Raw genomic sequence first — 72089 nt, 5'->3', positions numbered from 1 at the left:
ACTTAGCTCTAACTTAATGCCAGTCACTGAGAAATGACCATTCTTATTTTTCTCAGGGAAATGACTGGAATCGTTTTTTCTTGCTCATGTCAACCATATATCCTATTTTGAAAATGGACACATCAGCATGCTTGGAAATTTGCTCTGGGTCTTGTTCTCAGTGTCTGTCACTTGCTGTCACAGTTGCTCCATCCCACAGACCTTATAAAATCATTTGCCAGCATAATTGCCTCAAAGCAATGCTTTTGGTGTTTCCCTCCTGGGCAGGAGTAAAGAGACATCCTCCATTCCTTCCAGTCTCCTTTCTTATTTTAACAACATTGACTTTTTAAAAGAGTCTAGGCCAGTTATTGTATAAAATATTTGACATTCTGTTATTAAGTGGCATTTTCCTGGGAGTCTGCAAACCCCACATAGTAGGATGTCCCTTCAGCAGAATCTCCTACCGAAGGGAAGTTTATCAGTCTCATGTCCACTCCTGAGAGGATGCATGGCGTCAACATGTTGGCTACTAAATAGTACTTGCTGCATTGCTGCTCTTTTATAAAGTACTGGGATTCTTTTCTCTGAATGTCCCCAACTTCACCAGTCAAAGCTTTTGTTTGTATCAGATTTTTACTGAAAGTATGTTGGGTCAGAGTAAGTAATTGCCTCAAAAATTAAAAATTTTAAATTGCATGTAAAATATCCCTAGTAGTGATATTTTGGTTAGTCTTCACCATAAGGAACAGAATTCTGGGTGGATATGAACCTCACGAGGCTCTGGGTTGTTAAGTTACTGCTTCCTCCATCCCCTTGAATCCTTCTCTCTTCTCTCTTTTCTCCTCTCCCTCTCTTCTCTCTCATTTTCTAGAGGCATGAACCCAACACAATTCCAAATCCTCTTTTGCTTTTTTTTTAAAATAAATTTTTATTTATTTATGATAGTCACACACACACACACACAGAGAGAGAGAGAGAGAGAGAGAGAGAGGCAGAGACACAGGCAGAGGGAGAAGCAGGCTCCATGCAGGGAACCCGATGTGGGATTCGATCCCGTGTCTCCAGGATCGCGCCCTGGGCCAAAGGCAGGCGCCAAACCGCTGCGCCACCCAGGGATCCCCTCTTTTGTTTTATTTCAGAGGAAAGCTTATTCTTTTTCTAAAGATATAGATACTCCCTTCAGTAGTCAAACAGGGCTAGGCTACTAAGCTGTTTTCCTTTTTTTTTTTTTTTTTTTAGAAAAAAGATAGATTTATTTATTTTAGAGTGTGATAGGATACACCAGCAGGAGGGGCATAGGGAGAGGGAGATAGACTCGCACTAAGGCTCTGTGCTGAGCATGGAGCCTTATGTGGGCCTTGATCTCACAACCCTGAGCTGAAACCAAGAGTCAGATGCTTAACCGACTGCACCACCCTATTAAGCTGTTTTCTAAAGCAAAGAAGGAATTCTCTTTTCCACCATCTATCTAGGTTAATGGTTAGAATTGAGTTAGCCTTTACTGCATTTTCCTTCTGGTGTACTCATAGGTTAAATACGTGAAGTGAATTGGGCTTACAGACACCAACAGCATCCAAAACGAACTGTGCTCTACCAAATCATTAACAACAACAAATACTGCTGAGCTCCAGAAAGCAGGGCTCGTGGGTTCAGGTTCAGACTGCAGCCTGGAGTCTGTGCTGCTGAAGATCACCTCTCCGTCAGCTTTCAGGTTCCTCTAAGATGTGTTCCCTTCAGGTCAGCTCTGAAAGACTCCTCAGCATTTTGCTACATAAATGTATAGCCTCGTGTAGTTAACTTGGGCAGTCCTTTCCAGCAAAAAAGCACTTTCCCAACTAAGAAAAGATATGAAGCTTTGGAGATGAGCTGCAAGTGGTGAAGCCACATCACATCCAATGGAAAATGTGTCCCTTTGCCACTATGTGATCAACTTTTCCAATCATTAAATTTACATGAACTAAAAAGAAGAAGAAGGGGAGGAGAAGAGAAGGTGAAGAGGAAGAAGGGGAAGAGGGAGAAGATGGAAGAGAGAGGAGGAGGAAATAAAAATATTCTACTTGACAAACTTGCCCTCTATCTTGCCCCAAAGAGCAAAAGAGTAGAAAAAATAACATTGAAAATTTTCTAAGCATCAAAAGCTGGTATAGACTCATCAGTTAAACATAAAAGTAGATGTTGTCAATGTCCAAATAAGTGCTCCTCATATGCACTGCTTCAGCATGCCCTGCCCCAACTCCTGGTCGCCACCACCTGCATCTCTTTGCCTGTGGGCTTTACCCTGCTGTTGGAGCCTGATTTGTTGTGCATACAGCAAATATAAATTATACGCTGTATAGTGCTGCCTGAATGGCTTTAAAAGTATTTATGCTTGTATAGTTCAAACATGGGTCTTCTCAGATCTTTAGATCACTCTTCAAAACTGTTAAAATATAAATTAAATATCCTTATTATAGTACCCTTAGGCACTCTAAATAAATCCTCTTCTGTGAATAATTGATACACTTTTTACTTTCATTTTCTTGGAAGGAAAAGCAACATAAACTAAATTAATGTTTTTGTTATTATAATATTAAAATATAATAAAATGTGTCATACCTTATACTTTTCCAAGGATACACAAGCATAATCCAATTTATGCCTTATGCTACAATTTAATTTACTATGAAAGGACATAAGGGATTATAATATTAGACACTAATTTAAATAAGATAAGATATAAAATAGCATAATATAAAGTAGGAAACCAGTTGGAAAGACTGGAGAATTCATTTTTAACTATATTAAAATAGATATTAAATTCTCATTTTACACTTAAAATCAACAATTAGAGCAGTTTGTTATTAATGAGTGTCCTTGGGTTCGGGAAAAGAAATGTCCATACCACATTGAGATGACTCTGGTAAACCGTTAATCAAATGATACATCCTGATCTTAGTAAAAAAAAAAAAGAGAGAGAGAGAGAGAGAGATTGACAAACTGACCCCTGGACCAAATCCAACAACTACTTGTTTTTGTAAATAAATATTTATTAGAACATAGCTATGCCCATTTGTTTACATATTATCTATGGCTAATTTCACATTGCAACAGCACAGTGGAGTATTTGTGACAGAGACCACATGGTCTTCAAGGCCTAAAATATTTACCGTGGAGCCCTTTACAAGAAAGTCTGGCTAACTTTTGATTTAGAACACTGGAGCCATAAGACGTTTCTAAACATAAGCATCAAAACCTCATGCATAAATTACTGGATGATATATCCTGTGACATTATTTTTTTAAATCTTTATTTGGAAATAGTGTTAGACTTATAGAAAGATTGCAAAAATGATACAGAGTTTTCCTGTTGCCCCAAGCTTCCCCAATGTTAATATCTTACATAGACATAATTATCAAAACCATAAAATTAACATTGGTACAAAACTGTTAACTCACCTACAGAGAGACCTTAATAGAATTTTTCCACTTTTTCAGTAATGTCTAGGATCAGATCCCTCATTGCATTGTGTCACGATTCCTCAGTTTCCTTCAATATCTGGCAGATGTTCAGTCCTTCATCTTTCATTTTCTGGGCACATCTGAAGACTGTGTGATGTGCCTTTTCAGTGCATCAGTATTATTGGTATATGTGATAACTGGGTGATTTTCACTTCGATCACATGATTACAGTGCTCTCTGCCGGGTTTCTTCATATGTATTTCTTCATAATTAATGAGAACATGGGGAAAATAGTTCAAGACTATGGAAGTATTATTCTATTATTCATCATACTTTTGTGCACTGATTGGAGCACCCTTTGACGTTGTGTGCAGGAACTGTTATTGCAGTGTTTGTTTACTGATGATCTTCTATTTTCTTCATTTTTTTTCTAGTATAAGTAATGTCTTTCCCCACTTAATTTTCATTCAGTTATCCACTTAGACCGGAAGAGCTTCGTGCAGATTTATTTTATTCTATAGGCTAAAAATTAATACTGTCATTACTTATTTTATTTTTCAGATTCCCTTGGCTTTGGCCACTGGGAGGCCCTTCAAGTGAGTTACCATGGTCTTGTGCCCTTTCTAAAGACATGCACTGTTTGTTTTTTGTGTTTTTAAATCTGTTTTTAGTCTCCAGCACCACAAGATGTCCCAGGTTCCTATTATATTTTCCCTGCCCACACCCTAGAACTCCACTTTTCCAAGAATCCCCCTACTTCCCTTTATTGCAGAATGATATTTAGATATCAAGACCTGGTGGTAGGTGTACCCAGTGCTAATGGGTTATCATTTTTCTAGACCTTCTCAGCAGACAGTACTAGAAATACACGTCTCCTGCTGTTTCCCCACTATCTGCTGGGTTTTTTAACCTATTGCCTGAAGAGCAACTGCCCTGAGGAGACCTCAGGGCAACCTCTCTGAGGACACAACCTCCAAGTGTCAGGGCATTTCTTTGTGCCTGCCTTTTCTCCAGAAGCTTGACTCTTCTGATATGGACATAAACCACGACAATCCCAAACTCCAGCTTTTATGTGTCATCAAAAGTCTGATGACTTCTTAGCTGCCCCCACCTATTCCAAGAATCATCAAATGCTCCTCAAACAGAAGTGAAATCCTCATTTTGCTCTCATATCAGTGAGATTCCTCAGGTCCTGGCTGCCTCAGCAGCTCGGCAGTGCTTCCAAGGAGATGCTTCGTTGTAATCTATCCATGGTTTTTAGTTGGTTTTGGTAGGTGTACAAGAATATTAGTCTGGTATAAACTACCACATAGTAGCTTAAAGTGGTGGTGTTTTTTCTTTAACTTTTTAAAAATAGAGGCAAACTTTCATACAGAAAATGGCGCACAATGTTAAGTATATAATTTAATGAATTACCAAGAATGGAACACAAGCTTGTATCCATCCTCCATGTTAAGAGACAGATCTTGTGACATTTTAACAGTTTGTTACTGCATCCTTTAAATGAAATCCTCAAGAAACCTATGCCATTTGTGTAGGAAAAGCAAAAACATAAGATCAAAAAATAAGTCATAGCCCCTTGTGGGGAGAGGTCAACTGAGGCTGAGATGTCAAAATGCTCTCACCTAAGACGATTATCCTGTGCTCTACTAGAGATATCAGAGAAATTTAGGCAATGTGGCATACAATGAACATTGTTAGTATGAATTAAACCGGACTCTTTGTTGAGTGGGTGTCCACCTCTATGTCACCAATGAATTTCACAAAGTTTCTCTAAATGTCACAGTCATCACAACTGCCATCAGTAACCTTTTAATTAACTCAAAGGCAGAAAAATACCTTGAGAACAGCTCCATCCACTTTCTTCATGTAAGAAGTCAACACAGAGAAATTTGAAAATCTACAGATATAAGATTGAAACCTATATAACATACACAAAAGATAGCAAAAAATTTACCTATAATGGAGTCAGAGGTTGCCATTTTTATCAGTTCAAAATTTGGAAAGCAAATTGTACCTCATATAAAGTTTTATCCTAAGGACGCCTGGGTGGCTCAGTTGGTTAAGTGTCAGCCCTCTGCTCAGTTCATGTTCTCAGGGTCTTGGGATCCAGCCCTGCATCAGGCTCCCTGCTCAGTGGGGAGTCTGCTCCCCCCTCTTTCTTTGTCCCTCCCCTTTCTCATGCTTGCTCTCTCTCTCTCAAATAAAAACATAAAATCTTTAAATAAATAAATAAAGCTTTGTCCTATATGTGTGCATATAATAAATGGAAGTGTTGGTGTTGATGGTGATGAACTCGAGAGAAGAAAATGTGTTTCAGATGGAAGGACAGCTTTGAGGGTCTGATAATCTAAAAATCCCCCAAACTGATCATTTAAAATGAATGAGTGAATGAAGAACAACCAAAGAATAAAATAACATATGGGCTGTTTAAACAAACCAGTGGTACTAACAAAGGCAGAGGTCCATGGTAGCTAGTATCTCCAGATGCTGATTGGGGGGGCTTTGATTAAAACTGGGTATTAGGATGTATTAAAAGATAAACTGTTAAAAATGTTAACATTTTTAAGAGTTGACCTGAGGAAAACCCCACTGCAATTGGACAGTGCCAAACCAGAAGTGGTTAGGAGTACCCCAGCGACAGGAGCACTACCTACCCACCCGACGCCCCTGCCCAACAAAAGGAAATTATACATGGAGTCATTATATTTAGACAATTGAGGTGTTTGACCTAACTCTGACTTTGATACTTAAATATTTGACCTCCCAATACAAAATGCATGTATCACTACCTTGCCTTTTGCTGACATCTGCTGGCACTTTTATGAAAATATATTGATTTGACTATCTTTTAAAGTCATCCCAGAAAAAACACAGGCATCTATCATCAGGCCTGACTGGGTAACTGGTACTGAGCTCACCCTAAGGTCATATTTAACTATCAAATGGGGCAGCACCAGGGCACCTGGGTGGTATAGTGGTTGAGCATCTGCCTTTGGCTCAGGTTGTGATCCCGGGGTCCTGGGATCCAGTCCCACATCAGGTTCCTTGCAGGGAGCCTGCTTCTCTCTCTGCCTTGTCTCTGCCTCTCTCTCTGTGTCTCTCATGAATAAATTAATAAAATACTAAAAAACAAAAGGAAAAACCTGGAGTCTGTCCAAGCTTGGTTTGCCTTCTGTTGAATGGAACCCAGGACACATGTACTGTTCTCCCACAGGGATGTCGGAATTGATGGGCATTTACCATAAGTGAGTGAGGTTGGATTGGAAATGATAAACATGAAGAGCTAGTTAGCACATTCCACTGGTGATACCATCACAATTGCCTCTTTGGGGGATGAGCAGGAGTGGGTGGGAGCTGTAGTCACCTACATGACAAACACAGGCTAACTGATAAATCCAGCAAAAATGTAAAGCACATTGAACTTGCCGGGAATTACCCAGGTTGGAGTGGCCAGGGACATTACCACTGGGCACCAAGGGGCACAGACTGTGTGTCTGACCTGAAACCACATATCTATTCTGGTGGCTATATATATATAATGTATAATATTAATACTAATATATAATATATTTAAATATTTGTAATATTTTTATTCATAATATACAATATATATTATATATTTAAAGATTTTATTTATTTTTTCATGAGAGACACAGAGAAAAGGTAGAGACACAGGCAGAGGGAGAAAGAGGCTCCCACTGGGAGCCCGGTTTGGGACTTGATCCTAGGACCCCGGGATCATGACCTGAGCCAAGAGCAGATGCTATACCACTGAGCCACTCAGGTGCCCCAAAAACCTGATATTTTGGTAGCTAAGTTATAGAGACAATTATAGGCTGAGGAGGGATGATTAAGTCATGTTTTCTCACTCTCAGCTTAACGCCGTCAACTACGTCAAAGTGGATTTTTGACTGAAGTTATGAAACGTTTCAGTCGTATAGATGTTTTCACAAATATTCATTCACCCATCATATAGATAAACGAACTTTCTATTTTGTTCGCATTTGCTTGAGAATACTTCAAGAAATGTGACTGTCCATATCTTGTTGGATGGCCTCTTTCCCATCTCACTGCTCACCCTCCCTCTCAAGAAGGAAATTATTAATTCTGAAATCTGTATGTATCCAGCTTGCTCAAGTTTTCCTTTTTTTCTTACATGATGTGTGAACTCTCACTTTCAGTTCTAGTCACCTCGGGCTTCATTGATCCGCCCCCGTGCCAGCACCCCAGTGTCTGAATTACTCCAGGTTTGCAGAAAGTTTGGTAGGGCAAGCTCTTCCTTACACCTCAGACTGCCTTTGATTATTCTTGGCTCTTTATTCCTGTGAGCAGTTTGAAATCAGGCCGTGGTGTTTTGAAAAGGATGCAAAAAAAAAAAAAAGAAAAACACCTGTCGAGAAGCTGATCAAAATTGCTTTGATCTTAAAGATTAACAGAACATTCTATTTTAAGATGTGGAGTCTTTTTTTAGATGTACATACACTGCAAAATATGATTTAAGAGTATTTTGTTTAGGAGATTCGTGTCGGTGTTCACAAAGGAGTTTGGTATCAAATGTGATCTTATTATACTGTTTTCTTCTGGTTTTATTAAAATCATTAGCATACACATGTAAAATAGATTGAGAACTGCCCCCTTTTCTCATTCTGTGATAAAGTAGTTTGTATAAAGTCAGAATTCTCTGTTCCTTGAAGGTGTGTTAAACCCATCCATAAAACCACCAGGGCCTGATGTGTCTCTGTTCATAGTGCAGCAGTTATTAAATCAATTCCTTAATGTTTTCACTTTCTTCTATGATTCTATTTCTTCTTGAGAGAATTATGGTAATATATCTTTCAAAATTGCTAGCATAGGGGTTTTCCTTTGAATTTTATTATGGTTTTTTAAAAATCTCTGTAGAATCTATATTAGAGGCCCTACTTCATGCCCAGTGTTGACTCGTTCTTCTGTGTTTTATTGATAATTTTGTTAGACGTTTGCTTTACCTACTTATATCTGGAGGATATTTTATTTGACACGAGAATTTCATTTTTGGAAATAAATATTCAATGTGTCAGCAGCAGTACTGAGGTTGAGTACTTCCAGTACAGCAGCAGTACTGGAAGTTGAGTAGTTTTGGGGGTCAAAATTTTCATGTAAATATTTCCTTTATCAAAGTCTGATTTTTGAGTTTTAACTTTTTGATGGAGGCAGATTACACACATTTCTAGTTTCTCCAAGTTAGACTCATTCCTTATGTTTTGAAAATAAAAGGATGTTTTTCTAATAAGCTCCTCTAACTGTATTTAGTCGAAATCAAAGAATGAATTAAAGTAGTTTCCAGTCAATTCTTTCAACTGGTCAAAATGACTCAGGGGTAAGAGACTGAAGGGACGGACAGCTGTCTCATGGAAGAGTGAACAGCTCTCAGGTACCCACAGCTAAGTCAAAAGAGAGAGACAAACACCTATCTAGGGGACGCACTGAGGTGAGAATACAAAGAAATATATCAATTCTAAGATACATGCCTGGAGATGATCCGTGGATGAAGCTACTCACAGTGAACTGTTGAAATAGAATTTATGAGGAGCTTACTAAGTTTTTAAGAGGTATACTAACAAAGGAAGAGCCAACTTGCATTACAGACAACATGTGACTACCTGGCAATTAAATTAGCCTTGGGTACTCCGGCATCTGTAGACAGGAAATGGTCTGAGAAAACCACTCATCTGCAAGGAAGTCATAGTCTGCAATTTATGGTTCAGCTGTGGCAAGGTAGGGAATGGAAAGATAAAAGCCTCCAATTGGCAGAGTCAGGAACTCTTGAGAACAGTAGGTTGGGGAGTCAGAGTGATGAATCAAAGGGGGACCAAATCAAAGGATATTCCCTGCCCTCATGGTAGAAGTTGCTCCTGACATTTTCACAGTGAAATTTTGGAATTGCTATGTACTAATAACAGCTAAGTGTCTCCTTGTCCTCTTTCTGAAAGGGAGTGTTCACAGTGGTAATCCTGTCTATTCCATCATTGTGTATTGGGTTTGTCCAGGACACATTATTGGTCTTTTGATTTTATCAGTCTTTGAGTTAAGACGTGCCATATCTGGTTCTTATTTGTAGACTATGGCTTATCACTCCTTCGAGTACAAATTGCCACACTTTCTTCAACAATCCTGAACTTTGATCTTGATCCTGTAATGAAACTGGGTTTTGTTGTTGTTGCTTAACTTCTTGGAGATAGGGTGAGCATATCTTGTTCAAAGAAAGGAGATAGAGTCTAGTTTGGTGATGAAAAGGTCAGATGTGGTAGTAATTAGTGCTATTGACCAAATATCTCTGGGTCTTTTCTTTCCAGATACATGTTAATTTTATATTTAGCTGACCTTTTTGAGATGAGGCATAGCCACATAACCTGTTTCAGTCTGCAAATAGGAACTTAAGCAATGTACAACTCCAGGGAATTTTAAGGACCAGTGCATGATTTATCTCTTTTCTGCTACCGTAGTGACCAGTGACATTAGAGACAGTGGTTGTTCTGTCAGCCTAGGCCTAGAGTAAGACACTGGAGACCAGTTACCCTGATAATCAGCAATGGACATGTGGCATGAACAAAAAATAAAGCCACTAAGATTTTGAGGTTATTTACTATCTATCCTGATGAATATAAAGGATAATTTGACAAGATACATCCTCTAATTGAAGATATAAAACTCCAAGAATCAGCACTTTCTGAGAAGAAATTTCAGAAAAGGACAAATTGGAATTCTTAATAACCGTGTTAAAATATTGCATATTTTAATGTACATCCAAAATTTGAGTTTATGAAAATTAAATTACTTGCCTATTAACATTTATGGAGGCATTGCAAATACTCCTGCCATGGAAGATGAGAGAAAAGAACAGCTTTTAGCCTCTATGAAGGAAACTTCCAGACTAATGGTAAAGGCAAGTAGTCCAAAACTAGTAAAATAAAAATATTTGCATTAAGATACCAAGTATATTTTTATGCAAATCACTTAGAGACTCACATTAACTTTTATATGGGGCAGAATGAAAAACCCACAAAAATTGTGTTCTTTTAAATTATACAGTTATTTTTCTAAGTAATGTACAGCACTTGATCCAGATATAAGCTAAGCCTCTGAAAACAGCTGTCACTCCCACTCTGCCACAGATAGCCAGTGCCATCTAATGGATAAAATGAGTCCATGAGTAACAAGCTGCTCTTGTTTTTAAGAAGAGCAGTAAGTGGTTTTTAAGCCGTTTAAAAAATGCTTTCAGTTGTAGCCAGAACACCAAGTACCAAGTACTGAGGACAGCAATGCCATATTTTCTGTTGGATAATCCCAGGAGACCCTACACCATTCCTTCAGCTCTTCCCAGACTAGCAAGGTCAACCCCTTATAGCTGATATATATATATCTATATCTATATATAGATATATATAGATATATATATATAGTCTAGGAGGAGTCATTAGCTCTTCTTTTGTTGCTTGCTCTTCCTCCAGAGGGAGAGATAAAACAACCTTGAGGCAACCTTACCTGGTGGGTGAATGGAGTTATAGAAAGGACAAGGAGTGCCATCCCTTTCTTATTCTTTTCCTGCACTTAAATAAATCAATCTTTTTTTAATTTCTTTTAAGTAACTGGTTTTAAGTCTTCTCAGTTTAGTGGATACACTTGAGTAAGATATCGAGAAACAAAACAGGCTGCGATCACTCTTACTGACCTACAAGTCATTTATATTAGACCTTTCAGTATCCTTAAAATAATTTTTGCTTGTATTCTATTGTTTTACAAATGACATGCTTCTTTTTGATTTAGGGAAATATATGATCGAAATAGATTCTGCTACTTGTATTCCAGAATGAGTAACTTCTCTCAATATCATAAGACCTCTTGACCAATCATATATTTTTCCACCTAAAACCTATATCCACACATTAGATCATAGTATTAACATATGGAATGCTTAGATAATGAATGCTTTTGGTTAATTGGATACTATATTTAAGCTCAAAGTAAATATTTGATCTTTCATCAAATGCTGTGGTAGAGCAAGATACTGGATAAGATAAATGTGTAAATTCATTCTCTCAAGCAACTAGCCAACTTTTTGGTGGCTATTCTGGGACTAGAACTCAGTGAGCCCAGATTTTCCTATTTAATTTAATTGGCTTAAAGACCAGTGCTTCAACTTTAACTGCATTTTAGAATCACTAGGGATGCTTTAAAAAAAAAAACACAACAACAACAACCAATATTCTGATCACGACCTCAGAAATACTGATTTAGTTCATGTGAGGTAGATCCATGCATTTTTATTATTTTAAAAAGCTCCTCTGGAGAATCACTGGATTGGACCAACATGCAGGGGTCATGACCCAGAGTAAAAGAACTATAAGAAACAATACGAGGTTCAAATAGCCAAAAGACTGAATTCCAGCCAAGTAATCTTTCTCTAATAGTGCACTGTAGAAACCTGCTTAAGGATTGGGAGAATGCCATAACAACCTTGGCAAGATAACGTGTGGCAAATAATCAGATAAAGTCATTATATTTACAAATTCTGATTTTGCTTCCCTATGATACACACACCCAAAACCTTAGAATTCAGGATATTACATGACTTGTTTGGGGCCATATCCAATTAATGAGAGAATTAACTCCTGCTTTTATGTAAATTTTTTTATATCCGTAGTTGATGTCATATATGCCCTATACATTAAATTATTCTACACTCCGGGGATCCCTGGGTGGCACAGCAGTTTGGCGCCTGCCTTTGGCCCAGGGCCCGATCCTGGAGACGCGGAATCGAGTCCCACGTCAGGCTCCCGGTGCATGGAGCCTGCTTCTCCTTCTGCCTATGTCTCTGCCTCTCTCTCTGTGTGTGTGACTATCATAAATAAATATAAATAAATAAATAAATAAATAAATTTTTAAAAAATTTTAAAAAAATTATTCTACATTCCTCTATCATTTCTCTACTGTAAACAGGGGATGAGTAATGGCATACATTGTTTAAAGAAATAAAGAAAGTAATTTCAAATCCCACCATCCTCTAGTATCATCAAAATCCTGAAGCATTTCTTTTGTATCTGTGTGCATGACACTCTTGATAAACTAGGCATCAACATATTCCCATTATTTCCCAGGACTAGATCAGGACATCATCCCTGATACTGAAGAGGTTGCTTCTTCTGTGAGAGAGCCAGTTTAAGACCCAGTGAGAGAGCCAGTTTGCCAAGCATATTGTTTCAATGTAATGTATTCAGTGTTAGCAGTTGGTAAACATACATTAATTGTATTCTTGGCATTTACGTCATTAGCACCGGTTACAAAATGGTATTCAAGAGATAGTCCCTGTCCTTGTAGAACTAATAATAGAGCTGAATATAAGCAGTATCTATTATTAAATGAGACATTATTTGGGAAACATGTCCTACGAGTCATCAACACCTGCGGGGGGGCGGGGGGGATATATGTGTAAAGACAGAGTTTGAAGTCATAACTCAGCAGACTGACCCCACAAGCCAGTTGAGCAAGGCCTTTCTCTTCTCCTGCAAATGAACAAGCTTCAGGAAAACCATGAAACTCATAAAAATTGTGTACAGGGCACAAGAGTAGCTTCTTCAGTGGAAGAGACTATGAGAATATTTGTGGTCTGAAGAAATCATAGCCTTTGAGGATCACTGGATTAAGGGCAAATTATTCACCAGGCTTTAAAATCATAAAAATTGATGATATGGTTAGGAAGACAGCTTGCACCTAAAGAGAACCAGACTGAGCCTATGGAGCAGTATTTTGCACTATCATTCTTTGTTAGTTACATCATCCTATCAAACATGTAATTTCTAAAGAGCCATCGTGAGTGGCTCTTTTACCACATCTCTGTTGTCATGGCAACAAATGTAAAAACCCCACTGAGGGATCAAGGATCAGTCATTTGAAATTAAGGAGAGAAACTTGATATAAACTTCTCTATTTTCCTTTGCCCAAGCAGAATTACTCAGAAGCCCATTACATGGGATCCTTTTCAACTTCGATTTCTCCCAACTTCTTATGACTCACTGTTATTTTCATACTTCAGATCATCTGTCAAAGTAGATGTTCAGATCTTCTGCCAAAGTAGAAATTTTTCATGTGGCTCTGGTTGTAAAATATCGGCTCTTTTAAATTATATTTTTTTGTGTCATACAGTTCTGTGGGTTTTGACAAAGGCATGGAGAATTTGTCCACCACCATAGCCACAATACAGAACAGTTCCATCACCTCCAAATTCTCTCATACTGCCTCCTTAGATACAAACCCTCCTCCAGCCTTCAGCTTCTGGGAACTACTTATCTCATCTCTGTCTCCATAATTCTGCCTTTTTCTACAATTCGTATAAAACTTCTTTCACTTAGTAAATGGATTTGAGAGTCATCTGTGTTATTAACAGAATCTTTTTCACTGAGAGGGTACAATGGAATATGTACCATAGTTTGTCCATCTACTGGTTGAAGGGAATTTGGGTTTCTAGTTTTTGGTGAAAAAAAGAAATAAACCTGCTATAAATAAACATTTGCATGCAGGATTTGTAAGAAAACCAGTTTTTATGCCTGTGAGAGAAATACCTAGCAGTGGAATTTGCTAGGTGATATGTGAGTCTATGTTTCACTTTATACAAAAGAGTCAGTGTTTTTCAACATGTCTGCACTATTTTGCGTTCCCAGAACAATCTGTCTACATCCTTGTCTTGCAAATGTAGGATGGTAATCCAGAAAGCTAGAAAATCCCAAACAGGCTTAGGGAAAAGGCCAAAAACAAAAGTTGTGGCATATCTTGTTATGTTTCAATTCTCCTAGGGAGTCCAGCATCCCTGACATGGTATGGGAAAAAGCAGCTGAAATATCCCAAGTCCTAAGAGGTCTGCGTAGGTGCTGGATGGATATAAGAACACAGAATTATGGACTTACCAATAACTGAAGTCATGTCAGGATAAGGGCATTAACCTTGCTTGCCAGTGCAAGAGAGAGGAAGGCAGATCAAATGTAATGAGCAGAGCCTAGAGTACAGCAGGTCAATCATCCTCCCATAGCAGCGGATAGGAGTGGATATAATATTTCCACTCCTAATTAAGACCACTCCCAGAACAAATTAAAGCAGAAGGAAAACTTGTCCTAGCCTGAGTGCTGTCTCACACTACTCAACCAGGAATTCTCCATCTTTGATGGCCCTGGAGTTAGGAGGTGAAAGGTAAGCATAAAATGAAAAGAAGAATGATACAAAATTTTTCTTCTCACATGAGAGAAAAACAAAACCACCAAAATGCTCTTCACTTTGGAAATCAAGGAAGAAGCAGAGACCAAATTTAACAAAGCTATAAAACAATTCTATAAGTTGACATTTCCACATTTTTGTTTTATTTCCTGGGGGCATTTAGCTTTTCAATACAGTTATTATAGTAAGAATCCAAAACTGTTGAATTATCATAAGTCATCTGTTCCAAGGAAATTTTAATTTATCACACAGCTACTGAATGCATTTTCTATAATTATACAAAAATCAATCCATAGGATTTGAGAGGGGCTGAGTAATGTTGATTTTCAAAATTATCCATACATCACTGGAGTAGAGTGCACATGTTAAAGTTAACATGTTGAATGAGGTTGTTGGACTTTTAATTATGCCAATTATTTCCTGAGATACGTGAGCTGGGCGAGGGGAATTAACATAAACTATGAATTATATGATACCTCCAGTTCTTGACTAAGCCAAGGATAATTTGGATATGGCTTCACTCCTATTTCTATTTACCTACAAATGGTTTGACGAATGGGAATGAGGGAGCTGAGACTTGGATTGTGTTTACTATCTGTGAAAGATTAACTGTGGCATGAAATATTCCCAAGGGACTGCAGTGGTAAATGCTCCCAGACAGGACTGCAGGGTTGCCAAGAGAAAATTTGAAACCATGAGTCAGTTCCAAGTACAAGCTCCAAATACATGTGAGGTTTCTGTAGCCAAGATTATATGGTCTGCCTGGGAATACAGGACCAACCTCAGCAAATGTAATGTTGATTGTTTTGATCCAAGTGTGTTGCTTGCTGTCTTGAAAGTCCCTGGGTCTCACGTGATAAGATGCTCAACATCACTCATCATCGGAGAAATACAAATCAAAACTACGATGAGATACCACCTCACACCTGTCAGAATGGCTAAAATTAACAACATAAGAAACAACAGGTATTGGTGAGGATGCTGAGAAAGAACCTTCTCGCACTGTTGGTGGGAATGCGAGCTGGTGCAGCCACTCTGGAAAACAGTGTGGAGGTTCCTCAAGAAGTTAAAAATAGGGACATCTGGGTGGCTCAGCGGTCAAGCACCTGCCTTCAGCCCAGGGCGTGATCCTAGTGTCCCGGGATCGAGTCCCACATTGGGCTCCCTGCCTGGAGCCTGCTTCTCCCTCTGCCTGCGTCTCTGCCTCTCTCTCTCTCTTGGTGTATCTCATGAATAAATAAATAAAATATTTTTAAAAAAGTTAAAAGTAGAACTACTTTACAATTCAGCAATTACACTCCTAGATATTTACCCAAAGGATACAAAAATATAGATTTGAAGGGGTACATGCACCCCAATGGTTATAGCAGCAACATCCACAATAGCCAAACTATGGAAAGAGCCCAAATGTCCATTGACTGACGAAAGGATAAAGGAGATGTCATATATTTAAGAAATAAAACAGATGAACATATGGGAAGGGGGCAAAGAAAAGAGAAAATGAAGAAGCAAACCATAAGAGACAATAGAGAACAAACTGAGGGAGGTGAGTGGGAGGATGGGCTAGATGGGTGATGGGGATTAAAGGGGGCACCTGTCATGATGAGCCCTGGATGTTTTATCTAAGTGATGAATCACTGAATCTTACTCCTGAAAGAAAAGTTGCACTATATGTTAACTTACTAGAATTTAAACTGAAATAAAAAACTTCAAATTGGTAAATTAAAAAAAATCCCTGAGTCTCTCATAAATACCTCATATGTCTCATTATATTGGTAAATATTGGGAGTAGATCCTCAAAAATAGCTGTTATTCTTGCTGTTATCTCAGACAGACAAATTATTTTAAATACCTTTCACTTAAGTAACATTGATAATCTTTACATCTTTCTTCTTTCAAAGGTTCCAGATCATACCTTTCTTGATGGTGCCATCTACCAAGTTCCACCAAAGCTTCTAGGCCCAAGTACAGACTGTTTGTTCCATATCATGCCTTTGACACAAGTCTCTGCACATGGAAAGGCAGCATGGCAAACTGGAAACAGCATGAGTTTTGAAACATAATAGTGGGAGCCTGAGTGGCTCAGTGGTTGAACAACTGCCTTTGGCTCAGGTCATGATCCCAGGGTCCCGGGATCGAGTCCCTCATTGGGCTCCCTGGTGGAGCCTGCTTCTCCCTCTGCTTATGTCTCTGCCTCTCTCTCTGTTTCTCTCATGAATAAACAAATAAAAATCTTTTAAAAAAAAAAAAAAGGAAGAAACAGAATAGTGAGTTTGAAACCTACCTAAAAGAAAAAATAAATAAAAATACTGGTAAAGCTTGTGTTTGTGGTATTAACAATATTAACATGCATTGAGGGTTTATTACATTCCAGACACCGTGTAAAGAATGTAACATATACAAAATAATTCATTTAATTCTCATAGGATCTGTGAGGAAGTACTATTAGTATTTAGCAGAGAGAGGGGAAAAATGAATACAGAGGGCAGAGAACTTGCCTGATTTGCCTCACTCTTAAGGGTCAGAGCTAGGGTTTGATCCCAGGAATCCTGCTTCCAGCATCCCAGCTCTTAACCTCTTTGTTATACTCTTTTATTTTCACAGTTTGTGACCATGCCTTCCTTAGAAAACACAATCAGCTAAAAATAAGTTATCCCAAGGTGATTTTAAACTGGAAAATGGCTATCAAAGATCGGGTATTATTATTATTACCTATTATCGCATTTTCAACAAATGTTCACAAGGGATACTCTTTTTTTTTATTTGCACATAGTTGATACACGGTGTTACGTCAGTGTCAAGCGTACAACTTAGTGATTCCGTACGTTCATGTTATGCTCTGTTCATCACAAGTGTAGCTACCATCTGTCCCCATATGGCCTACATCGCTAGCACAATATCATTGACTATATTCCTTATGCTGTGCTCTTCATTCCCATGACTTATGCATTCCCTAACTGGAAGCCTCTCTCTTCATGAATTTTGCCCAACCCTTAGCCCTGATCTCTCTGGCAACTCCCAGTTTATTTTCTGTATTCATACGTCTGATTCTGCTTTTTGTTCTATTCAGTGTTTTGTTTTGTGCAGATTCCACATATTAGTGAAACCACATGGTATTTGCTTTTTTCACTGTGACTTATTTCACTTAGCATGGTACCCTCTATGCCCCATGTTGTCTCAAATAGCACAGTCTCATTCTTTTATGGCTACATAATATTCCACTGTGATTATACACCACATCTCCCTTATCCATTCACCTATTGGTGGACACTTACGTTGCTTCCGTATCTTAGAGACTGTAAATATGCTGCAGTAAATATAGAGGTGCATATATCTTTTGAAATTAGTGTATTCGGTTTCTTTGGGTAAATACCCAGTAGTGGCATTATTAGATCATATGATCTTTCTACTTTTACCTTTTTTAAGTAAGCTCCATACCTTTTTCCACAGTGACTGTACCAATTTACATTCTCACCAATGGGGTTCCTTTTCCTCTACATGCTTGCCAACACTTGTTGTTGCTTATCTTTGGTTTTACCTATTCTGACAAGTGGAAGGTTATATTTCATTATAGTTTTGATTTGCATTTCCCTGACAATGAATAATGTTGAGCATCTTTTCATGCATCTGCTGACCATCTATATGTCTTCTTTAGAAAAATGTCTATTCGGGTCTTCTGCTCATTTTTTAACCAGATTATTTGTTCTTTTTGTGTGTGTGTTGAGTTGTATAAGTTCCTTATATGTTTTGAATAGTAACTCCTTATCAGATATACCACTTGCAAATATCTTCTCCCATTCAGTAGGTTGCCTTTGTGTTTCATTGATGGTCACATCATGCCATTCAAGGAACCGTAGCCTACAGTTCTGCTAGAATGTATTGACCAAAGCTAGTTTAATTGTTTTACAATTAAAAACATGTGTTTTTTTTCCTTTTTCAGGAAAATATAAAGTTGTTTTTAACAGGAAATTTCAGAATACTGAGGGGAAGTTGAGAGATAAGACTGAAATATCCAATGTGATGCAGAATTGAAGGAATGTCCGTGCTCATTATAAATGGTTCATTAATTTGAGAGTATGTGATATGGATGAATGGGATATATATTATTCTTATATATAATAACATCAACATAGCTGCTATCATCACTTTATCAAGGAAACTTCTTAAAAATTGTTTTATAGGTGAGAGGACATTCCGTGTTAGGAGTGAAGATCAGAAAAATTTAATGTCCATCAACTACTATATTTGCAAAAGGAAAACTATAATGGGGACTTAAGATATCTCACATGAGATATCTTACAATATTCTTGTAAAATATTTGTTGAATTTGTGCTCACATTCCCATTTGAGTGGGGTTTGGACTAGGAAAAAGACACAGGAGGAGATACCTTGGGTTGAACCATTCAAGTTGGTACATTTGGGATGGAGAGAATAGCATACCATTGGAATGAACATGAACGATGAAGGTGACAAGTGAGGGTTGGTATTCCTGACCTTTGATGTGGGCTGCAGGTTAAGGGTCTGACAAACAGGCCATGAGGAGAAGCAAGGGGCTGGTTGGTTGGTCAGAATGAACACTAAAAGCTGTGAACCTAGAGAGAGGACGAATGTCAAAGTCAGATGTTTGAGGGGGGAGGGGGAAAAATCCCCCAAACCTTGACCCTTCACTTAAAGGGAATTAAATGACAAGCTGAGCTGAGACAAAAGCCAGACAGAAAAGTGAGGAGTGCAAGCATCTAGAACAACATGATTCAGCAAAAGAGAAGTTGTTTCTAATTAATGTAGGGCCTCTGCGGCTTTTCTCTATTCCAGGCCCACCCCTGCATCACTGCGCTGGAAATATTTAAGAGCTAACTAGACCAGAGTCTTCAAATATTCCTTCTCAGTCTCTTGGGTCTGATAATCACTGAGATAATACAAAGGATCTGATTGTCAGATCAGACTCAGACGAGCCAAAGATCCTGTCCAGTACAAAGCCTTACTAAGAATCTGGAGGACAGAAGTAATTAATGAAGCACAAAGTAGGGAGAGGTATGGAATTATCCAGAGGATTCTCAGATTCTTTTGTGCTAGTTCAGGATGCTCTGTGACTTGCATTAACATATAAAGTCTCTAAGTAATGTATGCTTCTCCATTAATTACGTAGAGGGGAACTTAGTCAATCATGAAACATCTCCACTGTATACTCAGATAGTTACATAGTTTATGTGATATTTCTAAAGAGCTTAGTCCTCTAAATCCACAAATTAAGGTTATTTACTGTATGTAAGCTAAATAGACCAAAGACATTGTGCTAATAAGGCTCTGCCTTTTGGATTTCTGTGCTACTAAGACCTAAGCAGTCTCTTAAGCTAGAAACGAAATTGAAGGCTTTTTGAATTTTTCTCTTCCCAATACATTTTGGTAATTTACTTCCTAAATAGCTTTCAATTCCCTATTGGTTTGCACTGTTAGACCCTTATCCTTCCTTGGATTATTGCAATAGCCTCTAAAACGACGGTTCTGAGTTCAAGGCTTGTGCCTCCTCTAACACATCCTTGAAACTGCCATCAGAAAAAATGCCTATAGGTTGTGCATGATTCTATAGCAGCACCTTGAATCAAAAATACAATTTTAAGAGATGCATTAACTTCTTTTGTTGGTCTACCCCACTGTACCCTAAATTCTGGAGATACAGTCTCTTTGGTAGTCATCTCTGTTGGTTCAAATGAATGACATTCATTGTGTTAAAAACATATTATGTTTGGTAAAAGCTCCAAAAAAATCAACTTGTTAAAATTCTTTTAAGAATTCCATGTTAAGTTAAATCACTTAGCAGCAAAAAAAAAGGGCCCTTTCTATAGAATTTCTGTAAGTTGTAGAAGGCAAACTCACACATTATTTCATGTAATTCAAGCCTAATGTCGGATGCTTGAGAGAACATAGCCATGGGGAAAGTGGGTAAGTGTTCTGTGGCTAAAATGATTTTGATTGACTTTGAAATAAAAAATAATCCAAGGTCAAGGAGTGACATATGTTAATGACTACTGTCCTTTAATTTAATGTCACAATTTAATTTAATTTAATTTAATTTAAATTTAATTTAATTTAAATGTCACAAATTTCCAACACTGCATAAAATAGGTATCTGAACCATTGAAAATGTCACATACCTCAAAACAATAGAGAACACTTCATATTAAGTTAGTTGTTATTAACAGGGCACTACTGAAAAAATCAGACTGTGAATCTCTAGAAATGCTACAGAAATATTTGCTTAATTCATAGAATTGATATTAGAAGAAAGCGCTGTTCTAACTTGTTTATATAACCCATACAACATGCACATTATACTGAAACAGTTATGATTTACTTTATTCTTTTTCCAAGTATTTATTAAGCAATAAAGCTAGTATCTACAATTGTAAATATAGGGACAAAGAAACTTGGGGTGCACTCTTGAAAAGGAAATGTTTAATGTCTCTTTGATAACCTTTATGTAATGATAGGCGATCATGCATAATGCATAGGGAAGAAACAGATTTATGTTTCTGAGCCTGACAAACCCGATAACATTTGGAACAAACCCTCCTGTCTAGAGCAGTAATTCTTAGCAAGGGATACATTGCACTTAGATAATTAAACTGCCATTCCCTATATCTCACAAAGACACAGCCTATCAAAGTCTGTAGTATAATCAATTTTATGTTTCCTCTGAGGAAAACTTTGGATCTGAAATGTCTTATTTATTTGGTAGAAAAACAATTGAAAAGAATCTCTATCCCAATTCATGTGTTTTTCTTCATTAAATACAGAAGTTCTTACACTTTTAACTTGAACGAATGCAACCCAGTTTGGAAAACAGAAAGGTACAATGTCCTGTATCATCAAGAAACGTGACAATATTTGATTGTAACCCTGAATGATTACAATAAAGATAAAACCAATGTTACAGAACTTGATTTTTACTTAGTATATTTTTAAGTCTCTGGCTCTATTTGACATACTAAAAATGAAATATGCAATACTGACATTAATTATGTGCCAGGCCTATAACAGGCATGCTATAGGTCTCTTACTGGGTCTATCTTCTTTTTCTGTGGGGGAAAGGTAAATTGTCAGACTATAAAGAAGAAGTTACATGTACACTACATTACACTTTTTCCCTCTTTATATTTTTCTGTAGATTCAATACCATGTTTCCCTTCATTTTCCTCAGTATGTGATATTGTTTTAAATTTTCAGCTTCCTTTGAAGTTACTGAATCATTTGATTTTTTTTCTTTATTGAGAAAATATTTTAATTTTTCCAGCTTGATTGTGGTATAATTGACCAATTAAATTGTAAGATACGTAAAGTGTGCATCAATGATGGTCTGGTATATGTATACATTGTAAAAGGAGAAAACTAACACAATTTTTAAAAATATTTAACGAAACTATTTATTCCAACAAAAACCTGTGGTGTAGCAAAGGCACCATTATTATTCCTATTTCAGAGAGGAGCAAAGAGAACTGCTTAAGTCAAGTCATTTGACAAACGTCTCAAGTGGCAGGTAGTGAATGTTAATTGCAGCAAGGTATTGGGCGGATTCTTCGTCATGCACACTTGAGAAGAAAGCTACCTAGCTTCAAATTTTGGTTTCATTACTTACCAGCAGCATGATGTTAAACACATTATTTAAATTCTTTAAATCTTCGCCTTCTCATTCGTAAAATGGAGATAATAGATCACTTGAATCATAGCATTAATAGAGAACTAAATGAGACCATGCAAGGTGAAATGCTTAGCATACCATTTGATGTACAGTAAGTGCTCAATTAATGTTAGTTATTATTATCTCCAAAATGGAGCTGAAAAAACGCTAATGACACCATCAATATGGAACGGCCTTATTCCATTTTATGAAATATGGCTGATACACTTTTGGAGAACTGTAAAAGATGTCACTGCAGTGGATCTTTAGAGACATTAAAAATGGTGTTGCAGGAAAAAAATGAATTAAATTATTGCATAGAAACATAGTAGGCCCACAGTCCCTTCTAAATAAAAAGACAAGGATCAAAGGGGAAATAGGTCAGCTGCTGCCATTCCTGACTCTCTGCTCTAAAATACAGAACACTTTATTCATCTGACTGTTTGAAAAAGAGAAACATGATACATATGATTTCATTTTTGACAGAGACAATACTACCATGTGATATCGAAAATTATTTCAATTCAGGAAATCTTTATTCAGTTAATTCCAACATGTAAATATATGCTAAGTTACTCAATGCCCACAATGGAGCTTCTTCCTTTACAAGAGGAGGGATTTTTGTCTTTCTTATTTACTGATGTACTCTGAATATACCAAGACAAGGAGCTGACATTTAGCAGATTTTCAATAATTTTGATCAAATTAACGAAAATAACAAATACATGAAGGAACTTGAACTTAATCTATTTATCTTCGGTGAATTGGCTTCCCTTTCATCATCTTAGATAGCAAAGGATAAAAGAGAATCATAAGTTCTGAAAGAGAGGAAACTGCTTATAGTATTCCTCTCTTATCTTCAGCAGCAGATTTTTTAAGTTGCCATTCACACTTGTATTCAAGCTCATATTGAAGTCTCATAAATCCTTTCCAAGCCTTTCAATTTCATCGATGAGATAGTCAACATCTGCTCGTCTTGTGGCAGGGTTAGAAAAGACCATTCGAAAAAAATTTACTTTGTCCCCACATGGCTGGTAGCTTATCATGGCTGTGCCTTCCTCTATCATCTGTGCTTTAATCTTTGGAGCAATCTGTGTGCAAATGTAAATATTATTAAAAGGTAATTTTACAAGCCTGTGCTCTCCCACATTCTAGATGGCTACATAGCTATCATTAGTACAGAGTAAAAATAGCAAGCAATTTAAAACTATCAGGGATAATTTTTAAGATGCTTAGTACAGGAAAAAAATATATACCAGCATGTTCTGTATTCATACTGTAGCTCTTGTTACTTCATGATTCACAATGACCCAACTCAAAATAATATGAATGTGCTAGAATGCATTAAAGAAGGTTGTATGACATTTTGCTTATATTTATATGGCAATTCAAATAGAAGCATCTGAGAAAGAGGTAAAAGGAAATAGGCAATGGAAAAATAGTAGCGTAATTTGGCATCATAACTTTCATTGTTTAAATTATTGTACTACACCGTAAGTTTTTCTACCAGGTCACTGCTCTGCAGCAAAACATAGTTTCTTTGTGAGTTTCACAGAAACAAATCCTGTCTGTGTAAATGACAACATATATGTGGGACCAGATCACATTAATACATTCTTGGGTTATTATTATAGGGCAAAGAGGCACTGGCATTAGGGAAAGCCAGAGGAGGGCATTCTATAACTACTCAACCTGCTGTGCTTCTTGAAAATTTGCTTCTGCACACAGTTTACTACTAAAATGCTGCATATGCTATCCATTACTTAATTTCCCCATAAATCTTATATGATGGCAGTGTAGAAGCAAATAGATATATTTATCTACCTTAAAGACACTTCATATAATGTCCTTCCCTATTTAATATTTTAATCAAGATGATCATAAAACAATAGATATTAATTATTGCCTGCGGTGTTTTTAAAGAACTGTTTCATTGGTCTCCCCCTTGCCTTCTATCCAAGAACATGTCCCTAAGAGGGACAGCTCTCTGGTAAATGAGCTGTGTGCACCTCAGGAGCCAGCTTGCAAGTCTGCATAAAAACATGTGCCTCACTAGTTCTCAGCCGTAGTAATTGCCCTAGTGGAAGATCACACATATACTTAAAAAAATGTAAAGAGTTTCACTTAATACTTGCCTCAAACCACAAAATATTTAAACAAGTGGTATTGTGAGAAGCAAAAGGCAAAACAAAAAAAAATCTTTATTTTTCACTTAGGACTTACAAGCCCAGTGAAATTTTGGTGATACAAAAAGTTAAAGCTCTTAAACACCGATATCAGATGGTTTGTACTCAGTGTATGCCAGGGTACCTCCTAAGGGCACCAACATAAGTGGTTGTAACGTTGGCATAACTCAAAGTAAAATGTGTATATGTGATGCTTGCTTAATACTGGTTAAAAACTTATGATAAATATATGTGATAAATTGCATATGACGGTAGTGATCTTCTTTAACAATGAAATATGAGCTATCCCCCTTGTTATGATATTCATTTGGAATTTTTTCCAGTATATTGTTCTTTGTTCTCTAATAAAAGCTCATATCCATGCTCAGGTGATCTTTTGGTAAGTATTTCAAATTTTGTAACAGTTCTACAACTACCTCTTATATTCTTGTTAGCAATTGTGATTATTTATATTTTTGTCTTCTCTCCTACTCAGCGTTCTTAGCCAACTTACGACTTAGATTCTAATTCATTTTATACCTCGAACTTCTATTGGAATACCTAATATGTATTAACTGATGAATGGATTAAGCAAAGAGTAGGAAACTCAGCTAATGTATATTAAGCACTCAATAAATATTTTTCAATTACATATATTATGACTGGATTAATTTGAAAAAAGACTGACATGTTGAGATTGAGCTCATCTCTATACAAGTATTAAATCAATGGCTTGGGACCACATGATTACCATGTCCTAACAAATCAAACTAACCAGACAGATACATTATTTAAAAGGCGATGTTAAAATTAAAAACAGCGTGTGTGTGCGCGCACACACACACACACACACACACACACACATACACGCACACACACACACTTACCTTTTGGAGTTCTTGATCTCTTTCACAACCTTTTGGGATATGTTTAAGTCTTGGTGGGAAATACCAGAAGCAGACATTGGTGAACTCAGGCTAAATTGAGCATAAAAATTTTACAAGTATCTTTAAAACTCTACCTAATTTCTTAAGCATTTCAGAGGTATTTTAATGATTTTATATTTAATATATTACATTTATGTATAATATATATTTATAATATACTTATAAATATAAATATATTTAATATTTAATATATTTAAAATATATTCTATATATTTTAATCTCTTTGTGTGTGTATATATATATATATATATTTGAGAGAGAATGAGCTCACACAAGCAGGGGGAGGAGCAGAGGGAGAGGGACAAGCGGACTCCCCACTGTACAGGGAGCCCCATGTAGAGCTCAATTCTAGGACTCTGAGATCAAGACTTGAGTGGAAGTCAGATGCTTGGCCGACTGAACCACCTAGATATTTTAAGATATTTAAAAATAGCTTTTAAGGGTATAATACATGTCAGACTCTAGACACAGACACAACAGAAATCATCATTGTCCTTACAGAGTTTCCAGTCTGGCATGGCTTTTGCTGTCTTTCTTAACCTCTCCTACCACAATTCTTAATGATGTTCATATCTATGTAAGTCATCCTTGCCATGCTCTGTTCTCTCAATTTCCTTCAGAGATCTTCAGCTATCCATTCCATGACCATTGCTCAAAATATTTTAAACAATAATGCTAGTTCCAGTTTCATATTTGAGAAAGACCATTTGGGTTGCAATATGGACAGTGGCTTAGAGGAGAGAACAAATGAATAGAGAAGAATATTAGATATTAGTATTAGTCTATCATAGTAAGTCTGGAGAGAACAGAGATGACTTCACTAAAGCAGTGGCTGTGGGTACAGATAAGAGGGTTTACATCTCCAAAATTTCAACAGATATAATTAACCTCTCCTGGTCTTTCAAGATGAATTCAAGTTTTCTGGTTTCAGTGACTGGCTGTTTTCCACATAGATAAAAAATAAAAGAAAATTTTACATAAATTTGATTTCATAGAGGAAAATAAACTAGTAAAAGATGTATAGTTTTAAAAACAGACTTTGGGGCACTTGAGTAGCTCAGTTAAGTGTCTGACTCTCTATTTCAACTCAGTTGTTGATCTCACAGTCATAAGATCTAGCCCCATCTGGGGCTCCACACTGGGCATGGAGTCTGCTTAAGATTCTCTCTCTCTCTCTCCTTCTATCCCTCCCCTTCCTCTCTCTCTCTCTCTCTAAAAAAATAAAAAAAGAAAAAAAATTAAAAATTAAATTAAATTTTAAATTTACTACTATTTTCCATTTAAAACTACGAGACTCACCAAAATTAAGATAATAATGTAGTCAGAGGAAGACAATTTCGAAGACAGGTGAAGCACATTTTTTCCTAACAATTGTTCTTATTAGCATGGCTTCATGCCATTGGATGGTTAACTGGGACTTGGAGAGGAAAATTGACATAATGCTGGCAAAAATATCAATTTTTTCACTAATACCTACTTAGTGGGTTAATATCAATCTACCAAAGATTATGGTAATTTTAAGTCTACCTTCTCTAATGATCTGCTGTCCAGAAACCCAGCTACATAATATAACATTCAAGAAAAAAAGCTAGGAACAATTAAATTACTCTTATTCTGTGCCAGAGAAATCAGAAAAGCAATTTAACCAAATAGTTCTAATTGTCCTAAAAAGGAAAATATTGAAAATCATTATCAATTAAAAGTCTTTTGGACCTTTGGCTTGTAAGACACAGAACTTAAAACAGATTTTAAAACCTAGATGATTTGCATTTAGATAAGATAAACTATTTATGAGAATTGCTAGGCATATTTTTAAAATTATCTCAGGTAAGAATACTCAGCAAAGTATAAATCCATTAAATTATCAAAAAAAAAAAAAAGAAAGAAAGACATCTTTACCTCTGCATCAAACACAAGCTTAAAGTTATCTTTTTTCTTCAAAACCTTATAGAAGTATTTTGCAAGTTCCATATATCTGTCGATCTGTGCCTCAAAGCCACAGGTTCCCTGTAATCAAAAAAAAAAAAAAAAATCAAAGTTTCCATTCAAAAGTAAGTTCCTTTAAATTACATCAAAAAAGTTCCTGAAATTGATTTAAATTATTTAAATGTACTTATATAAATAAATAATGTGATTATTATCTTACCACTAGTAGGTGTTCTCCATTATCACTTCATTATTTCTAGATCCTCATCCCACTTTGATCCCTACTGTCTGTGAATGTAAGGCCGATTTCTTGGCCTTCTGCACTTCAGTGCCTAGATTTACACACATTTGCTAAATATATTGACATGTGATTCTCATCCGTCTAGTATGTAGAGCAAATTTTTAAAAGTTACATATAATGTTACAAGGAATGAGAGAAATACTATAAATAAAGCCCTTGGCATGCTCGCAGGAAGAATGTAATTTTTTGCTAATTAATTAATTAATTAATTAATTTTTAAGATTTTATTTATTCATGAGAGACACAGAGAGAAAGAGAGAAGCAGAGACACAGGGAGAGGGAGAAGCAGGCTCCATGCAGGGACTCGATCTGGAGACCCCAGGACCATGCCCTGGGCCAAAGGCAGGTGCTCAAGCGCTGAGCCCCCCAGGGATCCCCAGAATGTATTTAAACATTAACAACATTGAAATTCTGCTCCACCACAGGCATGTAGTTCCGTACTGTATACACTTGGTTTAATTTCTCTTAGAAGAACCCTATAAGGTGGGCAACCGAGGCACAGAAGCATTGTCCAGTCTTTGTTTCCACCCACCTTCTTTCCCATGGTGATTTCTGCTTGTCTCGTGTTATTAAGCACTACACGGGGTGACCCTCCCACTTATATTTTCATCTGAGACCTTCTCTTTGAATCTCAGACTTATATACTCAACTGCTCACTCAAATCCCCACTGAGATGACTAATGAACATCTCAAAATGACACGTTCAAGACTCAACTCCTGATCTCTCTACACAAACTTATTTCTGCCACAGTCTTTCCAATCTCAATAATGTATCGATTTGATCCTCTAGTTGCTAAATCCCAAAACTTAAAAGCTCTCATATTCTTGATCTTCTTTTTTTCATAGTCCACATCTAATACTTCGGTAAATTTCATTATGGTTATCTTCAAAATGTAATTAGACTCTAATATACCTTAGCCTATATCCACTGCCACTCTGCTGGCCTAATCATTCTCTCCCACATTATTAAAATTGCTTCCCCACTGATCTCTTTGCTTTGGTCCATGCACCCAGAGCCCAAGCTGAGGGTATGCATTCTCAGTTATTCTAGGCTTCACAACCATATGAAGTGGTACTTTAGTGGATTCTCAGTATATAAGCCTTTGTAATTAGAGTTGGCTTCATGAGCATACAACCTGCAAAATCACATGGGCCCTATACTCAGAAGGGTTTTCTGCTTAATTTATTCTCTGCCATTGCTATCCTGAAATTCTTTAAAATTTTGCCTTGGACTTGTGTTTGTGAGTCAAGTAAGTAAAGTGTCCCTAATGAGACATGTGAGCTAAGGAGATATATGCAACTTCCATGTCTTGCCACCCTATTTACACACAGCATTTGCAATGTTCAATGAGCACAGAATTTCACGGCCCCTATGATATGTGGGAGCTCTGGGATTCTCAATACAATACAGGTGAACACAACTGAGTAAATAGGGTGCTAAGAGCCCTAAAGGGGACTTTATCTCAAATCAGAATTTGTTTCCAACAGAATTTGTTTCCTTCGCTCCTTATCCTTTTCCATGCCTTCAATGTCTTTCTCTACAGGAAATTAACATATGTAGTATGTGTTATGTTTATAATATGTATATTTTATATATATGCATATATTTGAAAAATCAATTATATGAATACATGGCTAGAACCAACAACTCTCACAATTTTGAACAAACATTCATTTGGAAAAGGCATTGTTAGTATTTGAAATGCTTAAGAATTGGAATGATGGACTAATTTCTTGTGATAACCACGTTATCATCTGATATGCCAGAAGTTTCTCTTTGAGGGCAGTCCGGTTTGGAGGAAGCTATAAACAGTTAAAAGAGGAAGGAGAAAGGCTTGTGGAAAAGTTAATAGAAATTATTGATGAATGATCCTACTTTTGATTCCAGAGAAATGAGGCCAAGGATCATTGAAGTGATTGCCATAGAGCTCACTACTTCCCAGGAATTTTCCATTTAGAACTTTTAATGGCATTCATGCATATTGAATTGGCATTTAAAAATATCAAGGTATGTGTCTATACTGCAAATGAATCTTTAAGTTCTGTGAAAAGAATCTACAAAGATTGAATATTAAAGACAATGGCACTTCTAGTTTAAGCTTTAGTGGACTCTGTTAGTTCATGCTTTCCAAAAAAGCAAACATCACAATGTGATTAAAGGTGCCAGGATTTTATTAGTGGAAGTACCTGGGTGGAAGGAGGAGCTGGTTAGAGTGGGAGAAGTATCAGACTGTAAATAAGTCTGAGCCTAAGTGAAAGAGAAAGGGAAGCTAAGTGGGGTGGAAACTTCCTAGACTACCAAGAAGTCCAAGAAAAATTCAGAAAGGCTACTGAGGAGACCTCACACCAAGTCAGCTGTCAGAAGAGCCTTATGCCTCTCAGGACTGGGAATGCTTTAGAATCCCCGACAGGCTCAGTCATTGGCTGGGAGAAAACTTTGGGAAACAGCCCCGGGACAAATGCAATTATGAAGTTAAGAAAAGCAGATGGGGTTTTTGGACAATTAAACTCCCTATAGTATTCTCATGGCCAAAACAGATTCATATTATGAATCCACAACCAGTCCAACCCATGTAGAAAATCTACATAAAAGGAAGGTTCTGTATTATATTTGTTTTTGCATATATAGTCAATGCTCATAGCATCTTATACTATTATCTGATTTTTCTTCTTATTTTTATAGCCTATCACAGTATTTTATGTAATTGATTATTTTTATAAGTAATACAAATTTCATTAACAATGGCTCCTCTTTCTATCATCAATGAAGTTTTCATTGTGTAATTAGAGCAAAGGAGGACAAAATAGAATTTTTCAATCTTGGAAGTCAAAACCTCCCTGTCGAACCTGCCATGGATATTTCCTGAATTTGATTTCCAGTGTGAGACATGTTTTTTATGGGAAAAGCATTTCCATGCCAGTGTATACTAAGTTTTTATGTAATCATCTGCGCCCATTGAAAGGGTAATAAAATATTTCTTATCTCCCTAGGAGTCAAGTGATTTTCATTCTGGGGTAGAATGGGATAGAGACTTCCTTTTCTCCACCCGAAGAGGATTCCTTAGCATTCAGGAGTCCTAAGCTCTCGCTCCTTCCCTCCCTCTCTCTCAGGGTGGGTGTGCCAGCTGGTATAAGATTCCGGTTTCCTAATTGCAGGGTTCCTGTCCTGCGATAGAAATCTCCTTTGCACATGGAGGGTGCTGTGATGTGGCCTCGCTAAGTTGCCCGAATGGGGAGTAGGGGAAGGAGAAACTGACACAAGAGATGTTCTCTAAGTAAGTAGTTGATCTTCCTCTGATTTGGAAACCTCATGTTTACAGGAAGGACAAAGTAAATAAATATAGATACAAAATATTCATTGGTCACATCTGCTTTATAGAAGGCCAAACAAAGTGTTTCTCGGATGGTCTGGCTTAATCCAGGCCAAATGTGTTTATCTGTATCTTTTGACCTGCAGTTGATAGGTCATTAGCGAGTAATAGAGCCACTGAAGTGGGTCAGATCAGCTTTTCTTTCAAAGAAAAAAGCAGGGATCTCTGGGTGGTGCAGCGGTTTGGAGCCTGCCTTTGGCCCAGGGCCCGATCCTGGAGCCCGGGATCGAATCCCACGTCGGGCTCCTGGTGCATGGAGCCTGCTTCTCCCTCTGCCTATGTCTCTGCCTATGTCTCTGCCTCTCTCTCTCTCTGTGACTATCATAAAATAAAAAATTAAAAAAAAATAAAAAAAGTCTTCAAAGAAAAAAGCAGAAAAGAAAATATTAGAGAATTTCACATTATAAGATCTTTTCCTAAAACTTTTGTTTTAATTACGTGTGTGTATGTATTACTGGGCCACAGCATAAAATGTATTTCTTTGTGTTAAAAAGTTTAAATGTCACCCCTTTATTATATAAAGGAATAGATGAACTATGTGATCCTTTACATAATCTTTCATATATATATACATATATATAATTTTTAAAAATGTTTTGATACATATTGAGCGTTTGTGAGTTCAAGGATGCCCCCTGTCAACAAGTATCTAGGTGTAAATACTCGTGTAAGGTAAATTGAGGTAGGTATATGCTATGACTGGCAGCTCAACTTTGGTAGAACTAACAGCCTCTTACAGAGTTCAGGAGGTCCCTGAGAATATTTACACAAATAAAATCGATACAGAATCACACTGAGGGATATTTGGATTATAGGTGTCTGAGAGATCTGCACAAAATTTTGAGCTTCGTGTTTGCAAAAATTGGAACTTTGAATATTTTTAAAGCAAGCTTAACAAAATTTCCAAACTGGATATTTAAAAATCTCCCGGAAAAGAAATTAGAGAATACCTATCTTTGAATGAAGAAAATTATCAATGAAACTCCACAATGAACTAAATAATGGCTGATTATCTTCCTGAGTCACCAATGTTCTTTTATCAGAGTGTTGACTATATGACAGGATGTTGCTAGGTGACTTTGATGACAAGTGGTGTCTCTGTTTTTGTGGTAATAGATTTCTAACAACAACAAAAAGACTTCAAATTAAATAGCAGGGTCAGTAATACATTATAGATGGTGTTAGTTCATGTCATAGCTTTCATCGGCACAGAACCCAATGTCCATCTTTTTATAGAGGACTGGAAATGAAGTAATAGAAACTTATAAATAAGGGGCACGCAAAGGGTACAGAACATGTTTTATGTTGTCATAATCTCTGGAGAGACCATCTGCTGACCTTAGACGCAAAGGTAGATTGCACATCCATGTAACAAGGGTTCACATCTGAGAATCTATATCAACTTCAAGTCTACTTGACTATTAACAATTCTAAGTAGTAGAGGAAAAAAACAGTTTTTTAAAAAGTTGCAGACAAGCTTATTTTCTTAACAGATTTTTAGTCTTACAGTTTGGTAGAGTATATAGTAACAGTGGAACATGCCAGATTTTTTTTTTCTACCCCAGTTGGAATTTAGACCCGAGAAGCCAAGGTTGTCATCTGTTGTTAGAAATATAGCAGTTAGATAACAACAATACCGTTGTTATCTGTAGTTAGAAATATAGTTTTCTTGAGAGATATTTAGGAAAATAGTGAGACAAAACCTTTGGAAAAGACACCCAGATAGAACTCTAAAGAAAATGGAACCATCTATATATTCTTGATCCAGACAAAGAGGGCCTAATAAAAGGAATGATACATTCCTACCTTTGCTTTCCACATTAACCATAGCTTAAAGACATCAACGTGGCGGCCACACTGAATAGTTTTATCCCCTGTATCAAAGTCCACATTGTAGAGTTTATCTGGCTGGAAAAGATACCCAGCTCTCATCTGGTTGCATGCTTCCAGAAGACCCTAAAGAAGCAAGAATATATCTACATGTAGGTTATATACATTTCAATAAGAAACTACCATTATTTATTTCAATTAACTTAGCATTTCTACTTTACATGCACTTTTTTGTTACCTTCATTTATTTTATTTTTTGAATTTTATGAAGTTTTGTATTTTAATTCTGATATAGCTAACATACAGTGTTATATTAGTTTCAAGCGTACAATATAGTGATTCAACAATTCTATACATTTCTAAGTCCATGCACTTTTAAAGAGAATTTTGTTTATTTTATATAAAAACATGTTACCTTTCTAGGATTTTTGTATATCCAGTTGTCCTTTGGGTTTATCTGGGACAACAGATGGTGTAATTGGATTAATACAATTTCTCTATTTTTCCTTAACTTTTCTCAAACTCCTTGAAGTTTTGCTGCTCTTTTGAAATCATTTGCTACTATGTATTGAAGTTAATGAGAACTGAGGGCCTCGTTCGCTTAAACTAAACTATCCCATGAATCAGCCTTTTGGGTGCCAGTCAGCAAAGTGCTCTGGGAGTCACAGTAGGTAGAGAATAAAGTAACCCGTTCATTTAATTTTGTGCTTCTCACATAAAAGATGTTGAAAACGTTCCTCTTAAGTGTTGAAGAATGGAGAAGCATTTGCTTTGGATGGTTAAGAAGTAATCACTAGAGAAAAGAAGTGTTTCCTGTCACCAAGTTAAAGAGAGGATTTTCTCAAAGGATGTGCGCCAAGAGAACACAAGCAAGGCCAAATGTGCGTGCACTGACAGGGTACCGTTTAAATACACGCCAAGCATAACTGTTGCACAAGAAGCAAATAACAATATGTTTACTGTGTGTTTTTTATCAACTGGACACTTCACAAGTAGTATATCATTTGAGCCTCACAGAAAACTCATAGCATAGGTACTATTGTTGTATCATGCTTGTAAATTGAAGAAATGGATACTTTAACATACTGAACAATTTTCAAGGTCACACAACCAACCAGTGACGAATCTGGGATCTGACAGAGGGGCAGTTTGTGCTGGAGTTTGTGGAAACCCCATTTCAAGGGGAAAAAAAATCACACTCTTTTTTTGTTTTTTAAGATAGGCTTGTAGATCTAGGCTTAAAAGTGCAATGTGGTGGTAAGAATTGAAGTATTTAGGGAGAAAAGAATAGAAATGATACATTGAAATGAGTACTTTATGTATCTATATCTTAGGAATCCTATTTCTACATGTAAATATTTTCTCTTTAGTTTACTCCAAACTCCCCTTATTTATTTTTTTTTAAGATTTTATTTATTTATTCATGAGAGACACACAGTGAGAGAGAGGCAGAGACACAGGCACAGGGAGAAGCAGGCTCCATGCAGGGAGCCCAATGCAGGACTCGATCCCAGGACCCTGGGATCAACTACTGAGCCACCCAGCCACCCCCTAAATTCCCCTTCTGTTATGTTAGACAGAGTTATAATTAGTATAGGTTATATCTACTCTTCTGATGTTATGATTAAGCTAGTCATATTTACCCACAATCTGTCACACACCGTGCCCAGGCAGTGGATTTGTGGCAAGGAAGGGTGGAAATGCTCTGCCCTACTGACTTTACAATCTGGGTTACAGGAGGTTAGGTGGGTTAGACACTAAACAAAATACAGCATGTGAGTGTGAAATTGTACCCAGGATAAACTCTGTGGAGGAGTTTCACAGTGTTGTAATATTGTGCTCTAAGATCAAAGATTTCACTTAGTCTGAAGGTCTAGGAAGGCTTCTGGGTAAAAGTCATTTTCAAGTTCAGTAGGAGCTAAACTAGAAAGATGTTGGGGGAGGGTGTGGGGGACAAAGTGGAGCCAGACCCTCATAAGCAGAAGGAGAAACTCCTGCCAAAGTCATAGGTGATGAGCTGCACTGCTTCTTCTGGGAAATAAGAGCAGGTCAAGGATGTCAAGGGAAGAAAGCAAAAGGAAGCAAACGGTGAATAGGAGAGCAGAGGAGGGTATGGGCTGTACCTCCCAGGCTTTGTAGGCGATGTCAGGGATTTTAATCCCCATCCTAAAAGCAACAAGAAGCCACTGAATGGGTTTCAATTTTACATTATGAAAAAGTCCTTCTGGATGAAAGAGATTAACATGATTAGCACTTCACCTCAAAAACACATGGTATTTCCTTTCTTTTAAAAGATCAAATAAAAGACATTTAAAATTAGTTTTAATTGTATTTTGTGTACAATTGCAGCAATATATATATATGCATATCTATATGTAAAGTGCCTAAATGTGTTTTTTTAGCATCAGAAAATATATTCATTCAATACTAACATACTTGGTTTATACTGCTCGTTAAGGCATGAGTCAAAATGGTCTAATGGGCAACCTTAGACACTCAAGTGGTTTAATAGATAGAACCAAATGTTCCTCTTAATTTAAGGCCACACCAAAACAGGCTTATTTTCCAGAGATGACCTTCAAATTAGTGAAAGCTTAGTAGTTTGAGGGTTCTGTTCTACCACCATTGACCATCTATATGTCTTTTTTATACAAAAAAAAAAAGTATAAAACAAGAAAACAGAAACTTCTTGGAGGAACACATGATATGTGATAATAGAGTAAAATGTACTATTTCAACATACTCACTATGGGTGAAGAAGTCAAGGAAGACTGCAAAAAAAAATTTGTATTTGAGTCCTAAACATGAAGGTATCAGAAATCTGAATGTTGAAGACAGACCTGTTAGCAATAGGAAGAGATAGCAAACCCAGAAGCTTCTTAAAGAAAACAAATGTTAGCCAAATTATAGTTTCCAGGTATTGGACATGCAGGAGTGGACAGGAAGGGGGGACCTGTTAGCCTGCAGGCTTCAAACACAAGGCGGCTGCCATTTTATTGAATATTTTATTGGATATTGAAGGAATATGGCTGCCATGTGACCAAAGAATAGAATCTGAAGCAGAGCTAAGAAGTGTTCCAGCTTGTGTTGCTGAGAATTGCCTAGGCTAGGGAGAATATTCTAAGGCCCTCTAAAAAGAGATAAAGTGGTCACTGAGTGAGCACTCAAGAGTAAATGAGTTTCCTAAATTCCACATATGAGTGAGATCATATGGTATTTATCTTTTTCTGACTTATTTTGCTTAGCATGATACCCTCTAGCTCCATCCATGTTGTTGCAAATGGCAGATTTCATTCTTTTTTTATGCCTGAGAGAGGGAGGGAAATCAAGAACACCCTCAACTCTAGAGAACAAACTGATGGTTACCAGAGGGAGGAGGTAGGGGGATTAGTGAAATAGGTGATGGGGATTATAGAATGCACTTGTTGTAATGAGCACCAGTTGTGGTATGGAAGTGTTGAATCACTACATCATCCACCTGAAACTAATATTACACTGAATGTTACCTAGCTGGAATTTAAATAAAAGTAAATTAAAAAAAAAAAAAAAAGAGTAAGTAGAGTGCCAGTTGAAGCAGTTTGTAGTAAGAGCACAGACACTTTATTTTTATATCCAAACTCTTTGAATTGCTTATAAGAGAGAAGGAAAACAAAGCTATAAATGATACTACATAAAGTTCATTTGCATTTCTGACAAACATGGAGATAAGAATTCTTAAGTTAAAGTTCATCATTATATCTCTCCTTGGAGAAGACCATGGCCTTATCTCCTTATGTAACATTGCATTTACTATTGTTGGAGATAAAATACAAAAACATATGAGAAGAAAATAATTTCATACAATCCATAAATTTGTGCTTTCTATGCTTAAAATATATTGCAGTTACTCAGACTTATCTACATTTAAAATGAGCAATATTTTTGGCCCTACACTCTGAGATAACAAATGGGTCAGTGGACCAAATTTGATCCCTAAGAGACATTTTGTTTTTTCGTGGTGTTTTTAATGAGTGGGGCATGAACGGTCAGGTTTTCTATTGACCTCATCACTGCCCATTGTGTCATCCCAAGTCTTATCCATACATTGAGTTACCACTTGTGCTTACAGTCATTTGGTTTGTGGCACCTCAATGACCCAGTGGCTGCTACTTAAAGATCAAGAGAGAAGGTTCTGTTTAATAGAGCAAACTGTGCTGCACTATGCTAATTCAATGAAGCCATAATTATATTGGTTTTAAATATTCACAATGAAACTAGTCATTACCAAGACATCCATCATGGCACTACTTAAAAATAGAAATCATTTACTTTTTCACGGATCAGGATAGCAGAGCACTGAAGGGGGACACCCATGAGTTTATGTGGATTCCAAGTCACAGAGTTGGCTCTAGGTGATAAAACAGCTCCAATTAGTGCTCACAGTCTAATAAAAGAGAATAGAAACCCAAACAGGTTATTTTGCTTTCACCAGCAATGGTGCAGATCTTACCTTTCAATGCCATTGAGTTTAGAGGAGTAGTTTCTGGACAGCAACAATCCACCTCCCCAGGCTGCCTACAGGTACAAAAGATACGTGTTCTTTTATTCTTTCTTTTTAAGTAGTAGAGGCGACTTTTTCCCATGTTAAATTTATTTCAAACATTGATGAAGCTTTAATTGCTGTGTTAGATAATTATAAACTTGGCTATCATTATACTACTTATAAGAACAATGCATTTTAAAATTTCCTCCTATGAATTCTTATTGCCTATTCATGACACAGTAAAGTTTTAGGTTTCTAATTAATTCAAACACCTTCTGTATAATTTCCAGGGACAGATGAAAATGTTGGCATCAGATTTGGCAATACCACAGAGAAATTAACATATCTACCATATTGTATAACTTTAAATTTGTCCAACTTTTACCAAAGCTGAAGAAAGTTTTGCCCAAGGTCACTGTACTAAATTAATAGCATCAAAAATTATGATTTTCTTAATAGGTATTAATTTTAAAATTTTCATTAGTGTAGTGGGCTAAATCTTTTGATTTAAAATCAGTTTGAAGGTGGCACCTGGGTGACTTAGTTCATGAAGCGCCGACTCTTCATTTTGGCTCAGGTCATGATTTCAGGGTCATGGGATTGAGCCCTGAGTTGGGGTCCACTCTCAGTGTGGAGTGGGCTTGAGATTCTCTCTCACTCCATCTTGCCACTCCCCTGCCTGACCTCCCCTCTCCACCCCACCCCCCACCATGTGCATGCATTCTCTTTCTCAAATAAATAAAGATTAATTAATTAATTAATTAAGATAAAGTATAACTATTTCTTCAAATTGATTTTCTAAATTCTTAGTTGAATAGAGGTTTAGACTATTTTAAACCCCTTGATACATTTATAGCTCTTTCGAGGCTAATATATTGAGTCAATTCTATTCATTATAAAAATTAGTTTCCAGAGAAACTTTCATCTGGCCTACAATACCAATTAAGTAATTTTATGGATTGTTCATGGGATATATTTTTTTAAAGGGGAAATTAGGAGTTAGACTAAAGGATGTGACTTACATCCACATGCATCCAGAGTCTGTGTGTCTCACAAATATCCGCAATGGCATGGAGAGGGTCAAAGGCCCCAAATACTGTGCTGCCAGCTGTGGCTACAACGCAAAAAGGAGTCTGGCCCTGATGATGACACAAGCTGAATCGTCAGTAGAGCCTCAGGAGGTCCCATGGGAAGACTATTGTCACTTCACCATTACTTCTGGGCATCAGGAAGCTGCATGACTTGGACAAGAACCTTAAATACCTAAGAACTTCATATATTCTGAGGTACCTCCAGGACTGGGGAGAGTAGTGTAACCATAAGATGAACTCGTATCACTGTCTCTGAGTTTCATTTATTATAGTTCTCTCCAGATTTATTTTTGCAAAATAATACCACAAAAATGGAAATGACCAAATTCCTTTGTTTAATCCATGTGCTGATAAGTGTTCATTTGTAATTTCACAGAAAATTATTAAAGAAATACTGCAGCATTAACTTAATTCTTTCACTTTAATTTTATGAGGAATTTTCCACATTTAGGGATTACTTTATTTCTCTTAGAAATTACCTTAACAGTTGTTTCCCACTAGTGAAAATAAGTAAAGAAAATAAAAATGAATCTGCATTTTAAGTATGGAGTTACAGAACATACCTTTCTTTTAGCTTCTAATATATTTTTCTCTAATTCAGCTGGAATCATCCTTCCCCTTAAAAATACAATAAGTTAATTACTTTAAAAATATACATACCAATTCTACCAATGAGAGGAATAGATGATATGTAAAACTAAAAAAAAATAGTGTTTAGTTTCTCCCTAATGTATTTCTTAGGTAAATATTTAGTTATTAGGTAATGTTCAGTAAACAGATATTAGGTAAATGTTCAGGTCCCAAAAACCAATGGTAAATATCACGTTGAATTAAAGAATGCTTAGTGTGCTATTCAGTCATCTTAAAATTTGTATTACTTTTCTAAGAAAGATGCAGAAGGATAATCTCTCTTTCAAGTTATTAAACTTAATTTTAAAGTAAAAATCTCTTCTCTGGCACATACCCTCACCTAACCCTAGATCTAACCTTAAACCTAGCCCAAGATCTAGGAAAGGACAAAAAAAAAAAAAAAAGATGTAGTATATATACACTATGGATTATTACTCAGCCATAAAAAAAAAAAAAAAACACTGAAATCTTGCCATTTGCAAGGACATGGATAGAGCTAGAGGGTATTATGCTAAGCAAAATAAGTCAGTCAGAGAAAGACAAATATCGTATGATTTCACTCATATGTGGAATTTAGGAGACAAAACATATGAACAAATGGGAAGGAGGCAAACCATGAAACAGACTTCCAACTCTAGAGAACAAACATGGTCACCAGAGAGGAGATAGGTGGAGGGATGAGTGAAACAGGTGATGGGGACGGCCCTAGTTGTAATAAGAACCAGGTGATGTATGGAAGTGTTGAATCACTGTATTGTACACATGAAACTAATATTATATTGTATATTAACTAACGAGAATTTAAATAGAAACTTTCAAAAAAAAGTAAAAACCTCCTGACATCAAGGAATAAAAATCAGGAATCCACTTGATGAGGGAGGAAAAAGGGTGGCAAATTTCAGATGGCCTTCACATTTCTTCATAGCAAATATCTGAGAAAAAAAAGTCAACACTTTTTTACTCCATCCGGGTATCAGATTGCAACCTAGCATGCCTACAGATGATTCACTGGAAGCATTCCTACTAATGTCAGGAATAAAATAAGGATGCTCACTACCATCAGTGTTATAGTATTTTTCTGAAGAAATTATTATTTAAAAGTATGATAGAAAGAAAGAAAAGGAAAAAAGGGAAGAAAAAAGAAAAGAGGAAAAAACCCTAATGGAAGTATCTATGACTGCATACCTAGAATACCTAAATTTATGCATTAAAAAGCTTTTGAAAATAATAAGAATGCTTAGCAACTGGGTGCCTACAAAAGTAAGTCATGTTCCTATTTTTAAAAACTAATTGTTGTGAAAAAATAATAGAATATCCCATTCATAATAATAAAAAAGATGTAAAGTATCTTGGACAGGGATGATTCTCAGGAGATGCACGCAGAATATATAAAGAAAATCAAACAACTTGTGAGAAAGTACTGAATAATAAACATAAAAATTTGTAAGATATTTTATATTCATTTACTTTATATTTCAGAATTTCTAAATATATAAAGATGTCTTACAAGCCAATAACAAATAATAAACAACCAATAAAAAGTAGGCAAAGAACATGAACAGATAAATCACGGTAATGTACAATTGGCTGATCAGAATTTTCAATTATAAAGGTATTGATAATATTCAGGTTTAGCATTATATTGAAGAGCATCAATTAACTTAAAAATGTTTGAAAGGCAAATAAAAAAACTTTATGATACTATAAATCCAGACATTCTTTGAATCCATAATCTAGTTTCTAGGAATTCATGTGAGATATTCAAACATAGACTCTCAAATGTTTTTATACAATTATATTCATTTAATCTCTGCTATTAAATACTAACATCTAGGAGGAAACCCTTAAGTGTCCTTTAAAATACGATTTGTGAAATTCTGTTACATTTATAAAAGGAAACTCTGAAGTAATTAAAAAGAATAAAGAAAGTCTTATAATTCATGGGATAAGATTTGTAAAACATATTCTAAAACCAAAAAGCTTATGAAAGCAAATTATAGAATACAGCACAGAACTGATGTGTGAATAAGTTTGATATGCATAAAAATGATCTTCTGACTATATGTAATATTTGTAATCTTACTTATTTCTAAAGCATGGTATTCAAGGAAAATAGAAAAATATTTTTACTTTGTAGAGTGCTAAAGCAGTTGATATTATTATATTTTTATATTTATTTATATTATATGTAATTCAATATATTTAAAATAGGGAAGATACGTGACAGTCCTATTTAGCAAAGAAATTTTAAGAGTAGAATAGGAAAACTTTGGCACTTCTTAATTACGGCAGCTAAAATTTATTGAAACGGGGAAAGTATTCCTTCTAAAAATTGGAATAGGAAATAGGATTTTAATCTATGAAGCATAATGATAATAACAATTTTTGAGAATGTGTTAGAAACATACCTTTCATCACATTTTACCTCAATTACATTGTCAGTTCCAATACCAAGTATTGCTGCAGCTTTTTTTACTGAATAATGACCCTTGGGCAAAAATGAAAATAGACAAGGCATTAAATTCTCTGAAATCAATGATCATTTACACAAGTGCATTTGGACACACATACACATAGTTTTGAATGGGTTTGTGCATGTATAAATGTATATACACATGTACGGGTCTCAAGGTATATTTCTAGACCCTCATCATGACATTTGTTCAGATGAAGAAGGTTGTGACACCTCTTTTATAAGACACTGTCACACAACTCTTTGCATGCGGTAAGAGTCTGAATACCCTAGTTCTCCATGTACATAGAAAGTTATGTCACTTATAAATCTAGCAACAATATTCCCCAGTGATAAAATCCTTGCAGGTTCCAGATAGCTGTAACTCTTGCATTACAGATAACGTATTTTTTTAAACCATGAGGCTTGGAGAAATGAATTGATTCTTCTGATGCCTGCAATTCTTAATTTTGAGTTTGATACCAACCTTGATTTCTTGCCTTCTAGATAGCTATTTCCTTGTGTCATGCTACCTGGTGTAAATAATATCAGTGAGATGGCGGTATTAACCAGGTCAAGATATGAACTTGGACCTAGTTATTTTAGTTTCCAAGAGAAAATCAGATATATGAAAGAAAAAATGCAGAAATATAAACCCTAACTATGCTCCATTTCAATGAAGAATGCACCAATTAAATAGGACATGATTTTTATCTACATTATAGAATTTCAGCATATTTGCTCATTATATGCAAAAAAATTATATCTCAAAAGATAAAAATGACATTTCTAACTAAGTAAGAATCTTAAGTTATGTTAAATGTTATAGCAAATGACATTAAACATGCAGCAGTGGTCTCCAACTTGATAATGTGCATATATATAACACTAATTTGAGTTTGGTCATGGAAACATACTGCCAACACAGGGACATTTCAAAGAAAACCTGGTGTTGGCAGACAATTTAAGGTAGAATTTTCAAACTGGGACTACCATTACAAATGTTTTAATATTACAAATGTTGCTGAGGAGAAAAGAAAAAGTTACCAGACTTATTATAGGGACAAATCTTTTTTTTTTTTTTTTTTAAATCATTGATGCTGTGCACAAGGTTGGAGCATTAAAACAAAAAGAGACATCAGTGGATACACTATCAATATCAGAAACATTTGGCCAGAACATAGTCTATAAAAATAAGCCTTTTCTTTTTAACTGATTCTTTTGATCCTCACTGGAAAAATAAAATATTAATCACATTCTTCTCTTCATTCAATGATAAAGAGAATCATTAAATTAAGAGTTTAAAAATATTATACCATGATTTTTTTGGTAAAGATATAAGGCTTTATATTTATAATCACACTTTTTGTTAGTTTCTCATATTTTGAAATTAAATTTTAATCCTGAATCATCTGTATTGCTAATCTCCGGGGCCTATATTGACCTAGACACAGAGATTACTGAATCTATATATTGTTAGAGTAAAGCTAACGTCCTCAGACTTACAATTACCTTACAGTTTATCTTAGAAGGTTCTTAAAAGTTGGAAAACTCTAGACTCGATACTTACTTGTTCAGAAACAAATAAAACAATACATGGAAGTACAGTCATGCCTTGTCTTTTTATCTCTGGATATTGTTTATAACGAGCAACTAATATACCATAGAGATTGGATATACTTCCACCTATACAAGAGAAATAGTGACTGTTAACCTAATTTCAAAAATCAGAAATATTTATTGAAATCATTACATTTTGAGAGCTTTCTGAAACTAAAATGGTGCCAAATCACCAACTTTATTTTTATTTTTAAATGTCTTTCCTTGAAAGTGTTGAGAGAAATACCAAACAACACGATTCATAACTTTTAGATTTATGGAAATTTTGTTTATAACTAACACAATGGCTTATGAACATCTATCTCCTAAAAATAATATCATTTGTTGAAACATGCTTTGAGCGTCTCCTACTATATATTGTATTTAGTTTAGAGAAATTATTTCTTGCTGTTTCTTACCAGGTGCAAATATTCCATCTGCTTCTGTTTCTCCCCAGCCAATGATTTCATACATTTTCTTAAGAAGAATTGTTTCCATGACAGTAAATACAGGAGCTATTTCATAGGTAAACCTATATTACATACATAGATTTCCACTGTGAATCATATAAATTGGAAAAGGATAAATAAAATCATGTGCTAGATAAGGTCATACATTTTTTGTATTCTATAGATGATTGTACAAGAAAGAGTTAAAACTTATATGCTCTAAATCACCCCTTCCAGATTAAGAATATATTCGTTCAAAAAAAAAAAAAAAGAATATATTCGTTCTATAAAGAAAGTATCATGTATCATGGACTCCGATGTATTGTGCAGTAACTGGGAATTTCTTTCCCACCGAAAGGAATTCTGAAAGCAAGCCTTAGCCCCTCAGTACATACACAATACCGTTATGACCAGAAAAATGCCCAGTTATGTGTGTGTGTGTATATAAATATGTTCTGCAAAACATTGTCTGTAGTTCTAGAACTCTTTCTAACTTGCCGTATATAGAGCTACAGACAATGTTTTGCAGAACATGAAATAAGTAGAAAAAGCTTTTTCTCAAAATCAATTGATAAAGATTTTCTACCTAAAGATTCTACTTTGGGCAAACAACCAAAAAAAAAAAAAAAAAAAAAAAAAAAAAAAAAAAAAAACCTTGAAACTATTATGTTTTCCAGTAGTAGCTCAAAACAAGTAGATGGTATAAGGCAAGATCCGTATGAGACTCATGAACAAGAATTGAGAGCATGGCAATGGGGACTCTCCTCTGAGTCAAACTGTGAGATTAGAGTCCCTTCCACAAAATGAAGCAGCTAAGACTAAAAAGAAGGCTAAACACTTTTGTCTATACATACCATGTACAATAAGCAATGAAGTATTTAACAGTACATTCTGAAATCAGAGTTGGTTCAGCTATTTTCAAGAAATTCTTTTATTTGTCCTCAAAAACCTTTTTAAAGACCCCTGTACATGTTCTTGTATAAAGATGTCAGTATCAGACACCAGTTTTGTGCTACTTTAGATGCTCTCAGCTTGCTCTGTCTCTAAAGCCTGTGGATACTATTCAGTCCCAGCCATTGCTGTGAGCACTTTCACTCAGACATACCCACAACCCAACAGAGAATCGCCTCCCACCTACAAGGCAGGCACTGACCTCCAGCCTAGGGGTCTCTTTTTGCATCCAGGCAGGACAAGCCATGGAATCTGCTGGGAGTGCCAGAAAAGTCTCCAGCCCTGGGGAAGTTAACATCCCATAGTGTAGTCCTTTGGCCATAAAAGACCTGGTGGGGAATGAGTGGCCTGCCCTTTGAAGCAATTGTTTATAGGAGGGCACAGCATCCCAGAAGATGAAGCCTTTGCTTCTGCTTATCCTAATGGTCTCCAGGTCTAGTCTCATGTTGCTCTTCTTCCCTATCCTGACCCCCTTCACCTATCCTCAACCCTGTTCTTCAGAATGCCATGGCCTATTACTGTAGTAACATATGTGCTCTTGCTCAAGAGCTCCACACAGACATCCAGTGAGGAAACCCATTCCATATGAGAATTAAGATTCTAGTTCTAAGGGGAGCAAAGTAAGCAGCAAACCTTATATGCTGATATTTCAATCAGGCTCATTTCTGCCAGCACATGCTGTGCCAGCTTCAAGGTCTACACTATACTTCTGATCCTCTCCCAGTTCCATGGGGTAGGTATTATCATTTTCAGACAACAGAGACTCACTAAACTTGCCAGCACTGTAGACGGTAGAATTAGAACTGGAATCCAGTTATTTCCACTCTGCATGTTCCCACTAGCTCAGATTATGGTAAGAGATCTCCGTTCATTAAAAAGGAAGAACCTGAAGGTAAAGAAGACTCTGAAGTCCCTTCTCTCTGCATCTCCCATGTGTTCTTTTTACTCTATGTCTGCTTAAGCAAAGAATCTGTATTTTCCTCACATAGAGAATGATTAAGTCTCATAACAATGGGATTCTAAACAATGGAATAAGATTTATAAATTGAGTTTTCTGTAATCCATTTATATAGCAAAGAAACATATTCTCTCAAAAGATAAAGTTTTTTTCAAGTAACATATTGCTCTATGCCTATTTCAAGGGCCATAATCAAGCAATAAAAATTTTTAAAAAAATTAAAAATAGTGGCTTGTGTAAGCCATTTATGTTTGCATTTCATACCTACAAAATGCTGATCACTACCACGTACCATGCATCATTAAAACCCCAATGATAACTAAACAGTTAAAGTAAGCCTTAGTTTTTCCACACAGCAAAATAGTCTCTCCTCATAAACATTTAGTCGTTGGTTTTAAAGTTTAAATTCCTACCAGCTCTCTCTTTTGATTGCTAGTTAAATTATATTAACATTTGACACAGACTGTTCCTCTCAATTTCACACCTAATCATTTCTCTGTCCTTTTAACCTTGAAAAATGGTGCCCCCAAATTAACTTTATTTCCAAACACTGCAGCAGTAGATCTAATTTTCATATGACAACAGTTTTGCTGTGGCAAAGATCAAATTTTTAAAGAATCACATTGGAGTTGGATTCAGATTTCCTTTAAAAGTTTACTTTCTTCACCTCTGATTAGATTTAGGTTCTAATTTATATTCAGGCAACTTCCTATACACTTGTGTGTGGGTTTCAGGCTACTGTGTGCAATGGGCTCCATGGGGTAGTGTTTAAATGATTCCAACACTGGAACTGGACTCACAGTTTGCACATTAGTAATTCAGACTAATCAACTGACTATTACTACTGACTGGGGAATTCTGATCTTGGAAGTTTCTAGAGATGGTCCAGAAGAAGGGATAAACCTCAAACATGTCGCCCAGGGAACATGCAGCAGATTCTTTGCATTTCTCTTAGGGTATAGACTACTTGTTTTTGATACAGCAAGCAAAAATATACAAACTACACCTCTAAAAAAAAAACAAAATAAACAACGAAAAAAACAAACTACATCTCTACTCTTGTTTACAGGTGTCTATGAGGCTCACCCTCCTTGGCCCAGAAAGATACTCACATGTTGGTATTGGCAGTGGCGGTCAACCATTCCCCAGCAAGTCCAACCACATCTAGCCCACTGGAGAGCTGGTTAAAAAAGCGAGGATGTCCTAGAAAAAAAAAAAAAAAGACAAAATTGCAAATGAGCCAAAATAAAAACAGGGCTAAAACATGGTTTAATTTGATTAGCAGTTTTTTTGTTATCAGGTATTCAGGGATCAATCACACATAAACTAATTTTTTCATTCAATAGACATTACTGAGAGCTAACGTATGCAGGGATGGTGCTCAACACTGGGGACACAGTAGGAAACAAGATAGACAGAGCCACTACTGTGTGAATCTTACTGACCAGTGGAAGAAAAAGGTATTAAATAATGACACAAATGTGTTCAATTGCAATTCCGAAAAGCACCACAAAGGAAAAGATAAGGGTGTCAGTAAGACCATTCCTCTGAGTCCTAAGGCAGTCTGGGGAGCAGGAGAAGCAATCTTTAGAGAAGGCTTCTTGTAGGATGTGATCTTTCAGGTAAGATCTAAAATTTGCTTCCAGCCAAAGAGTAGAGGAGATGCATCATGGTGCAGTGGTCCAGTGCTACTGGTGCAGTAGCAAGGAGTAGCTTGTGAGAAGTCACTGAGTTGAGAAATTAGTTCTCTCCTTAACTCCATAACAGATTGTTCTTTGCACTTCTTTTAAGACCTATTTCTTTTTTTTTTAAGATTTTATTTATTTATTCATGAGAGACACAGAGAGAGGCAGAGACATGGGCAGAGGGAGAAGCAGGCTCTCTAAGGGGAGGCCAATGAGGAACTTGATCCCAGGACCCCATGATCCTGACCTGAGCCAAACTCAGACGCTCAATCACTGAGCCACTGAGAGTTACCCAGGTGCCCCATTTTAGGACCTATCCTAATGATGACTTGCATCACAATTCTTTGCAAACCTCTTTTCCCTCTGGTCACTTACCCCTGTTTGCAGCACCACTCCTCCCATAGCACATGCATAGTTTTTAACGAGTAGGGGCTCAGTCAATGTTCATTAAATCGGGAGGAATGGCATGTCTGGAAGTTGTGGCTGTGTTAGAAATGCTTCTTTCTATCATTTACTTTTCGCTTTCTCAGCATCTTTGCTTTTTCCCTCTGTGCTTAGTACTGGGAAATGCAAATGGAGGGAATGGGTCCCTAGAGATTGGCCTACATTTGCAATGCTGACTAAGGGAAGGATAAAGAACTTGATTTACATCTGTCCGAGTCCTTCCCAATTGCAATGCTGTTTTTCAGAACTTCCTTTTGCTATTTTATTTCAGACTAAAACTTACTTCAACTTCACATTTTCTTTCTATGGTTGAATTTAGTCTTGAAACATGCCTTCTATTTCGGAATCCTATGAGACTTTCTTTTTGTCTTATTCAATATTTTTCTAGTTGTAAATATACTACATGTTACAGAAGTGCCTGAATAGAAGATGATATACACAGAACAGTAATTTTTATGCATATATGTAGAGAAAGTATCTACATAGTTATTCAAATATTTATAATAAATACATTTGGAAGATATAATTTAAGAACATATTTATTATAAATAGGTAGTTTTATATTTGTGCATGTACATATATACTTTCAGAGTTTAAAATATAGTTAAATATAATTGATATCATATTGAGCATGTTATTTTGTAGTATGATTACACAATCATGATTTTATAATGATTAAAATTTTTTATAATGATTAAAATTCTGTGAGAAATTCTTTAGGACTTTAAATGATAACATTGCAGAGTATCCTTTCAAAGGATATCCAGTTTATATAAGATAAATATCAAAATGAGTATACTTTTTTTGGTTCTTGTTATTAAAATTAATGCAAAAATGAGCATTCTTTAATATAAGTCATTTTTGTTTGTTGGCTTGTTGATGTTTGATCTGAAGATAAAATATTTGTGATGCTTAAAGTTTCTGAGATGTCAAAAATACATTAAGTGTCTATTGGATGTCTATCAAATACAAGGCAAGTCATCATATACAAATGGTTTCCAGTTATTAAAATATACATGAAATATTTTCACAAATCACATAATAAGAAATGAATAATAAACTGGATATAGATTGTATTTGAACTCTTTTTTGTATACCTCTTTCCAAAGATTATGTTTTACATATGGAGCATGACATGTTCCAAATGTAAGTATACATTTGATTTTGGGAAAAGGGTCGATAGAGTCTATTCAAGCAGTGTTAGCTCCTGGAAGTATCACTGCTTTAAGTGGTTAAGAATAAAGTTATGATACAATTAATCAGAAAATACAATTTCTAAAATTATGTACATATACATAATTATACATATAATTTTATGTCTATATATTTTATTTATGTAAAAGGATAATCAGGGAAGCCCCCGTGGCTCAGCAGTTTAGCACCGCCTTCAGCCCACGGCCTGATCCTGGAGTCCCAGAGTCCCATATAGGGCTCCCTGCATGGAGCCTGCTTCTCCCTCTGCCCGTGTCTCTGCCTCTCTCTCTCTATGTCTCTCGCGAATAAATAAAATGATTTTTTAAAAATGAGTATGACCAAATAAAATAGATAAATGGAAATAAGTAAGTTAAAATTATAATTATTTGCCATTGGGATATAACCTCCCAAACCTAAACTATTTTATTTACTTCTCTTTGTTAATTAATAAACAATTCATACGTGATAACACCAATTTGAAAATAAACTAGACAAATGTTTTAAATAAAAATGAGTAAAACGACCATTTTCAACATACACATAAACTCAAGACTATTCAATCAGTTTCCATTTCAGACGCATCAATTTGAATACCTGTTTTTACTCCATATTTTAAGGTATCTGTGCAGTCAACAAGTAACTGCTCCAAAGATTCAGGGTGGTCAGACAGTTCTAAGTTAAACCCATCCAAACCTTCAAGAAGTTGATGAGGATGATGAAAGTCCAGTATTTTAGTTTTAACATCAAAAGTTTTTTTGATGTAATGAAGAAGGATATTTGCCACTTGTAGCAAAAAACATTTTGTTAAATCTTTACTGTCCTTGAATGGCAACAAATCTAGAGGGGAAAAAAAAGAGATAAACAGCCAGGTCAAGTAACTAGAGTATCAAAGAAAATGACCGTGGGGATAGAGTTTTGATCATTGGAAATTAAAGTTATTAAAAGGTTATGTCAATTAACAAGCAGAATTTTCCCAAATCTTTCTCATAATCTTCATTCAAAGTCACATTGTATAAAAATTTTCATCAAAGGAAAAAAAAGCCATTTTAGTTTAATGCCACTGGAGTAATTAAACCTTTAAGATCCCCAACTGGACCTTATTATATTGTCTTGTCAAAAAATGAGCTGGTTATTGTACTTTTAAAAGTAAATTAAAGCAGTGAGAGGTGCCTGGGTGGCTCAGATAGTTTTAAGTTTCTGTTTCTTGATTTTGGCTCAGGCGATCTCCTGATCTCCTGCTAGGACTGGAGACTGCTTGAGATTTTCTCTCTCTCCCTCTATTCCTCCATAAACTTTCTCTCTCTCTTTCTCTTAAACAAAACAGAACAAATGTTAAAGCATCATCTTAATGAAATTACAATTGCTTCAATAAATATGTAGATGACAAAGTTTTATAAAAAAGAATGAAACAAATAACATTTGTTACTAATATCCATACCTGAAGCAAAAGCATTTGATAAATCAGTCAACACATTCTCAGTCTGAGCATCTTTTGTCACATTTTTCTCAGTTGATTGAAAAGTATGATCAGATTTTTTTTTCATCTGTTTCTTATCTAAGTTAAAAAGGAAGTATTTTGTCATTATTAAAACATGCTGATAACATGTATTTAGTGCTTTTATCTGTAATTAAATAGATGCTTTCAAGAAATTCATGATTGAAATTCTTATTTGTATTCATCCCATGCTATCTCTCTGGTGAGTACGTATACACGAGAGAGAAATATTAAAATTACTGAAATTATGTAAGGCTTTTTTATAACCATATAGAGAACAAATGATACAATTTGTGATTGTTAATTTCATGTCAGTTTAGTGTACAGGATTGGGAATTTAGTAATTAAGACCTATAATGTTCAAATACAAATAACAATGCCTACTTCATAATAAGATCCTGCTATTAACATTTAACTATATATAACAATTTCTACTACATATTAAGAGTCTTAAGTGCCTTGCACACTTTCATCCTCACAATAATCCTACAATATAATCCCATTTTTCCCAGTATGCAGATGAAGAAAAAAATTTAAAGAAGCAATAGTAATAATTAATACTTTTTGAGCTCATATGATGGCTTAGACACTCTTCTAAAATCTCACATGTATTGCTCTACTCAGTCCTCATAACACAGGGCTATGGAATAGATGCTATTATTATTAATAAAAATAGTTTATATGGTGGAACTAGGATTTATAGATGGATGTTTGAATCCAAAGACCATTAAGTTTAAAAATCAGTATTTAAAAATAGTAAGTACTGAGATCCCCTTCGATAAAAATATTAAACCAAACATCTAATCCAGCAAATAAGTCATTCTTAAGTATCTTTTAATGTTCTGGGTAATGTAGGGGGAAAAAGGAAGTATAAACATAATTCATAACATCAAGGTGTTTACCTATAGCTAGACGGGATAAAATATGAAGTAATCAGAAAATAATTTCTAGCTAAATTTTATTGTTTTGACTTTATGAGGTTAGTGGTATTAATTGCTTCCAGTTTTAATGGATTTTTCTTAAAATAAAATAAGCCATTCCCTATATATTTCAGATTGCATTTTTAGACTATAGCAGAGTTAATTTGGTTTAGTTTTGATACAATGCTTAAGTATTTTAAGTGTTTATGTAAGAGATAAAAATGTTATATTAGAGCTTTTTCCATAAATAAAAACCTGATGCATGAAAAAAACTATATAAGACAGAAATTATAGAAATGTGAGATGATTTGCAAAGCATGCAGTGTACTGAAAAACAAGTTTCCATATTACATGTTGACCCAATAGACATATATTAGTTTAATTCTTTAAACATTTTTTTTTTCTCAAGGGAAATTGCTTTTTAAAGTTTCACTGCTGGGATCCCTGGGTGGCGCAGCGGTTTGGCGCTTGCCTTTGGCCCAGGGCACGATCCTGGAGACCCGGGATCGAATCCCACATCGGGCTCCCGGTGCGTGGAGCCTGCTTCTCCTTCTGCCTGTGTCTCTGCCTCTCTCTCTCTCTCTCTGTGTGACTATCATAAATAAATAAATAATTAAAAAAATAAAGTTTCACTGCTATACACAATGAAGAATAATTAATAATGTAAATAAATGCTAAAGTAACTAAAATTTTAGAAGCAAAACTTGTTTTAAATAATTATGTACACAACAATTACAAGAAAATATGAAATTTTAAAAATTCTACATATGGAACACTATTATAAATGTTTATAAAGAAATTATATAAAAACCAAAAGATTTGATATATTGGCATAAGAATTATCCTCCATTAACAGTTCAACTACACATTGAACCTACAACCTAAAACTATATTATATTTATATTTAATAACAAAATTATTGTTTTAAATATATAAGACAAAGATTATTGTTTTTGTCAAAATATATGATATATGATAAGTATATGTGATTAATAATCACATAAAATAAGACTTTTTTGACATTCTGTACTTTTTGACAAGTGATACTCAAAATCCCACTTCTTCTCACAGAATTTCAACTTACTTGCCAGGCTGTATCCACACTCCTTGACATCCATGTTCCATGAAAAAGTAGTATCTGTTTTAAAAGAAGACCCAGAGCCAGGGTGTGCTTTTATGTGATGGAAAAGAATCTGACCAGGAAAGGTGTGTGACTGCTGTAACTTATGACATAGACTCTCAAAGTCCTTTTGATTGATGGCACAGAAATCTGAAGCAATTCCATTATTTGTAAAAAGGGCAGGGATACTTTTTATTTGTTTAGAGAATTAAATAAAAGATGATTGTAATGTATTTGTGTTTAAACGTTATGGATTTTTAAAAGTATGACTTCATGTCAAAAAAGGAATGGGTTTCAACTTCCCTTTTGACAGTCACAACTCTTATCTGCAGGGTGAAGTGTTAGGTACTTAACATTCTAGTGTAGAAATGAAAAAAAATGCCTGGGGGCAGGTTAATGATACAATTCACACCTTTGTAACACAGTTATTACTTTTTGCCTTTGGATTGAAAACCCTTAACATTTTAAATAATTTGAAAATACATAATGGTCATCACTTCTGAGCCTCATTTCCAACTACCCATTTTCTCCAGAATTAATCAAATGTCCACTTATCCCTTGGGATTTACAGCTATTGAAATAATGTGCCGTCAACGTTATTTATCTTTATTAAGCAAGTTTAAGCATGTTAATGAATGAGCAGGAAAACACTGATGATTCACATAATAAAATCACCTGGAATACATTATCCACTATTCTAGGCATTTGGGTGCAATTTACAAAAAGATTAAGTAACTCTTAATTCATTCTAATAATAATGGAAAAAACATTGTGGTTTACCAAAAGCCATTTACAACTTCCAACCCAATTTGAGACAGTTACTTCAACTTCTTCATTAAGGAGTTCACTTAGAACCCATAACAAACAAAAATATATATATTTAATGATTTGAAAATCATTTCCCCCTTTCATTGCTTTCATTGGAATTGACTGATATGATAGAAGTAGCAGAAAAGTGGGAAAATAGAATAAATGAACTCCAAGGAGTCCACAGCTGTCTTTCCATTTCTTTCAACAATCAGCAGAACTTCTTTACTCTAATAGTGTCGTGACACCCACTAAGGAAGATTGTCCTATTATCTTCATTCTGTAAAGCTGAACCCTTCCCATGTCTACTAGACTCCCTCTCATCTGTCAATAAGCCCACCCACGTTCACCCACTGCTTGTGCCATGAGTCATCCCTCACATGCCAAGTTCATCCCCCTGAAACCCCTTCCTTTCTCACACATAATAACCACCAGCACTCTGTTCAAAAAGATTCAAACAATCTCAATTCTGAGGAAATGGATTTGGAGCCGTGAAGTACCCTCTAGCTATCACTCATTTTTTTTCCTTTCATGTCCTCTCTGTGGGCAATTAAATCTGTATTTATAGACATGCTCAGGACAGAACTGACCCTCCTCAGCCCAAGGAGAAATTAATATTGTTGTTTCACCTTACCCTAATTTTATGCATTTGTAAAACACATATAAATTAGAAATTAAAACTCACCATTTGTCTCTACAAAGCATGTGAAAGCTTTCTTATATTTCACTACATTATATAGGATTAAAAAGGGGGATAAAAGGATAATACTCCTCCCTTATGATAGATAGTAATACTAACATTAACGCCTATGGATTTCTTTTACTGAACCCTTGCTGTATTGCATACAGTGCTAAATATTTTTCATACTTTGAATCCTCTTAGAAGTTCTATTATTTTGGTATTATCATTGTCTTTTTGTTTCACATCTCTCCTTACGTCAGTTCCACTATCAATAAAGTGGGCATTGTAGTAATACCTACTCATAGCTTTGTGTTATCAAAAGAGAAAATGCCTCTTAAATGCCTTAACAAGTAATTCTCTATGTCACTATTTCCCGCCCTGGCAATCCTGACAGACAAAAACAAAAAATAATTTTGAGAATGCCATTTGCTCTGACCAAGAGTTTACACTGACTTCCCAACCACTATATGATGAAGTCTTTTATTGACCATTTCCTTGTGTTAACCACCTACTACTCATTTACGGACATTTTCTGCATCTCAAAAGTAAGTTCATTCACTCTTTTTATTATTTCCCCTCATTATATTTTGTGAAATTTCATCTATTTTATTTTTTAAAGATTTATTTATTTATTCGTGACAGAGAGAGAGAGAGAGAGAGAGAGAGAGGCAGAGACACAGGAGAGAGAAGCAGGCTCCATGCCGGGAGCCCGACTTGGGACTCCATCCCGGGACCCCAGGATTGCACCCTGGGCCAAAGGCAGGCGCCAAACCGCTAAGCCACCCAGGGATCCCCAATTTCATCTATTTTAAATTCCTTCCTTCCTCCTTTCTCCCACCCCAAAGGTCACATTTCACACATATATCAAGTACTTCCTGTGTGTCAAGCACTCTTCCACGCTAAATCTGTATTAATTCATTTCATTCTCCCTGAAAGCTTATGACACAGCTGTTTGTTTTCTCTGTTTTACAGATGAAGAAGCTAAAGCACCGAGGATTCATGTTATTTGCCAAGAATCACATAGCTACTAACTGGAAGACACAGGATTCAATCCCTAGCCATTTTGGTTCCAGAATCCACTCTCTTAACCCATCCTGAATTCTATCTTAGAGGGTCCAACTCACATCTTAGTAGCTCTATAAATATTTTCTCATCTCCATCACTGAGTTGATGTGTTCCTTATTTTTCTCTAAATTATCACATCAAATATTAGTCAATTTTTGTATAGTTTATTTAGTAGTTCGATGCATTTATTAGGAGTTGTGTCTTGGGGCACCTGGCTGGCTCAGTCAGTAGAGCATACAACTCTTGATTCCCGGGTTGTGAGTTCAAGCCCCACGTTGGGCATAGAGCTTACAGTAAATAAAAAAGAGAGAGAGAGAGAGAGAGAAGAAGCTCTGTCTTGATGTAGGAGGGGAAGTCAAAGTATACATTCAATATTGCCCTTAAGGAAGTTATGGCTTAGCAGAAAAGTGGACAGAAAACAGTGTCACATTTTAATAATGGGAAATGTGCTACATCTATAATAAGGATGATATTCATAGATTCTAGAAGAGACATGGGACAGGATGGTACAGAAAAGGTGCTCTGCAAACATGAAGCAGGAGACTAGCAGGGAAGGCCTTTCTGAAGAGGACAATATGTGAGCTTAAATGAAGGGTAAGTATCACTTACCTGCATGTTGAGGGAAGAGAACATATTCAAGGAAGAATGAAACAAATACACAAGATGTTGAGATGCCAATTGAAGAAATAAGAGAAAACCAGAGTATGGGACATCACAGGAAACCAACGGGGAGAAGTAATCCTAGGGAGGTGGGAAGGACACATGAATGTGGTGCTTATTCGTAGAGCAATAGAAAACCAGAGAAGGGTTTGAGATGCACAATGACAGGACTGTGGTTTCCTTATGGTTGTAGAAACAATGGTGAAGGGGTGGTGGTTGAATGTAATAAATATATTAGTAAAACTCTGAGCAAGAGTTGCTTATCATCTTTGAGGTTAACAATTATAGAATATGAACATACCCCTTCCGACAAATTTTCCACAGTGAGTTCTAATTTAAATGCATGAGATTGAATGATGATTGCATTATATTATACAAATATATAAAATGACATAGAATTATAAGGGGGTAGAAAATTACATTGAAACTGAGAGACATAATAATGATAATAATTTATAGGCATTGAGCCTATAGTCTTAGGCATGATCTGTTCTAAATTTTAATGAGCGTTAACTCATTTAGTCTTCCCCAAACTCTGTGAAGTAGTTTATTAGTTAAAACAGTATATGCTGCTTTAACAGAAACCAAAATAATGGTGACTTAAGACAATTAGAAGTTTTATTGCTCTCCTACATAGAAATCTAAGCAGGTAAATGGCTCAGGGCTGTTGTATTATTCTGTCCAGGAGGTCATCCAAAGACTGGGATCCTTCTATCTTGCGGCCATTCCATCCCTTAGACCAGTGCTTTCTGAGAAAAATGTGTGAGGCACACATGTAATTTTTAGTATTCTATTAATCACATTTAAAAAATAAAAAGAAACAGATGAAATTAACTTTAAAATCGATTCAACATATCCTATTATGTCCAAAATGTTATAATTCAAACATGCATTGAATTTCAGTTAGATGTTAAGTGGATGTTTAATTACATGTTAATTGGGAAATACTTGTTCCATTTTTAGATTTCATAAAAGTCTCAGTTAAAAAATAGATTAATTTATGTATGTTTCAAAAATACTTAAAAATTCTTTGATAACCAGAGTATCAATTTTTAAATTTAAATTAATTAAAACCAAATAAATTGGGGATCCCCGGGTGGTTCAGCGGTTTGGTGCCTGCCTTTGGCCCAGGGCGTGATCCTGGAGTCCCAGGATCGAATCCCACTTCGGGCTCCCGGCATGGAGCCTGCTTCTCCCTCTGCCGGTGTCTCTGCCTTTCTCTCTCTCTCTCTCTCTGTCTATCATAAGTAAATAAATAAATCTTTAAATAAAATTTTTAAATAAATAAATAAAACCAAATAAATTTAAAATTCATTTCATCAGTCATGGTAACCACATTTTAAGGGCTGAACAGCCCCATGCAGCTGGAAGCCACTAATCTGGACAGTACAGGTCAAAATTGTTGCTCTCACTCACTTTTCATCCACAAGGCTAGCCTGTTAGCACTGTATCTAGATTCTAAACCAATGAGGGAAAGGTAATTAGGAGAAATTCGACTATTGCTTAAGGTGTGATCTAGACCTTGTGCTCCTCCTTATGGCCAGGACTCAGTTATGTGACCAGAGAGTTGACAGGGCCATATAGGGGTGCTAGGAGGTTAGGATAGAAATCATAGTCTTCTGCTGGATGGACATCTTCCCTGCTAACACTTTGTAAAGAAGTAGGCAGAGAAGAGGAAGTTTACCATTACTAAGACAAAGATGAGATCGATATTAGGAAGCACTGACAATCTATGCCACATGCAGATACTGTAGCACTAATTTTCAGATAAGGAAATGGAAGCACAAATGTATGCCTTGCCCACATTTATGCATATATTCTATTAAATTTGAAAAAAAAAATATTTGGACCATGATATAAAAAATGTTTGAAAAAAAGAAGTTTGGAATTTTGACGTTAAGTATATAAGTTAGAAACAATTGTTACCTAATATTTTATTATTTTTTAACCTACCTATGCTGATACTGTAGATATTTTATGTATAAAATTTGAAGGTGAGAAAAAGTATAATTCAATTTCTTTGAATTCTACTTTCATGGTGCTTTATATTATTCAGTGTTTTACACAGTTATATAATGTGTAGTCACACTGTAAAATTCAAAGAAGGGTTAAATCATTCCGTTCACCTAGGTCATCTTTAGTAGCTTTCTTTCCATATAATTTCTGATTATATGGGTTCAAAGAGAAAGATAAATTTGAAGATAGAGTAAACAGCTAAAGTGTGGGACAAAAAGACACAATAACTCAATAAACACTGAGAGATATATTGATACATGTTTACTTTGTAAGATTTGACTTCATCTGCTTTTGTAAGTCACTGATCTCTTCTGGGAACATTTCTTTTCATCTCTTAAATATTGTTTTTGACAATACCATGAAGCATGATATTCTAAATACACAAAGGACAGAGAAAATCACTCATACTTTTTTCTGGTCTTTTACATTCATGTAATTCTTTCATCTTTCATTTCACGTTAATTTTCCCATAAGCACTTGCAAACTTATTGTTTATGCATATTGAGAGGAGAAAAGATCATAATTATACAATATACTTGAAACCATATATTGTTCTTTGTACTTATTGTGGATAACTACAGGATATCTTTCTTTTATTAGCTTGATCTTTGAAGTTGAAAAACAGTTTTGTTTTTGTAAATCACCACTGGCATTATATAAATATATAATTCATTATATAGATATATATTTCTAACCAACTATCCACAGTGTAGAAACCTTCAGAAAACTTAAGAGAGGTTGCTCAACAAAGTACAAGTAGCCACTGTCAGGGCAGAGTTTTGATCCCCGACCAAAAAGTAGATCTTCCAACCTTAATCGTTTCATTTTATGAAAAAAACATAACATACTATTCCTGCCCACCTATGACTAAGTAAATAGGTCCTATGATCTTACCAAAATTTGAAATTGTTTTCAGGTAATGTAGGTTTTTACTTGAACATAAATATTAATGTGTAAAGCAATATTGATTCTTCATTTTCAACATTAATTCTTCCATTTATCTGTGTTAGTTGAGGCATTTCTAAATGGATATCTACATTGAGGGAATTGAATTGTCATTTATATCTCCACATTCTATTTCTTGATACATGTAATTAATATTTTTTTCTCAAAAGTTCCCACATTTCCTCAAAGTCTACATTATGAAGAATTATTTTTCTTAAGATTTGTGTATTTCACAGAGAGTATACACGAGTGGGGGGAGGAGTAGAGGGAGAAGTAGAGAAGCAGACTCAAAAGAGGCAGTTTCAAAAGAAATCAGGGAATGGCATGTAAATGTGGCTTTAATAAATTCTTTAAATTTTAATAATTCACAAATTAATTGATAAAGCATCATTAGTATTTTAAAAATTAACATTATAAAATTGTTGCCTATTAGATTGGACAAAGAGAATGATTTACTTAAAAAATAGCCCTAGGGTAAAAGGCTACTCTAGACCTAACAATGCTTCTTAAAAACAAGACTTGAAAGGATAAGGCTGACCCACAAGTAAGTGAACTACCTACCAAAACTCAATACTGTCTGAGGGATGACATCTAAATACAAAGTGACAAAAAATTCACAGTGTCCAGCATCCAATAAAAATTACAAAATATACAAAGAAGCAGGAAAAACGTGACTTGCAACCAGGAAAAAATATCAGTAAATAGAAAAAGAACCAGAAATGACAGAGGTGATGAAATTAGCAGGTAAGGACTTTAAGAAACATCTGCTACAAATATGTTCAAGAATTTAAAGAAGATATGCATATAATAAGAAAGATAAACAGAAGCAATAAAGCTAGATTAAATAGAATTTCTAGGACCGAAAAAATTTATGAAATGAAAAATTCACTAGGTTGGCCTAATAGGAGATTAGAGGTTATAGGAAAAAAAGATAAGCCTAATGAATTTGAAGAAAGGGCAATAAAAAATATCCAAAATGAAGCACAAGGATACAAGATGCTGAAAACAATCTGACCAGAATCTAGTGATACATGCAGCAAAATAAAGCAATTTAATATATCTTTAACTGGAGTTTCAGAAAGAGAAGAGATGGAGGAAAATATTTTAAGAAATAATGGCTAAAAAAATTTCCAAATTTGGACAACATTATAAACCCACAGATCCCATAATGCTCTGCAAACTTCAAGGTGAATAAACAGAAAGAAAACTATACCAGAATACATATATTGAAATGCTGAAAGTGATTATTTAAAAAAATTTACAACAGCCAAGAAAAGATTCATTGTGAACAGAGGACTGATGTTAAGAAAGACCAGACTTCTCATCAGAAATAGTGTCAGAAAGCAGTGAAAAGACTTCTTTAGGGGCGCCTGGGTGGCTCAGTCATTTAGGATCTGATTCTTGGTTTCAGCTCAGGTCATGCTCTCAGGGTTGTGAGATGGAGGTCTGTGTTCGGGCTCCTCGGACAGCAGAGACTGCTTGAGATTCTCTCTTTCTCTCTTTCCCCTTCTGTCCCTCCCCGCACTTGCACTCTAAATAAATAAATAAATAAATAAATAAATAAATAAATAAATAAATAAATAGAAAAGACTTCTTTAAAGTACTGAAAGAAAACAAGCAGACACTAAGTCAAAATTATCTAGAATTTTGTGTCATATTCTCCATCACAAACAAAGGGGACTTTGTTGATAGCATTACAAGACACATCAAGGATGTTCTCTGGGCTAAAAAAATGATAAAAAGTTTTTTTTTAAATTTGGCTTTACACAAAGGAATGAAGAATGTTGGAAATGATAAATGTGTGAGTAAGAGTATTTTTCTTATTTTAAGGTTTTTAAAAAACAATTCATTGTTTAAAGCATATGTATATATTGTTTTTGTTGTTGTTTTGTTTCCTCTCAGATGCAACAGAGAAAACCAGTAATATAAAATATTAAAGCAAAGAGTACTTGCTGGACTTGGCAGTATACAGAATATTGGTTGTCCTTGCCAAAACAAGTTGTAATGAAATATTAAGAATGGAAGCCAGTCTGGTGGGTTGACAAGCGAATGGTGGTATGATTTTATTTTTGTCTTTGAAAATAGAATTAATTTTATCAAACAATGTTATTAATGTTAACATATATAATCATTAATATAATATATAACTATTATTTTAAAATAAAGTGATAAATTATTTTTAAATTTACCAATTTTACTTTATAATATTTCTAATACAGCCAAAATTACTAGTTATACCCCAGACAAAAAAAAAAAATAACTCTTGGTTTTCTTTGAGGTTGTCAATAATTTTAAGCATATAAAAGGATTCTGAGAAGAAAAAAAATTAAAATTACCACGTTATAAAATGCTACTTTCATAAGCAGAGATGTTGTAGGTACAAAATTATTTTGAAGTAGAAAATAAGATTCCCAATGGTATTGTCTTACTGAAAAGAAAGCAATAAGCAAAATGCTTTATCTTATGGTGCCTTATTATTCATTTTTAATGATGTATAGGTATGACAACTATGCCTAGTGTTTGCATTTGAATCTCAAATGATAATTACTAAATGCAAAGAGGGAAAAAATAACATCTGGATATCACAAAATAAACCAATAACACAAATTGGCTCATGAATATTTAATTTGCACATTAATTCATCTACTGAGATAGAAGGCTTGCAAAACAAATGAATAGACTCATAAATATTCCTTGAATTATTTATCTATTTGATCTTTTGTAGGTGTATTATGCAAAAATTTTGCTCCTTAAATAAATGACATTTAAATAGTTGAAAAAAAATGCTCTCATTATAATCACTGGACACCGCTATGCTAATAAAAGCAAAGATGAAAGATAGAGATTTACATAATTGAACACCATTTGAAAATGAGATATTATTTTGAGTCTTGTTTACACATTAGAAAACTTTAAAACTGATATAGATGGTGATGATTCACTAGGAAAGAGCAGAGGATAGTACATTTATCTCTCATCTCTCTCATTTTTTGGGAGTGAGGTAAAGTTCTATCTACCCAATTCACCCTCATTCACTTAGTGTTCTGCATGATCTATATATACTAAATGATAGGGTTTTGTGTATATGTCCAAAATATATTTACTTCCTTGTGAAACTTTAGTTGCGCGAATTAAAGATTAAGATCTGTTACAACTGCTGACTCAGTTTTGCATGCCTTCCCCAAATTTCCTTTATTATTTGAATCCTATTTATTCTTACAGGACTCCTATAAGTCCTTCTTAATACCTTAAGGGGAAATAAATTTGTTTCCTCAGTATTAACATAGAGTATTTTGGGCACCCCAGGTGGCCCAGCGGTTTAGCACTGCCTTCAGCCTGGGGTGTGATCCTGGAGACCCAGGATCCAGTCCCATGTCGGGCTCCCTGCGTGGAGCCTGCTTCTCCTTCTGCCTGTGTCTCTGCCTCTCTCTCTCTCTCTGTCTCTCTGTCTCTCTCTGTCTCTCTCTGTCATGAATAAATAAATAAAATCTTAGAAAAAAAGAAACATAGAATATTTTGAGTTTTATTCTGTTTTTACATTAAAGTGCTTATCAAGTATCTTGGACTGTAATTATTTATATACACTTTACATCATTGACTACATTATCAGTTCCTTGAAGTAAACTAGCATTGTGTCTTCTTCACATTGTGTCTTACTCAGCTCTGTCTGTATTGATCTAGTGCATAGTACAGAACTTAGTAGATGGTTATTTTGCATTAACTAAAGTGAATTAAATAACCTCATCAAGTTCTTTCAGCTTAGCTTGGATCTTCTGGTGTGACGACCAAAAAATAAACCTGATTCAGGGAAAGTTAAGTGTCAAGAGTACCGTCTTCATATTTTGTATTATTATTGAATAAGAATGAAAGAATACCATATTTTCTATTACAAAAGAAAAAATATAAAACCTATGTTCTTAACTCTTGGGATAAATACTAAATATAGTCTTTGATTTTTTTTTCCTCTAAATTATATCAAAGTCCTAATTACTAAATATTAGTTGTTAAGAGAGATGAGGTGCTAGAGATGTGACCTAGAATTGAAACAGCATGTGCCATATCAAGGTTCACTTTGAGGAGTCAACTTTTAATTACATCTTTGTCTCATTCATCTTCTAAATTGCCAACAATTTCTCAGTAGCTTCTTAACTGAATTTCTTCTTTTTGCTCTTGTTTTCTTCTAATCCTACGAACCATAGCCAGTGAGTATTACTTATATTTCTGCATTGATTGAGTCATAGGACATTTATTGATGCATCAGTCAGGGAGGAATAATAATATTCCCTCTTCCTTTCTAGGTTCTTGGCTGAACCTTCATAATAAAAGACAGTTTAATAGGAGAAAAATGAAAAGTTTAATAATATCCGTGTATACAATGGGAGCTATCCAGGAGAAACTGAGTAGTTCCTCCAAATGGTCCAATTCATCACCTCAAATACCATCTCCAGCTAAAGACAAGAAAATGTTAGAGGGTACAGGGAGCTAAGACCAGTTATGCGGGGGTTGCCAGGGAAGCACAATAAGCAAAGTTATGGTTGTTATGCAGATTAAGTCATTGCCTTCTTTATTGATAACAGTTCCTAAAGATTTAGTCACTTTCCTTTTCTGGTACAGAGATGGAGACACCTTTATAAATGGAGATATCCATTATACATAAAATGTCTTTTACAAAAGAGTAACTTCTATCCAGTTTTCAGAGCTTCTCCTGAGTCTGCCCACCTTAAAAATAATCAACCTCAAAAAGTCAGTATTCAAAAGAGGCATATTTGGGGATGGTATATTTTGTTCCACTTCATGTCAAACACATAGGTCCTGAAGGGCCAATCATATCCCCTAAGACTCAATCAATCACACATCCTATGACTATTATCATTCATCCGGGGTTGAGCATGTAACCCAAACTAGAACAGTCAGAGCTCTTCCCCAAGAATTTTCTAATTGAAGCAGCTGCTGAGGACCTCTTTGCTTCACTAACATATCAGTGTCTGACCCCAGACTGCTGGTAACAGTGTTCTCTGCCACATGAATCAGCCAGAGTGAATGAAACCGATTATCAGGGAATGTAAAAAACAGGCATAAAAATCAAATTCTGGATTCAGCCAATCTCTAGTTCAGTTTCTTGAGGGACTCTAGAACTGTTAGTATAAGCAATTTGTTAGGGTCTAACAAGACACCCCGAGGGTCAGCAATGAGAAAGTCATGGCCAGCTATTGGAAAATCCAAGGCCTATCCTGGCAGCACACCACAAGAAGCTGGATCAAACCAGACAGGTCGAAGATGGCGGGTGGCATGACAGGAAACCCCTGACCAAATTAAGAAGGAAAAGCTCGAAAATGTTTTCCTACCCCAAGTAATGAATATTCCATGCCCAGGTAACAAGTGTCAATAAAAAAACCTGACCCTTAGGATGTGCAGCTCACTCACAGTCTTGAGCTCACTGGCTGTCCTATTTTGAGAGTATATTTTTTGCCTTAATAAATATTCTTGCTTCTGTTTTTCACTAGCTGTGCTGCATGTCTGTCCTTGAATTCCTTCTCATGACAAGACCAAGAACCTTCAGTGACTCCTTTGGGTCTGGCTGGGTCCCAGCCCCAGAGCCCCAGTGTCTCCCCACTTCACTCAACAGCGGAGTGGCCCTGTTTTCTAGAACACTTTCTTTTGTGAACTATTCCAGTATTATTCCAACCCCCTTTCCTTCTTTTCCTTTTTATTACTAAGCTAGTTCAAACAACACTGCTATGCTAAAGAAATATAAATAATCTTGAAGGTCTTTTTTCTAACAGCTAAGAACTGAAAGAGGATAAAGTAAAATGTTGGTATTTGGAAGGACCACCTTGTCACACATATCTTCCTTTATCATGTATGTTACTCAATATGGATAATAAACAAAGAGTAATACAATATTGCAATAAAAATCTGAGAAAATTAAACTGAAATGAAAATAAAATGTCAACTTCCCATTCCATTTTCTAAAACAAATAGGTGAAATTCACCAGTATTGCACCCACAAATCAATGAGATGATGGCAGCAAGTTTTCTCCTTATAATATATAATTATAAATAAAATGTTATTTTTAAGTAAGCATATTACATGTAGAGTATAAATCTGTTGGTATATTTTTGTCAAAATGCAAGATTTAAGCACTTTGACAGTCTTTGACAATCATCTGAGCCTTGGTTATTGTACCTTTTATTGCATCCTTTACTCACTGAAGTACTTTGGTGGAAATGCTTGTTAAGAGTTTTCCAGGATACAAGAAGCCATTGTGGAGTCTATGGTGGTATTGATATTATCAGATTGGTGTTTCCAAGTTCTCAGAGTTGCAAGTGTATGTAGTAATAAGAAAAAGCATTTAATAATTGCTATTATTAGAGAAGATCCTGGACTCCATTGCAGGTTCTCTTAAGAGTGATAAACCAATATGGCTACAGCAATGTTGTGCAAAACTTGAGAATTTATCTAAATTTTTCTTAATGTTGCACAGCTGTAGCTTACTCTTCTTTGTTACCACTACAGAGTATTCTACCTAAAATATTATATATTTAATTGCATACTATCTCCCTCCCCCAAAGAAGTATAAGTTTTTTGAAAGCTGAGCTTTCTTTTATTTGTTGCTGTAGCCTTATCACTCAAAATCCCTGCTTGGCATATTCCAGATTATATGTATATGTAATGCATACAACATGTATGTGTATGTATATAATGCGTAGAATAGGATAAGTAAATAACCAACGAGCACCCAAAAAATCCTGATAAATTCATAAAGCAAACAATTTTGAATATTTCTAAAAGTAATATAAGAGTTCAAAGCACACTTTTCATCTCACTTACTTTAATCAATTGTGGGAAAGTTTTATTTAAAAAAACCTTACTTAGAAAGCAAGTCTCTATTATTTTCTTTTATTTTCTGGATAAAAGGTAATCAAGTTAATTATAATTTCCCCTAAGGGAAAATTCCACTTCCCCAATAATGAGAGAAAGACTTGAAAATGTTGCAGTAATTTAAAAGCTTAGTCATGTATAGAACATCATAATGAACTTAACAACTATATAGAATAAAAATGAGAACAAAGATATAAAAGAGAACTGAAGGGTGGAAGAGTGCCCAGATGCAATATTTTAACAATCTTACATCCCTATGTGCTACTTTGCTGTGAAAAAAATAAACTCCAACTTATTGTTTAAAAAGAAAAGAAGAGGGGCACCTAGGTTCTCAGTGGGTTTAATGTCTGCCTTTGCCTCTGGTCATGATCTCAGAGTCCTGGGACTCAACCCCCTGTTGGGCTCCCTGCTCAGCTGGACCCTGCTTCTCCCTCTCCCTCTGCCAGCAGTTTCCCCTGCTTGTGCTCTGTTTCTCTCTCTCTCTAAAAAATTAATAAAATCTTTAAAAAATGGAAGGAAGGAAGGAAGGAAGGAAGGAAGGAAGGAAGGAAGGAAGGAAGGGGAAAAGAAGGGAGGAAGGAAGGAAAGGAACAGAGTCATAATACTATACCAAGTGACTGCATATTCTAGAACATGTCACTTCAACCTTTTGGGGTCTATACAGTCTGTGAAATGTGGTTATTTTCTCCTTGCCTGCGTAATTGAGAGGTTCAGGCATGATAAGGAAAGTGTATGAAAAAATGTTGCTATTCATTCCCTCCTCTGATCATTTAGATGTACATTGCCAGGTATAACCATTAATTTCTTAGAAAGATAAAAGAAGTTTTATTATTCTTTTGGAGGAGGTCAATTAACTAAACAAATAGCTATCTCAATTCCCAAGTGAATTTTGTACCTGCTTTGCCATATAAATTGCGTAGAATTTTATCCCAGTTCTATAGTCTTTATGGCCTACCTACATGCATGTTCTCTCTTATGCTTATTCAATAAGAAATCAGTTTTATTTCCATATTTATGTGGAGGGATCTCTCTTTGTTAGTAGAATTTTTAATTCCAACAAGATAAACGACTGAGGAAAAATGTTTGTTTCATACAGAAAAAAAATAGATCAAAATATGCTCTTTGTTTTCAGGGAAACTTTAATTTTTAAATTCTCTGTTATAAAGTGTACTCAATCAATTAAATATCAGCAGTGGTGGCCTGTGAAGGCAAGAGACTACAGGAGTCAAGAAGTAGCACTAATGGAGCTGTTCTAGGAAACAGGCATAATTGGGAGAAGATCTAATAACAGGAAGTTGAGCAAAATAGATGAGGTAAGATGGCAAACAGTTCTTTTATGTAGCAATCCAGCCGGTGGCCTGAAGTGTAAGAAACAGGATCTAGTAACCTTGGAGAGATGAGACACGTAAGAAGGAGTGCAGATTCAGGGGCGCCTGGCTAGTTCTGTCAGTAGAGCATGCACCTCTTGATATCATGGTTCTGAGTTCGAGCCCCATATTGGGTGTAGAGATTACTTAAAAATAAAATCTTAAGGGCAGCCCAGGTGGCTCAGCAGTTTAGTGCCGCCTTCAGCCCAGGGCCTGATACTGGAGACCTGGGATTGAGTCCCACGTCGGGCTCCCTGCATGGAGCCTGCTTCTCCCTCTGTCTCTGTCTCTGTCTCTGTCTCTCTGTTTCATGAATAAATAAATAAAATCTTTTAAAAATAAAATAAAATCTTTAAAAAAGTGTGCAGATTCAGAAGAGTTGCAGACCACTGGGGTTATAGTAAACCCAATGAATTGTGGTCACTCCCATTGTTAAGAGTAATGGAGGACTATTGATTTAAGAAACATCAAGATAACCTAGAAAATCTTCTATTAAAAATCACCTACAAATTCTGGATAAAATACAACAATCATACCTTTAATTGGATATGAGCTCATATAAAAGTAAGAGAATATTCCAGGAACCAAAAGAAAGAGAGAACTTGTGGAGATAAAATTGACTTTCAGATGGCCTGGAGAAGCTCTCCCCTCATCTCAAGAGGAGTGTGCACATCTGATTTTTACTCAGAACCACAGTCCTAACTACGTTTTGGTTTAGGGTATGAATTCACTTGACAGCAATAAACACACACACACAAAGTTTACAGTAGAAATCCTCAGACAAGGATGTAACTGGAAAGGACTTGGCAGAAGCAAATGCAAAGCTCCTAATGATGGAGACAGCCTCATTCAGAAGCACACAGAATCCCCCAAATTAAATCCTCATTCCAGCCATGCAATATTCCCAAATTAAGTCCCAGGGAAGATGAGCCTCAGTTTCAAATTGCAACAAATATGAGGCAACAGCCCACCATGAATGGCAATCTATAGATACAACATATTAAAAGATTATATTCTGAGAATTTTAATAATTAAATTATTAAAGCTTTTTTAAAGGAGGCAAAGTCACTCAATAGTTCTTTTTTTAATTGGCGAAAAAGAACACCACCAAAACAACCAGATTTCCATTAGAACCAAATATTATTTCTAGAAATGAATCTACAGCGTTAAAAATCAAGAGGAAAAAATTAAACAGCATAGATAATACAGTTCTGCTGATGATGAGTGATTCTCCCCCAACACACACACATAAAAGGTAACTATGTGAAGTGATGGATGGATTGATTTGACTGTGGTAATTCTTTCACCATCCTGCATACGCCCTACATACACTTTTTTAAATTTGTCCAATATACCTCAACAAAGATAGAAAAATGATGAAAAAACAAATAAGTTAACAAATTTCAAAACAGATGTGAAGAAATCACTCCAGATGTGTTACACAGACCCAGAAGTGAAAACTACAGCAGAGATAAAGAGGTATTGACAATAGCTTGTGAGAGTTTAAATATGTCTAGGAAACAGGCCAGGAGACTAGAATGAAGAAAAAGGCGAAGACACTATTGGAAGATACCATGGCTGATGTTCCAGAAAGGGAAGGAAGCTCTGAGCCCTCATACCAAGGAACATGTACTCCTGAGCAGAACTCAAATACACACACACACACACACACACACACACACACACACAGCCCACGATGCACCAAACACCATACAGAGCAGCAATTCTCAAACACCTCGGCCTCAGTACTCTGCAGTGTTATAATTCCCTGGAGAAAATAAAATAAGCCTCGTCCATATTAACACAAACATTCATATGAAAAATAAATATATTTTCCAAAACCGCTAAGAGTGCCGTTGTTTCGCATTTCTACAAACCTCCTTAAAAAGATTTAAGAGAAACGGATCCTCACATCTTGTTCTGCCTTTGTTGACAGTTATGCGGTCTCTGAAAAACCCACGCTGCCCACTTGTGAGAGAACAAGAGGGAAAAGGATAATGTTATTATCCTTCTATAGTATTATTGTCCTCTTAAAATATTATGAACATCCTTTCAACTCATGAATCCTCTCATTGCTGACAAGGTGATACTAAAGAACAAAAAAGATAAAGGGTAGATCTAAAAACTAATCTGACCATGAAAAAACAAAAACATATGGACTAAAGTCATCAGCCAAAGAGAGGGATTGGAATACATAGGACCTTCTGGAACCTTGTGTGACCTTCAGTTAGGCAAAGAGCTCTTGAATATATAACATTAAAAGTACAATATTCTTCAAAAGGCACCATTAAGATAAAAAAAAAGCCACCTACTCTGATAAAATATTTGCAAATCATATAATTTGCAAAGGACTTATTTTAATACATAAAACACTAACGACTCAAAATAAGACAAACCGATTTTTAAAATGGGGAATATATTTGAATAGACATCCCAGCAAAGGTATATGAATGGTAAATAAACATGAAAAGATGTTCAGTATTATGAGTCATCTGAGAAATTCCAGTTAAAACCACAGTGAGTTATTATTTCACAAATAGGTGAATGGCTATATTCACAAAGACAGACAATAACAAATGCTGGAGAACGTGGAGAAGGAGACCTTATGTTGCTGGTGGGAATGGAATTCAGGGCAGTCACTTTATAAGACAATTTGCCGTTGCTCCGCCAAGTCACCTATGTAGTAGCCAAAAAGGCATGGGTCACAAAGTGCGCAGGCCAGCTGGGGTCAGAGGTCATTTCAAGGTGGTGGACTCAAGGATGAAGAGGGACCAAAGAGCATAGCAAAGGAGAGAACAGAAGAAAAAAACACAGACAGAAGTGAGCAGAGCCACCAAGGGCCTCTGAGGAGATCCTGTGAGGACACGGAGATGTGATTCTGGCCTCCCACTACCAGCTACAGACTTGCTTGCATCAGTCTGCTGGAAAAACAGGGGCAGCGCATAAAAAGCTCATGGAGGTCCTGAGTGGTAAGGGAAGATGTTCTCCTGCCTGAAGCAAGGCCTCGGACATCTCCTGTTGGTGCTGTAACAGACCCCCGAGCTCTTCCAGTAGGATTGTGGAGGACTAGAACAGTCAAACAAACCTTTTTGTAACTCCTAATGGGAAGGTCGGTGTTGGGGTGGCATTCACTCTACTCCGGGGCAAGTGGGCCTCTTGGGTCTTCCTTGCAGTCTCTTCTGTTATCTGAATAAAACCAGGGTAATGTCTTTTCTGACATTTTAGTTCCCACTGAGTGTTAACTCAAGACATTTGGGTGTTCACACCATGTGCTGCACTGTATATTTAACATGTACTCACTGTGAAGCACAAATGACAAACAATCCACAGGTCCCAGTAGTAAAACATTTACTAGAGCAAGCAGGAAGGAATGCACATCTTAAAGAAAACTTCACAAAGTCACAAAATTTGAAATATGCATATTTCTTTTCCTTTTATAAACAAGATAGAACAAAAATCATCAAAATCATTTCAGCAAAAGATTTTCTACCATTGTGGCAAGTTAAAAAAAAATACAGTGAAATAGAAGACACTTAAAAAAAAAAGACAATTTGCAGTTTCTCAAAAAGTGAAACAAATCTGCCATCAGACCCAGCAATTGTACTGTTCGGTGTTTTCCTAAGAAACGAAAGCTATTTCCACAGAAGCTTTGTAGGTGAGTGTACATTGCAGCACTACCACTAACAGCTGATGGGGATCTTTTAGGGCAAAACAAAATGCTCTAAAACTTAGACTTTGGGGATACTTACACAATTCATATATTCACCATAAAAAATGAAGTGTACACCTAAAGAGGTGCATTTTATGGTTATATAAATTATATCTCAATAAAACTTAAAAAAAGACAGTGATTAATCAAATTGGATAAAGAACATACTCCAGATATTAACAAGAAACACATGTAAGGGTATATAAGGATACCAAAGATTAAAAGTCAAAGAAAGAAAGGAAAAGAAAACCTAGGTCAGGACAATTATAGGTTTGTTTTGCAACCAAAAAATATAGGTTTTTATTTGTTTGTTTGTTTTTACTTTTCTCATCCTGCTGTGATTCTTCTGCTTCATCTTCCACATCCTCCCATCGGAAAGAGCTCCTGGTCTGCTACTAGCCTGTTAACAAACTTTCTGAGCAAATTCTCACAGAAAGCAGCTATCAGCATTTCAGATGAGAAGCCAACCTGGAGTTTATGCAAAGTGGAGCAGCTATTTTCCTCCTAACAAGCTATAGATTTGCAAAAACAGTGATTTGCTCTTTGATTTTTCAAAATCTTAAAGTAGATAACATAAAATATGTAAAGTTTCTTGCTGCAACCATAAACCAGAGACACTGTAATCAGTTAAATAGTGAAATTTACATTTATACTGATCTTCTTTGATTACATACTTTACTCAATCATGGAACCTAGACTTTCCCACCCATATCGCTTTTAGATTAATTGTGGCTTTTATTGACAGCCAAGTTTAATTATGAAACATACAAAATGGTTGTAATAAATATAATTTAAATGATTGTGCTATAAATGCACCAGTGACCTTTTTTCCATATATATAGGAGAGATTTCCATACATGGATAGTATTTTATATACTTACAGGATAAAATCATAATTTATTCTACAAGAGGACTCATCAGCTTGATTTTATTCTAGATTAGTCTCCTGCAGTCTCGTATAGTGTCCCCAACAATTTTTCCCTTCCTGTTATGTTTAATCCTTTAAAACTGAGTCATCTTAAAGATTTTAAAAATGTATCTAAACAGCCACATACGGATTAGTTTTTTCTTTCTGGAGAAAAATCATGGGGGAAAAAAAAAATCTTACCTATTTAGAGCAGATGTAAATTACGTTTAAGCAGTTAAATGTCTCCCTGTGTGTTTTTATTCATATTATTCCCTCTGCCTGGAATATTTTTCCCTTTTTTATATGAAGCCCATTTGCTCATACTTGAAAATCATAATCTTATCATATCTGTGAAGACTCCCTACCTCTCCCAGAGTTACTTGAACCTTACATACTTCTTCCAAGAGACCTTTGAACCACAACAATCGAATAACTGGTTGAAATCATACCAACCAATATGCACAAACTTAGTAATGTCTCCAACTAGAATATGATCTTTTCAGGGTTAGGAATGGTGCTTGTTTTATTCTGTATTGCTGGCCTCTAGCATATGCCTCCTACATAATAAGTGTTCCATTAAAATGAATAATGAATAAAAATTATTTCAGCCTCAGAACTGAATCTCTGACAGTAAGAATCTCTTCCCTTCAAAGAAGCTGT

At 35.6% G+C, this 72089-nt stretch overlaps 1 protein-coding gene across 1 annotated transcript; it reads right to left on the bottom strand.

Moving 5' to 3' along the window:
* Nucleotides 1-23255: 23255 nt before the first annotated feature.
* Nucleotides 23256-52386, bottom strand: LOC121481890 (glutamate decarboxylase 1-like). The gene is made up of 15 exons (XM_041739488.1): nucleotides 52353-52386; nucleotides 50292-50408; nucleotides 49448-49690; nucleotides 46643-46733; nucleotides 43592-43704; nucleotides 43144-43259; nucleotides 41530-41609; nucleotides 39055-39109; nucleotides 38423-38539; nucleotides 37368-37432; nucleotides 37187-37265; nucleotides 32855-33004; nucleotides 27350-27457; nucleotides 25391-25480; nucleotides 23256-23429 (listed from the first exon to the last, which is right to left on the bottom strand). Exons 1-15 carry the CDS (start codon nucleotides 52384-52386, stop codon nucleotides 23256-23258), a joined length of 1632 nt encoding a protein of 543 aa, XP_041595422.1.
* Nucleotides 52387-72089: the final 19703 nt, after the last annotated feature.

This window comes from Vulpes lagopus, chromosome 24, assembly GCF_018345385.1.
Source record: "Vulpes lagopus strain Blue_001 chromosome 24, ASM1834538v1, whole genome shotgun sequence".
In the NCBI taxonomy this organism is placed as follows: Eukaryota; Metazoa; Chordata; class Mammalia; order Carnivora; family Canidae; genus Vulpes; species Vulpes lagopus.
This window is presented reverse-complemented; position numbering and strand designations above follow the sequence as displayed.

Bases quoted from the DNA above. Each gene is read 5' to 3' on its own strand.
- LOC121481890 (XM_041739488.1), bottom strand. From the start codon at position 52,386: ATGGATGTCAAGGAGTGTGGATACAGCCTGGCAA. The intron at 43,260-43,591 runs GTAAGAAACAGC...TCTCTTGTATAG, and splicing joins AGATGGAATATTTGCACCTG to GTGGAAGTATATCCAATCTC. The intron at 37,433-38,422 runs GTAAGTCACATC...TTGTACCTGTAG, and splicing joins GACTCTGGATGCATGTGGAT to GCAGCCTGGGGAGGTGGATT.